Below are 72,089 nucleotides of genomic sequence, written 5' to 3'. Positions count from 1 at the left end.
TTAGGCACAATATAAAAATAGTTTTATGTTGCGATGTTAATGGTGTTGTCTGTGTGCAGAGGTTAGTGCAGCGTGATCAGAGCGTCTCAATGCAGTTCTCAATGTTACTGAGATCTTGCAGGGTGGTGACCTCCAAGGTTTTGCGGGATTTGAAACGTCAGTAGGGCGAATAGCCAACATTTATGTGTCAAGACAATATTGAGTGCACGTTTTACAATATAATAAAACGTGCGCACATCATAAAACATGCACACAATATAATAAAATGAGTGCACATTTTCTCCACATGCAAAACATTTTGTGATGGCACTTCCAGGGCTCTGTAAAAATGCCTGTTTTTACAAAAAAAAAAAAAAGGAATATTTTACAAAAGCACATTTATCTGTAAACACCATCACACGACACACGTCACATCAAAATGTTGGTTTATATAATGAATGACTCAACCAATCAGTGTTTAGCAGAGGCACATTTTACCCAGAATCCTTTGCAGTCTGTCTGTGTTTGTTACAAAACCTCAGAATTAGTGCATTATTCAACATTAAAAGATATATGTTATATCTTAACTTTGTACAAATGACAGAATTGACATTAATGGAGTTATTCTATTGGTATTATTGTTATTTATAAATCAAAACCATAAGTCAGCACTGGTTTATTTTCCAAGACCTCCACCTGACCGGAGCGTTGTGATTGGGTAGAGAGCTGGGCTTTGTGGCTGTGCTCAGTTTGCTGCTGTGCTGGAAGCCTTGTAGTAAAGAAGAGCTTCCAGCAGGGGGCAAGATGTTCAAAGACAGAAGTGTGGGCTCATTGTTTGGTTCTGTTGTCGCTTTTGATGCTACCAGAAGCGGTTGTGGTGTTAAAACTCAAATTCAGTGTGTTAGTAGTTGCAAATGTACCAGAGACAATACTGGAATTTATCGGTTATCTGTAACTTCTGATACATTTTTGGGTGGTTTATCGTCTTATCTTTATCAAAGATAACTTTCAGTTATCTGATTATCTGTTATCGAAGTTAATTTTTTGGTTACCTGTGCCCACCAGTGACTGGGAACAATCAGAAAGCAGAAAAAAATCCAATAAGTATAGCGAATATAAGTAATCTTTTTTTTTTTTTTGCCTTCCCTACCCCTAGTTGCTTGAGGTCACCACTTAAGCTCCAGCACATGGTGAAATGTGTGCAGCTGCTGGTGTTCCTGAGGGGTTTCCCAGCCAAATACTAATCAGGACCTACCGGTACTCAACTTTTGAGATCTGGATGGATCAGGTGTGCACACGGAGACATGGCCGCACTTACAAGGAATCAATAAGAAACACATTTAAATATCCACTTTAATTTAAATCAAAATCTCCTGTGTCCAAACCTTTGAGTGGGAGTGTATGCTGCAGTATAGGCCCATAAAAACAGCATCATAAATGAGTCCAGTGAGCTAGGAAATGTGTCCAGTTCACAGTTTGTGAAAGGCTCTCATATCCAAAGAACCCACAAGTTCTGTAGTACAATTATTCGAGAAGCACTCAGTGCATCCACAATAACTTGGTTCCCATGCAAAATTACAGTTCATATCTGTGGCGTCTGCACCAGCCTACAGTGCATCTGGAAAGTCTTAACAGTGCTTCACCTTTTCAACATTTTGTTATGTTACAGCCTTATTCTAAAATGGGTGAATTTATTTTCCCCTCAAATTTCTACACACAATACCCCATAATGACAATGTGAATTTTTTTTAGATTTTTGAAAAAAGAAAGAAAGAAAGAAAGAAAGAAAGAAATCACATGTACATAAGTATTCACAGCCATGAAGCTCATGAAGCCATGGAGCTCAAAATTAAGCTCAGGTGCATCCTGTCTCCACTGATCACCCTTGAGATGTTTCTACAGCTTAATAGGAGTCCACCTGGGGTAAATTCAGTTGATTGGATGTGATTTGGAAAGGCACACACCTGTCTACATATAAGGTCCCACAGTTGACAGTGCATGTCAGAGCACAAACCAAACATGAAGTCAGCAGGATTGTCTGTAGACCTCTGAGACAGGATTGTCTCAAAGCACAAATTAGGGATATTGAAGGTCCCAATGAGCATAGTGGCCTCCATCTTGCCAAATGTGCATCAACAAAGTATTGAGCAAACAGTGTGAATACTTATGTACATGTGACTTCTTAGTTTTTATTTTTAATAAATTTCCAGAAATTAAAAAATATATTTTTTTTTTCATGTTGTCATTATGGGGTGTTGTGAGTAAACTTTTGAGGGAAAAAATGAATTTACTCCATAACAAATGTGAGACAAATGCATAACAACATGTGAGAAAAGTGAAGTGCTTTCTTTCTAAATGCACTTTAGTTCAGGAATTACACACAAAATCCACAAGACTAAGAGAGAAACATTAGTTAATAAGTTGTACTGCTTGTGAATTTTTAGTTAGGTGAATCATGTTGTTTTGTGCATCTGTATCCAATTAGGAATTTACAGAGAGCTTAAAAGAGTGTGGAACGTAATGGATTTCATATGAATGAAGAGACCACTTACATCCTGTAATTGTGTTGTACCAATTCAAACCATCATGTAACGCAAGGATCCTGGACCTGAGAACAATTCCAGTGAAGACACTTAAATACAGTATTTACGCTGCACGAGAGGCATACGAAGGAGGTGGCAAACATTAAAATACACCAAGTTCAAAAGTGTGCAGTGCTATGCAGAACTGGGGCAGAATACACAAAGTACAGTTATACAAAGATGGGCTTTTGGACAGAGAGATAGACTGACCATAAACACCAGCCCATGCTCTCTGACTGCAGGGTCATCAATAGATTCCTGCTGCATCAATCTTTGCTGTTTAAACAGATGGCAGCAGCACCGCAGAGTTTCTGTGGTGCCTGATTGAACGCTTGATAGGAAAACTCAAAGGAGTCTCGAGCCACATGCCACAGGGGCGGGTCGTCACTAAGCACATTAACATTCCCGAATAAACAACTCCAGGGAATGTTATTGTGGAGACATTAAACAGGATTTTCCTTCCAGAGTGCAGGAGAACAGCCAGGCATCATTCTGGGATCTCCGTCACCCCAGGTTAGGATGAGCTGGAGGAATATTTGCCAGAAAAGAAGACTTTTTAAAGCCCCTTAGATCCTTTTCCTCTATTGGAAAAAAATACTAAGGCATAAAGAAAATAACTAACTAGGCAAAAGGGGCAGCAACTTCAACAACATGAAAACTTTCCAGCCATTATGTATTGGTTTGGCTTTGTATTGGTTTGCAGACAAATTCCCACTTCCTGCCAGGCACATATTTACTGTATGATCGGTCAGTACCTCTTTGTGTGAACATGTGATGACATTAAGCATCTCCTGTGCTTAATTTGCAAGGGTTTTGCATCAAAATGTCACAAGTTGGATGTGAGAATGTCTTGGTTTAGCTGCACTATTAGTGGGAGACACTAGTTTAAATAGTCATAGGGTCCTCACTGGGTGTTATTTATGGGCTTTATAATCAGCTCTCAGCTTGTGTAAACACCGGGTATAACTGGGGTTACTTGTGCACCCATGGGTGTGTTGTTCTCAAAATGAGGTACTGTTAGGTACAATGGTTGTGCATTGGTATTGTCTGGCAACAGAATGCATATTAATTTCTTCTGTCCTCATTTTGATTCTCATCTGTGGACATGTACTTTGATTTTCCTTGAGTCTTTGTTCACACACCTGAGTCACACTCTTAATCACACATCTGTCCCTTGTTACTCATCATTGCCCTGAATATCAGATTTTTGCCTTCTGTCTTTCAATTCTTGTTTGGTTCCCCACAGGGTCATGATGTCTTCCCCGAGTCCTGCATTCCCCTGTGTCTCTCCAGTGTCCTCATTCTGAGCACAGTTTACTGGTCTGTCTCCAGGCCTGTCTGTGTATTGGCTGTCCAGCTTCCTGCCACGCCTGTCTTCCCCTCTATACTACACTTAAATAAACTCCACTTACCTGCAAAGCATGTCTTCTGCCCTGTGTCTGGCTTCTATTTCCTGATAAACTGTGACAGGATACCGTAAATTGCATCATTCAGGATCCCAGCTGAAAGTGATGTTAGGCTTCTGAGCCATTGTAATAAATCATGGAGCTCCAAGAGAGGCTTATTATGTTGATGCATTTGCTACTTCTATTAAATTCTGTATACAGAGACATGTACACACATTCACATACTAATTCTGGGTGTTCTTCCTAAATGATCTGTCAAACAGCTGGCAGGTGTAGCCTACACAACAAAGTGCAAAGTGATATTTTCATAGATGCATCTGTACTCAGAAGGGCTGTTGTCTACACCTCCCTGATGTTCTCTCCCAACTCGTCCTGAACATGTTGTGGTGTCAGAGATGACAGGAGAAGAGGCAAAACCTCTGACAGCATCAGTCTGGAAGTATTTTACTGCCACTTGGAGCCTATCAGATAGGAGCAGAGACTACTCTCCCCTCCTTCAGTGATTCACACATTCCTAATGCTGGAGGTCAGCACTGAGGCAGTGCTATAACTGCCAATATGCTGATGATTAGTTGATATATAGCCGTACTTGACCAGGCAGTTCTTCTCTTTGCTTCCAGGGCAATTTTGTATGCGCTCTTTCTCCAGATGCGTGCTTTTATTGTCCCTAAAGTCACAGCTGGTTGCCCACCAAGTGACATGAGAAAGAATGTGAACGAGGTCAAGCACCTTTGGCTAGAGCCCAAAAGATATTAAAGTTTCAGGGAGAATGAATGTGGTACCTGAGATTTATGTTGATGTCCTCAGTGAAAGTTAGGCCCTGTCGCCCTCTGCACCCCCCACCCCCCGCCCTAAACACACAAAATAGTAAAGTTTAAGTGACACTTGAACTGCCTTCATCCACATATTGGCCTGATTTTCTGAGGGACAATATCAAATCCAGAAAAAACTCAGAGCACCATAGAGTTCAAACCTCCGCCAATACTCGTTTCAAATTCCACAAATTTTTACCTTGGAAAAAAATTTCAGTATCAAAGTTTTATTCGAAGTGGCTTTTCATAAGCTAAAAATAATACAAAATATAGATCAAAGGGCTTTTCAGTGTTAAACTCAAATATCCGGTAAATTTGCAAAACAGTTCAGATGCAGCTCAAACAAAGTCTATTCATTGAGAGTGCCAGTTTGCACCTTATTGTCACAAATCAGAGTGACTGAGGCACCTCTGATGAGATATAATGCAAAATGTACATCACATGGATTTTACAATATTAAATTCAAATGTCTGCAAAATGCACAGTCTGGATCAGATCTGGATCAAACTTTGTCAGGTGATAATGAGTGCCAGTCTGCACCTCACTTTCAAATATGAGAATGACTGGGACTTGTTTGATTAAGATATAATGTAAAATATACATGAAATGGGTTTTTAATATTAAGTTTAAATGGCAACAAAATCTGTAATCTAAATCAGCTCTGGATTAAACATTGTCAGTTGATAAAGGATACCAACCTACATAACACTATCAAATATGAAATAATTTGATTTTTTTTTTTTGACAGAGTTATGAATGTTTGAAAATTCATTCAGGGATTTTTCCAACTTTCCAAGATTTTTCCTGACTATGCCCTTTGACCTGGAAAATATGATATGAATCTTGAGTAAAAATGTCATGAAAAATTCTGGACTCCAGGCTGTTCACAGACAAACAAACAAACAGGGGCGCTAACATAACGCCCTCCAACTTTGTTGATGGAGGTAAAAATGTGAAAAGTATGGTTTATTCCACCTGTACATCTACCCATACTTGCTTCTGTGGAGCTTATATCAGCTTCACAGCTGCCAGTCATACGGTTTGAGTTTGGTTTGATTACTTTGGCTTCTGTTTCACTGCAAACAGTAAGAACCCAAGACTGTTCCTGCTTATAAGGCCTACAACACATTCTAAAAAACGTTGGGACCGGGGGTAATTTAGGGCTAGTAATGAGGTTAAAAAAAAAAGAAAAATAATGATGCTATTTCAAACAGATGATTTCATGAGGTGAGTGTAATCATGATTTGGTTCAAAACCAATATCTATGAAAGACAGTCTGTGGGCAGAGGATTTCCACTGTTTCAACAAATGTGTGAGGAAATGATTGATATGTTTAAAAACAATGCTTTTTGAAAAAAGATGGGAAGGGATTTGTATTTTTCTCCCTCCACAGTGCACAATACCATTAAAACACCCACGATCTCTTTCTCTCAGATGGCCCATTCATCAGTCTCTGATATAACTACATGGACAAGGGATTATTTTGGGAAACCTTTGTCAAGCACTACAGTATGGAGCTACATGCACTAATGCAATTCAAAATTTTACTGTGCAAAAAAAAGAGGCTTTACGTTAAGCTTTCCGAAAAGCATGGTGGACTTCTTGTTGTGAAAGTGTAGGAACACGGACCCACAACAGGGGCGCAAATGAACGGACAATGGAGGAAGTCAAATAATAACACTTTACTGTTGTGAAGAAGCACAACCAACACGGCGAATTACAATTATAGATAAATAGTCAATTCACAACAAATGTGTCATGTGGGCAGGCTCGAAGATACGAGACGTCCGTCTAAAGCAGAACCGGAACCACACGATTTCCTCCGCCACCGAACCCCGGGAATACTGGAGCCGCCAAGTCCCGAACACCCAGGTGGCCACTGCCTCCGCTTGTCGGATCTGGTACTGCTGGCGAGGAACAAAAACAGTTACATATGGGTGCGTGTGCACCCGGCAACACGTATGGTGAGAAAACCACCTCCACCTCTCGTCGAAAAAAGAAACAGAGTATCTGCTGTCCAAACACACACAAGCAACAGATATTTCTGCTATAAACACGGTCAGCTGAGAATATTACCTCCTTGGTAGAGCGATATCTCGGCAGAGAAGTGGAGATGACGTCTTGCAGATATACCCTGCGGATCAGATGATTGGTAACAGCTGTCGTAGGTGACAGCTGTCACCCCGGCTGCTCCTGTGAGATGGCAGCGCCCTCTGGTGCCTGGAGCCCGCACTCCAGGCAGGGTGCCCTCTGGTGGTGGTGGGCCAGCAGTACCTCCTCTTCAGCGGCCCACACAACAGGACCCCCCCCCCTCAACGGGCGCCTCCTGGCGCCCGACCAGGCTTGTCCGGGTGGCGGCGGTAGAAATCGGCCAGGAGGGCCGGGTCCAGGATGAAACTCCTCTTCACCCAGGAGCGTTCTTCGGGGCCGTACCCCTCCCAGTCCACCAAATACTGGAAGCCCCGGCCCATCCTTCGGACATCCAAAAGCCGGCACACAGTCCAAGCCGACTCGCCATCGATGATCCGGGCAGGAGGTGGTGCCGGACCCGGAGTACAGAGGGGTGAGGTGTGATGAGGCTTAATCCGGGACACATGGAAAACGGGATGGATCCGCAGTGAGGCCGGAAGCTGAAGCCTCACTGCGGCTGGACTGATGACCTTGAGGATCTTAAACGGACCGATATACCGTTCCTGCAATTTAGGGGAGACCACTTGGAGGGGAATGTCCTTAGTTGACAACCACACTTCCTGCCCTGGCCGATACGTAGGGGCCGGGGTCCGCCGACGGTCTGCATGGGCCTTCGTCCTCATCCGGGCCCTCAGCAAAGCAGAACGGGCGGCACGCCACATCCGACGGCACTTCCGCAGTTGGGCCTGGACCGAGGGCACACCGACCTCTCGCTCAACCACCGGAAACAAAGGAGGCTGGTACCCCAGACACACCTCGAAAGGGGAGAGGCCGGTGGCTGACGACACCTGGCTGTTATGGGCATACTCGATCCAGGCCAAATGGGTACTCCAGGCCGCCGGGTGCGCGGCCGTCACGCAACGCAGGGCCTGTTCCACCTCCTGATTGGCCCGTTCTGCTTGCCCGTTGGTCTGGGGATGATACCCGGATGAGAGACTCACCGTGGCCCCCAGTTCCCGGCAGAAGCTCCTCCAGACTTGCAAGGAGAACTGGGGACCGCGATTGGAGACAATGTCTGTGGGAATCCCATGCAGCCGGACGACGTGGTGGACCAGGAGGTCCGCTGTCTCCTGGGCCGTCGGGAGCTTCGGGAGGGCCACGAAGTGGGCCGCCTTGGAGAATCGGTCCACTATCGTGAGGATGGTGGTGTTGCCCTGGGACGGCGGGAGGCCCGTGACAAAATCCAGACCGATGTGGGACCAGGGGCGATGAGGCACGGGCAGCGGCTGGAGCAGTCCCGAAGCCCTGCGATGATCAGCCTTGCCCCTGGTGGAGGCCTGGATATAATCCCGGACGTCGGCCTCTAGGGACGCCCACCAGAAGCGCTGCCGGACAACTGCCACGGTTCTTCGCACCCCTGGATGACAGGAGAGCTTGGAGCCGTGACAGAAGTCCAGGACTGCAGCCCTAGCCTCTGGTGGGACGTAGAGTCTGTTCTTCGGCCCAGTTCCAGGGTCCGGGCTTCGTGCCAGGGCCTCCCGGACGGTTCTCTCTACGTCCCAGGTGAGGGTGGCCACGATAGTGGACTCCGGGATGATGGGTTCCGGTGGATCCGACAACTCCGCTTTGACTTCATCTTCATGTACCCGGGACAAGGCATCCGATCTCTGGTTTTTGGTCCCGGGACGGTAGGTGATCCGGAAGTCAAAACGGCCGAAGAACAGTGACCAGCGGGCTTGCCTGGGGTTCAGCCGCTTGGCGGTCCTGATATACTCCAGGTTCCGGTGGTCAGTGAAAACCATGAATGGCACGGACATTCCCTCCAACAGATGTCTCCACTCTTCAAGAGCCTCTTTCACCGCAAGGAGTTCTCGATTGCCGACGTCATAGTTCCGTTCGGCCGGGGTCAACCTGCGGGAAAAATAGGCACACGGGTGAAGGACCTTATCGGTCTTCCCGCTCTGGGAAAGCACAGCTCCTATCCCTGAGTCCGAGGCGTCCACTTCAACCACTAACTGGCGACTAGGATCGGGCTGCACCAGAAAGGGGGCAGACGAGAAGCGCCGTTTCAACTCCTTGAACGCGGCATCGCAACGATCCGACCAGGTGAAGGGGACTTTTGGTGAGGTCAGGGCTGTCAGGGGGCTAACTACCTGACTGTAGCCCTTAATGAACCTCCTGTAGAAATGAGCAAAGCCGAGGAACTGTTGCAGCTTCCTACGGCTGGTGGGTTGGGGCCAGTCTCTCACCGCCGCGACCTTGGCCAGATCAGGAGCGACGGAGTTAGGGGAGATGATAAACCCCAGGAAGGACAAAGAAGTGCGGTGGAACTCGCACTTCTCGCCCTTCACAAACAGCCGGTTCTCCAACAACCGCTGCAGGACCTGACGTACATGCCGGACATGGGTCTCAGGATCCGGAGAAACGATGAGTATGTCGTCCAGATATACGAAGACGAATCGGTGCAGGAAATCCCGCAAGAGATCATTAACCAATGCTTGGAACGTCGCGGGGGCGTTTGTAAGACCGAACGGCATGACCAGGTACTCAAAGTGACCTAAGGGGGTGTTAAATGCCGTCTTCCACTCGTCTCCCTTCCGGATCCGAACCAGGTGATACGCATTCCTAAGATCTAGCTTAGTGAACATTTGGGCTCCATGCAGGGGCGTGAACACTGAATCCAACAAGGGCAATGGGTATCGGTTACGAACCGTGATTTCGTTCAGCCCCCTGTAATCAATGCATGGACGTAGTCCGCCATCCTTTTTTCCCACAAAAAAGAAACCTGCACCCATCGGGGAAGTGGAATTCCGGATCAACCCGGCAGCTAAAGAGTCCCGGATGTAGGTCTCCATTGATTCGCGCTCAGGTCGTGAGAGGTTGTACAGCCTGCTGGACGGAAACTCAACGCCTGGAACCAAATCAATGGCACAATCGTACGGGCGGTGCGGGGGAAGGGTGAGCACCAGATCCTTGCTGAACACGTCCACAAGGTCATGGTACTCCACCGGCACCGTCCCGAGATTGGGCGGGACTCTGACCTCCTCCTTAGCCTGGGAACCGGGAGGAACCGAGGAACCTAAGCATACCCGATGGCAGGTCTCGCTCCACTGAACCACTACCCCGGACGGCCAATCGATCCGGGGATTGTGTTTTAACATCCAGGGGAACCCGAGAATCACGCGGGAGGTGGCAGGAGTCACAAAAAACTTGATCTCCTCCCGGTGGTTCCCTGACACCACCAGAGTTACTGGAGGTGTCTTATGTGTGATTAAAGGGAGTAGGGAGCCATCTAGTGCCCGTACTTGCACAGGTGAAGTAAGTGCCACCAGAGGGAGCCCTGCCTCCCTGGCCCATCTGCTGTCTAGCAAATTCCCTTCAGAGCCCGTGTCCACCAGTGCTGGGGCCTGAAGGGTTAAATCCTCATAAAGGATTGTAACTGGGAGTCATGTGGCAATATGGGTGTGTCCCACGTGAATGTCTTGGCCCACCCCTAGCCCAGTTTCTAGGGGCGGGAGTTGGTGTTTAACCGCTCGGGGCAGTCCTTCACTTGATGCTCTATCGAGCCACAAACAAAGCACGCTCCGCGGACCAGCCTCCTCTGTCTTTCCGGTGGTCTAAATGTGGCCCTGCTCGTGTCCATAGCTTCATCAGCAGGGGGAGCTGTAACCACACGGAGTGTAGAGGCCGTGGAGCGTGGGGAGGGCGGAGCTCGGTTGGAACCGGAAGGGAGAGGGACGGCGCGTGCCCGGCCACGCCCTTCGTCTCGTTCCCGATGGCATTCTTCTAACCGATTGTCTAATCGTATAACCAGATCAATAAGCCCGTCTAAATCCCGCGGTTCGTCTTTAGCCACCAGGTGCTCCTTTAGGACCAACGACAGTCCGTTTACGAAGGCGGCGCGGAGGGCAGTGCTATTCCAGCCGGACCTCGCAGCCGCGATGCGGAAGTCGACTGCATAAGCAGCTGCGCTCCGGCGCCCCTGTCTCATTGACAGCAGCACGGCTGAAGCGGTCTCTCCTCTATTGAGGTGATCGAACACTGTTCTGAACTCCCTCACAAACCCATCATATGTCTGAAGGAGCCGTGAATTCTGCTCCCAGAGCGCTGTAGCCCAAGCGCGTGCCTCACCGCCAAGCAGATTTATCACATAAGCTATCTTGCTGGCATCAGTCGCGTACATGACAGGACGTTGTGCGAAGACGAGCGAACACTGCATAAGGAAGTCCGCGCACATCTCCACACAACCTCCGTACGGCTCTGGACGGCTTATGTATGCTTCCGGGGAAGGTGGGAGGGGTCATTGAACGACCTGTGGAACGTCACTGTTACCTGTTACGCACAGGGTCGACAGGAGGGAGAGCCGTAGCAGCGCCCTGAGGGCGCGCTTCCACCTGCGCGGCGAGAGCCTCCACCCTGCGGTTAAGGAGGACGTTCTGCTCGGTCATAAGATCCAACCGAGCCGTGAAAGCGGTGAGGATTCGCTGCAACTCACCGATCATTCCTCCTGCGGACGCCTGTGCGCCCTGTTCTTCCATTGGCCGTTCAACAGCCGGTTGACGCCCCTCGGGATCCATGACGTTGGCCGAGATATCCTGTTGTGAAAGTGTAGGAACACGGACCCACAACAGGGGCGCAAATGAACGGACAATGGAGGAAGTCAAATAATAACACTTTACTGTTGTGAAGAAGCACAACCAACACGGCGAATTACAATTATAGATAAATAGTCAATTCACAACAAATGTGTCATGTGGGCAGGCTCGAAGATAAGAGACGTCCGTCTAAAGCAGAACCGGAACCACACGATTTCCTCCGCCACCGAACCCCGGGAATACTGGAGCCGCCAAGTCCCGAACACCCAGGTGGCCACTGCCTCCGCTTGTCGGATCTGGTACTGCTGGCGAGGAAAAAAACAGTTAGATATGGGTGCGTGTGCACCCGGCAACACGTATGGTGGGAAAACCACCTCCACCTCTCGTCGAAAAAAGAAACAGAGTATCTGCTGTCCAAACACACACAAGCAACAGATATTTCTGCTATAAACACGGTCAGCTGAGAATATTACCTCCTTGGTAGAGCGATATCTCGGCAGAGAAGTGGAGATGACGTCTTGCAGATATACCCTGCGGATCAGATGATTGGTAACAGCTGTCGTAGGTGACAGCTGTCACCCCGGCTGCTCCTGTGAGATGGCAGCGCCCTCTGGTGCCTGGAGCCCGCACTCCAGGCAGGGTGCCCTCTGGTGGTGGTGGGCCAGCAGTACCTCCTCTTCAGCGGCCCACACAACACTTCTCTCAACAATACAGGCATTCAGGTTTGACTATCACACTGTTGAAACACATATTTTGGTCAGATTAATCAGTATTTCAGTTAGTTTTTGAAAGAAATGGATGCTGTGTGCTCCTGACCAAAGATGTAAAGGACCGTCCAGCCAACAGTCCAAAAGCCAGGGTCTGTCATAGCATGGGGTTGCGTCATTGCCCTTGGCAAACATAATTTACACTTGTGTTATGGCAGCATTAACACCTGTAGGCCCAGAGATTTTTGTTTCTGCTGCCTCCCCCCTCCTCTTTGCAAAACATGTTAATTCCTCTCCATATGCGAACATTTGGAGAGGAATTAACATGCAGCTCAAGTGAAACTGTCTGGGCCTTTGAGTGTTCATTGGCAAATTCCAAAGAAACAATAGGCTGCTTTTATCTGCTGACACCTGTGTCCAGGCCACATTCCTCTGTTGTGTCTGACTGAGCCTGAGTGCTGGAGATCACCTCTCAGTTGGTCTGCCACCATTAGGTTCAACTGCCCCTGCAACATTATTCATTTTGCAGTCAATTTCATTGAGGTCATATCTTATTTCATGTACTAAGAGGAACCATTTTTCATTTTATATTTTATTTAGCGAACAAACAGTTTTACACTATTTTTATTATTTGCTCTGAGATACGTTTTCTACTTGTAAAATTAAAAAATCTTGTAATAATTGCCTGTCATTTTAAGAAGGGCAGAAGTATTTCTGATGAAAATCCTTCATGAATGTTAATTTGGTTGAAGGCTAAACACCAATTACAATGCCAATTTACTGTTCCCAGTTGTATGACAATGTCATAGAACTGGGATTAGCACCACCCCCAACAAAAAACCATTTCATCTTGAAATAACAACAAACAGAAGATATAATGTCAAGAAGAAAACAAAATTTTATTTCTCCCAAAGAAAAGGCTTGTTACATATGGAGGCTATACATGTCAGGATCTGTGGTGACGTGGCGCGGCAGGCAGGTGGACACCAATGCAGACTCATTACTCAGATAAAGGATTAGTAAAGGTTTAATCAGAAACAGGCTTGGTCGGTACACAGGAAGACAATCAGACAGGCGGCGGTTCAGATGGTCGTCAGGCGGAGGCGTGGTCAGTAAACAAGCAGAGTTTCAGCACGGGCAAACAGGTACATAAGAGGTGGCAAAAAACAGAGTCAAAAACAGGCTGGGTTCAGACACGGAGAAGCAGGTTAACTGGCTCAGGCAAAAGACAAGGTCAAGACAGGTGAAGGTCATACACGACAAGGAAACAGACTATGGCAGAACGAGAGGCTTGGAATGAGGCAATTTGCACTACGAACTAGCAGTGAGTGGTGGAAGACAAGGGGTTTAAAAGCAGAGGATAATCAGGGCGTGATGAGGTGCAGGAAAGAAGGCGTGGCTGAGTGAGACAGAAGTGGAGTGACAGGTGGGCGTGTCAGACAAAAGCAGCAAGGAGAGGAATGTGACAGTGACAGAACAAATGTTAAACAATTCCTAAAATCCAAAAGTGAGAAACAGAATAAATGAAAAGGCAGAAACAGAATAACAGAAAATTAAAGGCTGGATCAAAACTAGAGAAGAACTCAACATGTGACATGAGTGTACAGAAAAACCTAAGGGACTAATGTGCTCAAAACAGAGTGACTGAATAACCAGAAAATAAGACAGACTAAACTAGAACAGAACTCAATAAGTGGCTGACGTGTGATATAACACAGAATGACTAAATAACGAATAGAGACTAAACCAGAACCAAACTTAATGTGGGTGAAGTGTATCAAATCATAAAACCAAGACTAAAGTGTAAGAAACAGGTTAGCCACAGGGCAGACATTCCTCAAAGCAGTCGCCATGTTGAAAGGTACTTCAGAAATGATCGGAAATGACCGAAGTGTGCCGAAATAGGCTGTGGACGTGGTTCACATTTTTGAAAATGAAATGGTGTGGACTGTGGGTACGGTAATTGTTTCGCGTTTAGAAATTATAATTTTTGATGAGTGTAGCTTCCCAGAAGTTTTTAAATTAAAATAAAAATTTACATTTACATTTGTAACACTGTGCAAATAATGTCAGTTGCCTTCTGTCACTAATTCATTATTATTATTAAAATAGTAGATTATAGTCCCTTTAAATCCACCTGCAATCCCAAACTCATGTCAAAATTAAGAGATGGATAAAATATCTATATTTTCAGTTTGTTGAAGATGGTTCAAAATTCCTGAAACACTCGAAGAAATTAGAACAGATTACTTCGGTCATTTCCGACACACATCGGTCATTTCCGATCATTTCCGAAGTACTTTTCAACATGGTGACTGCTTTGAGGAATGTCTGCCCTGTGCAAAAATCGTAAGAAACAGAAAAACACTCAGGGTCGGACAGAAGGACAAAGAGAGGGAAACAGACGGAGACTGGGGGACAAAACCGGATTCTGGGCGGGTCCGGGGCTAAAACATGACAATACAAAGCACACAAATGTAGCATACAGTTGTCATAACTAGCAGTTACATCACCACCCCAAAACCCCGGGATGGGAAACCCTGCCCACAGGCGATTACGGGTGGGAAGGAGGGGGAATAGAGGAGGGAAATAAGACCCCAGAGACCCGGCAGGGACCCACAGAAACCATCCACAGCCAAGGGGAGAGGGGGCAAGTGGCCGACATACCAAAAAGGGATTTACAGATGGGCGACCAAGTGGAATGCAGGGGCTCACCCGGGAATCAGATAATTGAGCACCCACAGGGTCCGGGGGACGACCGTGTGGGCAAAAATGACCAAACATGAAGCCAGGAGGCCTACCCAGAGGACAGCGAAGAATCACAACAGGGAGACCCAGAAAACCAGGAACCGATGCCAAAGCAGAGCTGTTAGAAACATAATGGCTAGTGGCCTCGCAAATGCAGTCTAAGCTGGGGGAGCGAGGAAGGCTAACAGGGCTGTGAGCATGGTGAACCTGCCTCCTCCGCGAGCACCAAAAATTGGGAAACCAATTAAAACAATTCATCAAAGGCAAAAGACAAATAAATCCATGAACCACCAAAAAGGAAGAAGAACCGATTAACGACCTTGAACACAAGACCCAAAGGAATCCTGAACACAAGAGCCACACAACTTCAAAATCTACTAAAAACGTAAGAAATAAGCCTGGCGATATGCTTACAATACTTTGTAGGATGGTAACCAACCACCTTCTCATTGGATGCAAAAACTGTGAAGGCCAACAACCAGCAATGCAACGAGAGCTGTGGACAAAAAAACTAGCACAGGAGGTAAGTAGAACCACCAACTGTTTAGTGCTAAACCACAAAAACCCAAAGAACATACAAAATAGATGGGGGGGGGAACATGAAAGCAAAACAAACAAAAGGAAAAGGCCAAATTACTTAATAGAAGAAATGGCAGAAAAACACTTCCCAATGCAAAGCTAAGTGAACCGTGAGCTGGTCGAACAAAAAAGGAACAACACAAAGCATAAAGTTGCAGGAAGGAAGACTGTAAAACATGACAAATCCACAAAAATAAACTCTGGAACCTTTCAAACAAAGAAAAATTAACAAAAAGACTGTGAGAGCTGCAGAATGAAAACTTAAGTGAAAAAAGAAACTGCCAACTCCAAAAAGACAAGAAACAAGTAACCCACTGTAACCAATCCCAGAATTTAGCAAACAACATGACAAAACGTGTTTAGCAAAAGAACACAAAAAATGTAAAAACCAATAAAATAAAGCCAGGGCATAACCAAGAACAGAAAACTTAAGTCTGGACCTTGGGAAGGAATTAACCAAACCAAAACGTGGGAACTTGGACTGTTTCAGACGTAATCCCAACCAAAAGAAAAAAAACAAAACATTTTACTCAAAAAGAATTTCATGGTCATCATGAATCTGTCATGATGCTTTTGCAGGTAACTAAATGGATTTAGCCAGAGGAAGCTAAACAGTTTGTCCAACAGACACTTAAGGTGTGAAAAAAAAATGAAAAGCATGAACAAGATTATGAAAAATGATACACCAACTGTCCAGAAAACTGTGAATCCAATGATCGCTTGTGGAGATGACACTGATGGTTGGGCCAGGACAGGAGGTTCAGGAGATGCGGACCGAGCTGCAAGTTCGAGTTGTGTGCATGTTGTGAGTGCATTGGCTGATGTGCTTTCTGGTACAGGCGGTGATGGCTTCAGCACCCTGGATAGCTCTGCTGCTGCATGATACGGAACAGGAGCCTGAGCAGGTGATCCAGTAGACGCCACCGGAGGTCTGGGAGCAGGGCATGAAGGGCATGATCTGGATGATGGAACCGAGCAGTCTTTAACCAGATCTGCTGGCGACCTTGTGAGCATGGAAGGTGTGTGTGGAGCTGGATGCTCCAGCGGCGTGATTCTCTCAGCAGGCTCCTCTGCCTGTGGTTCCGGGTCCAACGGAGGTGTACGGGCCGCTGAAGGTGCTGGGAGTGTTGCAGAAGCGTCCCTTGGTTCGGATGATTCAGCCGGTGGAGACGTGGTGATCAGGATCGCTGACTTAGAGGGTGGAGCACTCACAGTTGGAGCTCGGGGTGGTGCGCACGCCACAGGTTCAGCGGGCAAACACACAGTGAGGAGCTGAGCTGACGAAGCTTTTCCTGATGGCTTTGATAACAGAGCTGGTGGCGAGAGTGGGTCAGATGACCGTGGAGGTGCTACAGCATCAAAGGTGTCAGGCAACAGATGAGCTTCAGCTCCCATGGGCGGGGTGTCGGTTGAGGCCAGGTACCATGGCTGTGGCGCATGGCTTCTCCGTGGAGTAGGCACCGGATGTGGTTGTTGAGCAGCCGAGGACGGTGCTGACAAAGGTCTCGGTGCTGGCATGGGTGGCTGGCATGGCATGGGCGGAGGAAGCACCGAGAGCTGACTGGGCGCCAGCGTGGAAAATTGGGGAAGTGAGATGGCTGCATCCAATAGAGTGATGGAAAGGGGCATCTCACAACAGAAATCATTCAGCTCTGATTCGAACAGGAAGTCCATGGGATCTTCGATGTAAGGAGGAACTCGACCTTGCTTGAACCACGTCTTAATATGAGCCAGATCCGGATAAGCATCCACTAAATCAGGCTCAGCCCGCAGGATCTGGTCAAGCGCTGAAAAAATCCGTTTCTTGTTCTCTGGTCTGGGTTGTCCTGATATTCGAAAAGCAAGTCTTGGATCCGAAAAAATATGTTGGCCATGTCCTGGAGATCCTGCCCATCAGTCTCTGATGATGCATCGTCATCCAGGTCACTCCACTCCGATTCTTCATCGAGCAGGGGACTGGCAGGCAGGTGCAGCTCTGGATGTTTAATCCAGGCTGGGAGCTTTCTCGCTAGGAATAAACTATCCAGATCTTCTAATTCAGGGAACGTATCGTATAACCAGGGATTCGCCTCCACTGCTTCCCACGCCTGATACAAATAATCAAATTTCTCCTTCGGGGAGATGCAGTCACGGAAGCAGATAAAAAAAACTGGAGGTCGGAAAAAATCTTCTTGATAGCAGTCATGTCCGAGTTAGTGACGGCTGAGGGACTGCTCACTGACATGACGGAACCAGAGTCCGCGGTGTCCAAGTTCTGGCTAGTTCGTACTGTCAGGATCTGTGGTGACGTGGCGCGGCAGGCAGGTGGACACCAATGCAGACTCATTACTCAGATAAAGGATTGGTAAAGGTTTAATCAGAAACAGGCTTGGTCGGTACACAGGAAGACAATCAGACAAGCGGCGGTTCAGACGGTTGTCAGGCGGAGGCGTGGTCAGTAAACAAGTAGAGTTTCAGCACGGGCAAACAGGTACATAAGAGGTGGCAAAAAACAGAGTCAAAAACAGGCTGGGTTCAGACACGGAGAAGCAGGTTAACTGGCTCAGGCAAACGACAAGGTCAAGACAGGTGAAGGTCATACACGACAAGGAAACAGACTATGGCAGAACGAGAGGCTTGGAACGAGGCAATTTGCACTACAAACTAGCAGTGAGTGGTGGAAGACAAGGGGTTTAAAAGCAGAGGATAATCAGGGCGTGATGAGGTGCAGGAAAGAAGGCGTGGCTGAGTGAGACAGAAGTGGAATGACAGGTGGGCGTGTCAGACAAAAGCAGCAAGGAGAGGAATGTGACAGTGACAGAACAAATGTTAAACAATTCCTAAAATCCAAAAGTGAGAAACAGAATAAATGAAAAGGCAGAAACAGAATAACAGAAAATTAAAGGCTGGATCAAAACTGTGACATGAGTGTACAGAAAAACCTAAGGGACTAATGTGCTCAAAACAGAGTGACTGAATAACCAGAAAATAAGACAGACTAAACTAGAACAGAACTCAATAAGTGGCTGACGTGTGACATAACACAGAATGACTAAATAACGAACAGAGACTAAACTAGAACCAAACTTAATGTGGGTGAAGTGTATCAAATCATAAAACCAAGACTAAAGTGTAAGAAACAGAAAAACACTCAGGGTCGGACAGAAGGACAAAGAGAGGGAAACAGACGGAGACTGGGGGACAAAACTGGATTCTGGGCAGGTCCGGGGCTAAAACATAACAATACAAAGCACACAAATGTAACATACAGTTGTCATAACTAGCAGTTTCCACATTCCAAAGGTGCGTCTTTCCTAAATTTGCCACAGGTGTATTATCGTTCAGTGTTTCTGTTATTATTGCAGAGTATGCGCACCTGGCATTGTGTCTTTTTCTTCTGAGAAACTCTCATCTCACATGTACATTTGTGGCAGCCATGTCCAACAGGTTGTAAAACACAGCCATGGGCCATCTCCGTGTTCCTGTATGCACGGAGTAGTTGCGTAATGTCTGGTCCATGATATCAACACCGCTTTTGAAATGGTAGTAATCAACAACAGTGTTTGGTTTTTGTTTTCGGGTGTCCACAATTTCCACTTTCTGATGCATGGTGCTCAGAAGTCAGACAGATTTCTTTCTTTTTTTTTTGCGTACACCGTCAGCAAGGCACTTCCAGATGTGAACACCTGTGTTGAGTATAACTGGCGGTCCGACGTTTCCTTGGCAGTTACTGGCAGCTCCTGATGATTTTTGTTGATGGTGCCAAGCAGAGTTGTTTTTCATTGAAGAAGCCTGTTAGCCAAAGACAGAGAGGTGAAGAAATTGTCCACAGTTACTGTCCTTCCCTGGTCCATAAATGGTTCCATCAACTTCAAAATAACATTCTCTGACAGTCTCTCTCCAGCCGGACGAGTGGGATCTTTTCCCAATGGCATTACATATGTATTTCGTGTACAGATCTGCTGCAATCCAAAAACTGATTCCAAACTTGTCAGGCTTGGATGCAATGTACTGCAGAAAGGGACAACGAACCTTTGACAGAAATAATTGCTCATCCACCGTAGAGCATGACACGGGAGTGGATTTTCACTCCCGTCCCATCCCGCTTCCAGAAAAAAAATCCCATCTTGTCCCAATCCTGGACTGGAATAAAAAAAAAAAATCCCATCCCGTCCCACTCCTGTAAAGATGACTCCCAATCCCATCCCGCTCCCACTCAAAATCAGTCCCACTCCCATCCCACCCCCGTATGTCTTCATGGCTAGGATGCAGTTTGACATCTCCCAATTGTGGATGTAGTGCACGGTGACCGTTATGTAATTCGTGTTGGTTCTCTCTTCTAACCACAGATCTGTGGTAAATGCATGGTCTCTGCTCTAAGCGATTTTGAGCGATTGGCGCGTTTGTGGCGCGATATTGCGTCGCATCACGTTGCGGTGCCCTCCTCCCCAAGTTGAAAAATCAACTTTTTTGTCTCGTTGTGCCGTGATGATCAATCAGGGACTGAATATGTAGTGACGTGGCGATGTCTAGAATTTGACTGAAGATGTGAACACGTCCTGTCTCTGGTAGCAGCCTGTGAGCAGGACTTATGTCTCTTTTGTCCTTTATTTCACAATTATGACAGAGTTTTAGGAGCGAGCAGCAGCACCACAGCAGGGGGATTGGAGTTTCTTTTTCTCTCTATGATACGTGCGCGCGCGAGCGAATCGTCCATGGAGATTATTTTACTTATTAACTACACAGATGTATAATAAAACAAATGGTTTCTAAACACAATTATGACAGAGTTTTTTGGGAAAGAGCAAGGAGCAGCCCTGGAGCAAGCAGCAGAGTTTCTTTTTCTTTTTATTTTATGTGCACGCGCGAGCGAATCGTCCATGGAGATTATTTTACTTATTAACTACACAGATGTATGAGGTCTATTAGAAAAGTATCGTACCTTTTTATTTTTTCAAAAACTATATGGATTTGATTCATATGTTTTTACATCAGCCAAGCTTGAACCTTCATGCGCATGCGTGAGTTTTTCCACGCCTGTCGGTTGCGTCATTCGCCTGTGGGCAGGCTTTGAGTGAGCACTGGTCCACCCCTCTCGTCGTTGCTTCATTGCGAGGAAATGGCGGAATGATTTGGGCTTTTTTTCCATCATAATTTTTTCAGAAACTGTTAGAGACAGGCAGCTGGAAACCATTCTAAACATTTATCTGGCTTTTGGTGAAAATTTTACGGGCTTCACAGAGAATAAGGAGTGTTACTACAGCTTTAAGGATGGCCCACAATGGCGCACGGTGTGCCGCGCTCCGAGCCGCCATTGAGAGGCAGAAACCACCACATCATTTCTAAATGGATCGCTGTGTGGAGCCGGGACCGCCGTGTGCAATTTCTCTGGTTATCACAAGAGCTGGACATCAGCCATTTTCCGTCAGATTTCACTTTTAACAAGCGTTTTTGTCATGGAAAGCCGCGCGGAGGCTTCGCGTGTCACGACTGATTCACTGATGAAGCGAGACAAAGGAACACCTCCGTTTCAGAGTGTTAAAAGACAAGTTGGGACATGCCTATCTCGGCTTTCAGTGCTTACCAGTCGAGTGAGTATAAGAGAAATTGTGGAGTGCTGGGCATGTCCCAACGTGTCTTTTAACACTCCAAAACGGAGGTGTTCCTTTGTCTCGCTTCATCAGCAAATCGGTCGTGACGCGCGAAGCCTCCGCACGGCTTTCCATGACAAAATCTCTTGGGCGAAGGAGGTGCGTCCGTCGCCACACGACCCCCGCAAATTTGTAGCGTCTGATCGCGCCCGGTGTGAACGCGTTTTGGTTGTTTTAAATAGATGAAAATCATCATCTATTTTTGGCATTCCCGCTCCTGCCCGCTGCTGTTCATTTTTATTCCCGTCCCATGCCAATCACGGGATTGATAAAATTTTGACTCCCATCCCGTGGGAATCCCGCAGGAATCACGTGACCCACGGGAATTCCCGAAAAATGTCATCCTCTAATCCACCGTAACATGCTGCCCTGGACTGTAGGACGATACACACTTCTGAACAAACCACTACCAGATGTCAGAAATTGCTGCAAAGTTGTCCATTTGCAAGCGTTCTTTGCGAATGTCCTTGTTTGTTGAAGCGAAGGTACCGCTTTATTTCAAGAAAGTGGTTACGGGGTATTATGGCTTTGATATCTGGGTTGCCGAATCTATTGGCCTACATGAATCGCATGGCACCAACGTAGCCCTTGGCAGCCCTTCAGAAAAGGATTACAAGGAACGCCATCAGCTCATAGATGCTCATCTACCAGCTGGGGTTTGTTCTATGGCCCTCTTGGACTGTGTAGTCTCTGATGGTCAACAACATGCCGATATCCACCAAACACAGGAAGCTTTGAAGGCAAGTCGTGATTTTGCGTTTTGCAAACTCTGTAGACCATCCAGATTCACTGAATGCTGTCAGTGGAGTTTCATGAACAGAACAGTCTCCAACGTTGTGGTGGAACCACACAATGCCATCTTTCACCTTCTCTGTGGATCCAGGTGTTATGCTCAAATCAGCAACTTTTTGTTTTTTGCTATGAGTCATGCATTGTGTCTTCCTCATCATCCGATGTAGCCTCTGTGTTTGAACTGTCCTGCTCAATCACATACTTGATCACCTGAGGAGGTTGGTGCCGAAGTGAAACTGCCTTCAAGTGTTAATTGGTACATTCCAAAGAAACAATAGGCTGCTTTTCTCTGCTGGAACCTGTGTCAGCCTCCATATGTTATTACATATGCAGGCTATACAAAGCACACAGGGACTCAACTCATTTATATAACAAAGGGAGTAGGTTGGTCTGTGCTCAGCTTTGGGGAGGATTTTCACTGCAGAGTAAAGTCTGTTCTCTGGGCCTACTAGTGTTAATGTGGAAAAGTACCTAGAGACTCTAGACCAACATATACTGCCTTTAAAATATCTTTTGAGTGATGTCCATGCATTTTTCAACAAGACATTACAGAACCACATTCTGCACACATTACTAGGACGTGGCTGGGGAAGAGGTAGAAATGGATACTGGACTGGCCTGCTTACAGTCCTGACCTGACCCTAACAGATAATGCGTGGAGAATTTTGAAACAAAAAATGGAATGGCATAGGGGAAGGAATGGCAGCATTAAAAGTTTTGGAATGTGTTGCAGGCATTAAATGCAGGAATGGATTTTTACACAAAGCTGACCACACAAAACATGAAATATCTGGGATTCATAGTGTCTGCAATGAAATAAACATCAAAGTAAATGTAAAGACTACTTTTTTGCATTTCTTCTGATTTTGGGGTTGTGCAATACCCTGTGCTCCTGTGATCGTGCACAGAGAATAAAGAATCACAACTGAAAACCTTTCAGTGTGTGATGACATAATGCAGAATGTTGACAATATTTGTGGATGTGGATGTACCGTGTTATGCACCACATGAAAAATTTGCTTTGTTGCATTACATCTTTGTTCATCTCTCACCTTAAGCCAGAGAAATCCCAACACAAATGGCTTTGGTGAGATAGTGCTGTGCCGTAGGCAGCCGTCTGCCAGTGCCAGGTGAGCATATGGAGAGCATCAGATCAGGTTGCCTGTGATGTCTGATGAAGTCAGTGTTTGCGTTCTGTCAGCAATATATTCTTCTTGGCCTCATTCCCATGGGACTTTTTCAGATCCATATGGAGGTAATTTGGCCAAATTCTTCAGCAGGGAAAGACATAAGGGGGGAAACAGAGCCCTGGGATTTGAGGGTTTGAAATCAGTTTGAGCAGCTGGGGCTATGTGGGGTTGTATGTCTTTTGGTGTACAGGAGAAGGATGTTGATGTGAGAAACAACTTTTATAGACTTTTGCGTGAAATGCATGGAGAATTTGTGGACATTGTTATATGGCTGTGACATCACCGCTCAGCAAGTAGGGAGTCGAGCCTGACTGAAGCTCTCAGTTTACCCTTCGAGTTACGTTCCACTCACCTGCATTCATGAGCTCAGGGAGGCTGAGCTCTCCCTAGAGACATGATCAGGAGCAAACCCAGAACACATGGACAGGATTACATATGTCATCACCCAGGGGTGGTGGATTAGCATTACCTTATTTTGACTTCTTCCACAGCAGCTGTGGCTGGCTAGCCTGTAGAACAGTGTTTCTCAAACAGACCAAGGACCACTTAACCAACCAACCAACCAAAAAAAAAAAAAAACCTCACAGATCATTTAAAGCCCCTTTCACACCGGGCCAAGGCAGAGTTGTGTAATGCGGCATACCGACTACGCCGAGTTTATGCAGCCCTACGTGGCAATATGCTGAGGGACTCAAAGGGAAGCAACAAATTGATACAAAAAATTAAATGTTTAATTTTTCTCGCAGACTTTCAGCATAGAGTTCCAGACGCAGTGCATTATGAAAATATTGATGTATTTTGTTTTATTTTTGGTGCCATATGCCCTGAAATTAAGTCATAAACATGGGGAAATCAGCATGATTTCACCTATTGCTGATAACTGCTCCGAAGCATTAAGCTGTGAGGAATGTGAATTTTGGTGACATCATTTCAGGCCACGCCTATTGAGACGCTTTATTGAAATGAATGAGAAAGAAAAACAAATTTTTTTACCTCGTGAAATCAGTGTTTTTGTGGACTTCGACAGTGAATACATCAAAATGGATAAAATGTGTATTTTGACTAATACTGCTTATTAGGTGGACAGATGTTCCAAAGAAAATATCTTAAGGGTTAAAGTGAGAGATTTTTTTACAGTGCATCTTGTGCAAACAGCAAAAGCAAAGCCCAGCACAGCGTGAGAATGATCTTCAAAACATGAATCTAATCCTTTTCTTCTGTGATGCCAGGAGAAAATTCTTAAGGCATGTTTTGTCTCCTGAAAGCGTGGAACCGGCCATGTTTGTGGTTTGTGCCACAGCATCGTGTCACGCTTTGGTAAACTAAGATGCTACATGTGGAGTGGGATACCAGCCAGTCTCATTGAGGAATCCGCTTTTGTGATCACAGAGTCGGGCAGAAAGGCAACGACGAGTGCCCGCTTTTAACAGGACAGCCAGAATGTGGACCAGCTTGCAGCCCTTTGATTTAAGGTGAGACAAACCAATAGCTAAGCTAAAGATTAGTGGGAACCCCACAGCAAGTCTGGAGGAGGCTGACGCAGGGATGCTGTTATCCTGTGGACCAATGACAGCGCCATATAGTGGAACAATAATTCTACATGGCTCTGTGTGTGACCACAACAGGCGTGAAATCCTAGACACCACTTTCGCTGTATGTATTCATTATTGTTCAGTCTTCTTGAGACATATGCAGTGTTGTTTTGTTTGTTTGTTTTGGTCTGAATACACCGTGGGTTACGATGACGTGGAGGTGGACGTTTGTTGATTGCAAAATACAAGAATTAGATTTGAAAGCCAAATTTAAGACATATTACATTTGGAGACAAAAAAAAGTCCAGTTTGACTGTGTGTGCTGGATATGTCATGAAGTGAACACAGGTGGACTGACCTTCTGGCAGCACCTGAGGTTACGTCACTTTGATGGCTAAAAATAGCTCTGAATATGTGTACATTTTTCAGACGCTGTATGGCTAATTTTATTTTTATCAGCTACATCAGGACTCACACAAGTTAAAGAGTTGGACGCAATGATTCATAATCTGGAATATAATTTTTTAAAATATAGTGTTGATTGGAGTGTGATATGCCTTTTAAATTTGAAATTGACATTTTGGTGGCAGCACTGAACAGAACAATGTTTGGAAATATGGGTGTTGTAAAGGTTTTATAAAGCCTCATTTTCTTTAACACCATACCGATATGCTGGCAATATCACCTAAGTCATCCAGAGGCATACATTTTTAACTTATGGTTCAAATTTTAACCAAACTAATTTTGGACAAGTTGTTTAAAATTACTGTCATGTCTGAAGTTTTATAAAGTGAAAATATCAGATATATGTTTTAGTTTTAAAGTAATGTGCTAATTTTTAAGGTTTTGTGAGCACATGCTGTGCCCAGTGCATTATGGGTAGGATGATGTAATCTCAGTACATTCACAAGAGGACAAATGCAAAAAAAAAGAATTGACTCCATTTTTGAATAAAGCTGCAACACAACAAAATGTGGAAAAAGTGATGTGCTGTGAATACTTTCCAGATGAGCTGTATATCCACCATAGCATTCATTATATTAAAATCCACCTTTAAATGCCTTTGAAAGTAATGAAATAAAGAAACCATACAGTCAAAAAAAAAAAAAAAAAAAAAAAAAGAACTTTGTATCTAGAGTCAGTCCTGACCTCATTAGTGCCTGAAGCAAATACTGCTAAGGGGTCCTCCTATTGGATATCGAACTTGGATAAAACACAAATTTAAGTGATTGATGTCCCTGCAAATCATTATTGTGGTCTCTCTCTTTCTCTCTCTCTCTCTCTCTCTGTGGCATAATTCTGTTTTGATATGAGGGAGATGTGAAGGCAGGGCCTTTATGGAATTTGAGGGCTTGTGTAGTAATAATACAATAACATGCTTTTGGAGGGCGGTATGCATTTTCAGAGGCCCAACGTTCACGCCCAGTCGCCCGCAATGACAGATATTCACCCTCGTCTAACTCGGGCGAATATCTGTCATTGCGGGCGACTGGGCGTGAACGGAGGGACTCAGAAAATGCACACCACACGACAACAGCATGTTATTTGCATTATTATCACTTTTTACTGAGATACACAACACGTAACACGTACATAAAAAGTTGGCTCACTTAACATTTGTCGTGTCGGCTTGCAGGCGTTGCTCTCCAAATTTGGCAGTGCGTCCTCATCAAGCTGGCTGCTTTGGCTGCTGTTCATTGTCGTACTATCCATGAGAAAATCATCCGGAATATCCATATTAGGACCAAAACACACTTCTCGCCTTTTCATCTTTTCCTCTGTGGACTGTTTTTTTTTTTCCCCTCAGCGGACAGTTCTTGAGCTGCGCGCTATGACGTCATTTGTTTACGCACAACGGGCGGGTATAGCCAGGTAGTGTCGACGTAAATCTACAATACCGGCCCAGCAACGCCCCGGTAAAGTGATAATAATGACTGACATATTAATGATGATTACATTTAACTACCCATGTCTATTTAGGATGGCAATACTTGTCATAGCATTAATTTTAAATCTTTTTCCTTTCATTTCCTACCATAGTATAATCGCATCATGCTACTAGGTGTACTTTAATGACACAAAAAGAAAAACAGAGTTCTTAACACATTGAAGCAATAATTTTCTGAGCTCCTGTTCTTGTGTTACTCAGTATATTAAATTAACTTCACAAGAGCAGACTTAAGTATTGGAAACTAAAACTGTCAATGGTGAGTAAAAAAATACATGAACGGATATTTAAGTCTCTTTGGTTTGAAGATATTTTGGTGCTCTTTGACGTCCCCCTCTTCCCCTCCTGGTCAGATGAAAAATTATTAATCTGTTGTCCACTGCATGGACTCAGAAATGTGCATCTGTGTGTTCACAGATCAGACTTGTTGTCAGTGTCGTCCTGTCTTCATATCAGGGAGGCTGTGATGGCAGAGATCTGGCTTCATGTTTATATTCTACAAAAGAAACGCAACGAAACACACACACATGCACACACACACACACACACACACACACACACACACACACACACACACACACACACACACACACACACACACACACACACACACACACACACACCACACACACACACATGCACAAAATGAAGCCAGTTTCACTGTTGCAATGAAAGTCATGCATCCTATTGCACTGCTGCCCATATTCCATTTTTACTAAACAAGTGCTAACTCAGTTACGCTGTCAATTTCATTCCTAAATTTTCTGTAGCTTGTCCAGGACACAGTGGCAGTAGTCTAAACAGCTCTCTGTCTAACTGTTTCTGGGGGATCCTGAGACATTCTCAAGCCAAATGGGAATTATAATCCCTCCAGCATGCCCTGGGTCTGCCCCGGAGCCTCCTCCCAGTTGGATGTGCCTGGAAAACTGCATGTGAAATCAATGCTGTGACACAATCTGTGAAAAAATAAATTCTCTGATTGGGGTTTGAGTGTGGAATCAGTGTGCCTGTCCTGAATCAAGACTAAAAATCCTGGTTTTGAGTGGCTTCCTGCTCTTGGCCATCAGAAGTGTTTCTGTATGTGGTGAAAGTGTTGACATTGTAGAGAATTTACTTCCTAGCAGTAACATTCATGGCGTTGGTTTCTCAACCTGTGAGATCAAGAGATTGCGTGGGAAGAGCTTATGAAGTCACAAGGTCAAAGGACAGAAATGATTAGTGATGCTGACATTAAGTCTTTGGGGTACCTGTCTTACTGTGTAGTTGTGACACTTTGATGCTACCCAGTGACCTAAGACAACAACTGGAGGTCTTTGGTGGTTTGTCTCCTCAGAGGAAAAAGCACTGGCCCATAAGCTTTGGGAGACTCAGATGAGAATTATCAGCTGCATCATGAGAAAACATTAGCTAATTTGGCCATGTGATGTGCTTCTCTGAGCATGTTTTCACAACCATGTGTTTCAGCACTGAGGATCCCAGTGGCTAGAGAAGTCCAAGATGATGCCCACATTGTACATGGCTGTGACAGATAGATAGATAGGTACTTTTGAGATGTAAGGATGGACTGGTTTTCTCTTGTCTGTCTGGGTAGTCATCATCCAGGGTAAAGCAAGGTGGAGCACCATTGCATGCTCCCAGAAGTGACTTGTAGGGTTGCATAGCAAATTGATTACTGCCCCTGTTAACCCCCAAAATGTGAATCAGCTGCAAATCATGAATGATTAAAATTTTGAAATGTTCATAACTTCTGGCATTTTGTGAACTAGTCATGAACATTGGACAACCTGCGTATCATTGTGTGCAGCACAGCTGAACTTGAAATTGAGAAAATAATGAGATGATACATCTATAATAAACATAACTTTACACATACATTATCTAACTCATAAGAAAGAATGAAAATGCACCTGTTTTACCAATCCATTACTATATAAATAATTACCTTTTGGGAGAAGATTCCAAATGCGTTCTCCACCGCATGACATGCACAAGACAACCTGCAGCTGTAGATAATTTCTCTCTCCTTCTGGGAGCGATGAGAGAATGGTTTGAGAGCAAACGGAAGTGCAGGAATCAATTTGTGCAAGTGCCAAGGTGCCAACTCTCAAGTTCCCTATTAGTAGGTGACCAATCCAACACTTGGTGAATCCTGCTTCATGGTGATAGGAAGAGTTGACACTAAAGGATCAAAAAGTGACGTCACTATGAACGCTTGGCTGCCACAAGCCAGTTATCCTCTGGTAACTTTTCTGACACCTCCTGCTTAAAAACCCAAAAAGTCAGATGGATCGTGAGGCCCCACTTTCACAGTCTGTATTCATACTGAAATATCTGCATACCTGCGTTCAAATTTTTTGGGATATTTTACTCATGTTTTGCGGATATTCATGGTTTGTGTAAATTTTCATTAATGGTTTGAGAATAATTCCTGATTTGCAGCAGAGTCACGTTTTGGGGGTCAAATGCCCCCCTAGCCCCCTCAAAATAATTCAGCCTCCTCACTGATGGTGAGGTGGTCTGATTTGTGTGCTGACAATATGCATCAGTTTAGTCCTTTGAATGATCACAGCTGTGACCAATTACAGTTGTAGCAGGAGTAGGAATGAATGTGTTCCTCCGGGGGGGTGTGTGTGGGGGGTTGGGGGGTCATTTGAGGCAAACGTAAACAGGAACAAGCCCAAACTTCAGAGTGACCACAGTGCTACAGAGCTAATTTTGTGAGTATTTGTAAATCACATAGTGTAATTACTTCACAAATAACATGGGTCGAAATGCGGTTTTAGCCAAACCACATGAACAGGATTCTAAGGGTTTTATGTGACAAAGCCTCTTAACAATCTTTGGAAATCTCAGAAAAGCTCCAGTATCGTGCTGCTTGTTGTACTCAGGCTTCATCTCTTAGAGCTGCAACTGATTATATCTTAAGGGAAATCAAAGTCAACGGATGGTTTGACCGAGTGGACCTGGAGCGGTTCCTGGACATAAACAGTCAGTCAGACTTTTGGCACTGCATGTGAACATTTCTGACGCCAGTTCCCTATGGTTCACCGGTGTTGTGTCGCTTTAATTTAACGTGTTCTATTCATGGACAGAGTGAGACAAGAAAATGTAGGATGGCAAGAGGCTTAAACACTAAAATGTCATAACACAAGGCTACGACATAATGCACAGGGAGGTCCACACACAGTTGAACACTGACTATGTTATGTTATTGAACTGTCAATCACAGGATATTAGAGCTGAAAGCAAGTAATGAATATGAGCTTTGAGTGTAGACTTTGAGAGGAATTCCATCGAAGTCTGGAAAACGATATATGACTTACAGCTCTTTTCACATTTTTTGAAGGGTCCAAAACCAGTTGGGCAGTCAGTAGTTTACCTGTTTAGGTTAAGATGACGGGGTGAAATAACAGCCAAAAGTTGTTGGATGCAGTTTCCTCCAATCAGAGACGCTGAAGTTTGTAACACTTTCACAGTTGTGGGTGCTTTGGTGGCTTTCCCCGATAGTCACACTGTAATGCACAATCCACTTTTTGAGGGCAGATTACTCGAGATACTTTTCCACTCTTCGTACTTCTTAAGGATTGATCAACTCAAACTGATGCCTCAGTGTTGAGGGCCCCCAGCATCTCCAGAAGTCAAAGTGACATCCAAGTTTTACCTGACTGACTGGAGATAGATTATTTTTTAAAGAGGTTGGGAGGGGTTGCGATACCTGCCTGAGGGGTTCCATCTAGGTTCTGGGGTGACTTTGTAGTATGGTTGAATGATGCGATGTGTAGTAACAGTACATGCTCCCAGACCTAACTGAACTCCATGGATTATGGAACACTTGAAATCAACTGTAGACCTTTTATCTTTGAACTTCTCAGTGAAATAATGAGATAACATACCTCTGGGCAGGACAGCGACTTTGTGATTAGCACTGTTGCTCACAGCAAGAAGGTCTTGAGGTCCCTTCCCACCTGGTATTTCTGTATGGAGCTTGCATTTTATGTTCTGCTCATGTTTGAGTGAGTTCCCTCCAGGTGCTCTGGCTTCCTCCCACTTCAAAAGACATGCAGGTAGGGTGAACTGGAAACTATATATTGAATATTGCAAACAATCGTGTGTTTGTTGTCCATAGGTGGCCCTTCGATGAACTGGCTGCATGTCCAAGGTGGCCCACCTTTTGCATAATGATCACTGATATAGGCTCCAGCTCCCTTGACACCTAACTGGAATAAATGGGGAGATGCAAATTACTAGTTAACATGGTTTTAAAAAGGAATAGTTTGGACCATGTGTCATCCTTATTTATCATGTTATGAGGTAACATATGTCACATGTCATAGAATGCAATAAATGTAGACCTTGTTTGACCTTTACTTTGGAGACCAAGCATTCAACACTGTCAACACCATTTATTAATCCTATTAGCTCAACCAATAATTTGCATCACTTTTTAACAAAATTGGAGCAACTTTGACCTTTTACTAAATGACACTGACCTTTGTCACCTTTCTTGCTGTTTTTAATCCCGTAACTCCATAGAATTCAGTCACAGATAGTCCAAACTATACCTTTTGGAATCTTTATGATCAGACAAATAATGTGGAATATTTTTCAATATGATTGGAGCATCTTTTAATTTTGACCTCTTTGTAATTCTTCAATTGACCCCCGGTTGAAAAGTCAAGTGGCCAATCAGCTTTTTCAAAAGAGGAGTGTCCTAAGGAGTATTTCGGCCGAATTGATGCTTTTATCACCATTTGCATGATTGTTTCACTTATCTGCTGCACTGTATTTCAGTGTCCAAACATATACAGTAGTGTTCAGAATAATAGTAGTGCTATGTAGCTAAAAAGATTAATCCAGGTTTTGAGTATATTTCTTATTGTTACATGGGAAACAAGGTACCAGTAGATTCAGTAGATTCTCACAAATCCAACAAGACCAAGCATTCATGATATGCACACTCTTAAGGCTATGAAATTGGGCAATTAGTAAAAAAAGTAGAAAAGGGGGTGTTCACAATAATAGTAGCATCTGCTGTTGATGCTACAAACTCAAAATTATTATGTTCAAACTGCTTTTTTTTAGCAATCCTGTGAATCACTAAACTAGTATTTAGTTGTATAACCACAGTTTTTCATGATTTCTTCACATCTGTGAGGCATTAATTTTGTTGGTTTAGAACCAAGACTTTGCTTGTTTACTAGTGTGCTTGGGGTCATTGTCTTGCTGAAACACCCATTTCAAGGGCATGTCCTCTTCAGCATAAGGCAACATGACCTCTTCAAGTATTTTGACATATCCAAACTGATCCATGATACCTGGTATGCGATATATAGGCTCACCACCATAGTAGGAGAAACATGCCCATATCATGATGCTTGAACCACCATGCTTCAGTGCCTTCAGTGTGAACTGTGGCTTGAATTCAGAGTTTGGGGGTTGTCTCACAAACTGTCTGCAGCCCTTGGACCCAAAAAGAACAATTGTACTCTCATCAGTCCACAAAATATTCCTCCATTTCTCTTTCGGCCAGTTGGTGTGTTCTTTGGCAAATTGTAACCTCTTCTGCATGTCTTTTATTTAACAGAGGGACTTTGCGGGGGATTCTTGCAAATAAATGAGCTTCACACAGGCGTCTTCTAACTGTCGCAGCACTTACAGGTAACTCCAGACTGTCTTTGATCATCCTGGAGCTGATCAATGGGTGAGCCTTTGCCATTCTGGTTATTCTTCTATCCATTTTGATGGTTGTTTTCCGTTTTCTTCCACACGTCTCTGCTTTTTTGTCCATTTTAAAGCATTCGCCTGGGCTGGGCGAATTGGAGGCTCGGCTCCGCACCGTGGCAAATTCTACAGCTAGCCAGGCCCCTGTAGTCGGTGTGGACCAAGGTAGCTTAGCCGCCGTTAGTTTCCCTCTGGCAGATCCCGAGCAGCCGGGAAAGCAGGCCGACTGGGTGACTGTGAGGAGGAAGCGTAGCCCTAAACAGAAGCCCCGTGTACACCGCCAACCCGTTCACATTTCTAACCGTTTTTCCCCACTCGGCGACAAACCCGCCGAGGATCAAACTCTGGTTATTGGCGACTCTGTTTTGAGAAATGTGAAGTTAGTGACACCAGCAACCATAGTCAATTGTCTTCCGAGGGCCAGAGCAGGCGACATTGAAGGAAATTTGAAACTGCTGGCTAAGGCTAAGTGTAAATTTGGTAAGATTGTAATTCACGTCGGCAGTAATGACACCCGGTTACGCCAATCGGATCAATTGATTTATTCTGCCTTACAGAAACCTGGTTACAGCAGGATGAATATGTTAGTTTAAATGAGTCAACACCCCCGAGTCACACTAACTGCCAGAACGTTCATAGCACGGGCCGAGGCGGAGGATTAGCAGCAATCTTCCATTCCAGCTTATTAATTAATCAAAAACCCAGACAGAGCTTTAATTCATTGAAAGCTTGACTCTTAGTCTTGTCCATCCAAATTGGAAGTCCCAAAAAACAGTTTTATTTGTTGTTATCTATCATCCTCCTGGTCGTTACTGTGAGTTTCTCTGTGAATTTTCAGAACTTTTGTCTGACTTAGTGCTTAGCTCAGATAAGATAATTATAGTGGGTGATTTTAACATCCACACAGATGCTGAGAATGACAGCCTCAACACTGCATTTAATCTATTAGACTCAATTGGCTTTGCTCAAAATGTAAATGAGTCCACCCACCACTTTAATCATATCTTAGATCTTGTTCTGACTTATGGTATGGAAATTGAAGACTTAACAGTATTCCCTGAAAACTCCCTTCTGTCTGATCATTTCTTAATAACATTACTACCCAGCAGTGGGGAATAAGTTTCATTACACTAGAAGTCTTTCAGAAAGCGCTGTAACTAGGTTTAAGGATATGATTCCTTCTTTATGTTCTCTAATGCCATGTACCAACACAGTGCAGAGTAGCTACCTAAACTCTGTAAGTGAGATAGAGTATCTCGTCAATAGTTTTACATCCTCATTGAGACAACTTTGGATGCTGTAGCTCCTCTGAAAAAGAGAGCTTTAAATCAGAAGTGCCTGACTCTGTGGTATAACTCACAAACTCGCAGCTTAAAGCAGATAACCCGTAAGTTGGAGAGGAAAAAGCGTCTCACTAATTTAGAAGATCTTCACTTAGCCTGGAAAAAGAGTCTGTTGCTCTATAAAAAAAGCCCTCCATAAAGCTAGGACATCTTACTACTCATCACTAATTGAAGAAAATAAGAACAACCCCAGGTTTCTTTTCAGCACTGTAGCCAAGCTGACAAAGAGTCAGAGCTCTATTCAATCAATCAATCAACTTGTTTCTTATATAGCGCCAAATCACAACAAACAGTTGCCCCAAGGCGCTCCACATTGCAAGGCAAGGCCATACAACAATCATGAAAAACCCCAACGGTCAAAACGACCCCCTATGAGCAAGCACTTGGCCACAGTGGGAAGGAAAAACTCCCTTTTAACAGGAAGAAACCTCCAGCAGAACCAGGCTCAGGGAGGGGCAGTCTTCTGCTGAGACTGGTTGGGGCTGAGGGAAAGAACCAGGAAAAAGAGATCGATCACTAATGATTAAATGCAGAGTGATGCATACGGAGCAAAAAGAGAAAGAAACAGTGCATCATGGGAACCCCCCACAGTCTACGTCTAAAGCACATAACCAAGGGATGGTCCAGGGTCACCCGATCCAGCCCTAACTATAAGCCTTAGCGAAAAGGAAGTTTTAAAGCCTAATCTTAAAAGTAGAGAGGGTATCTGTCTCCCTGATCTGAATTGGGAGCTGGTTCCACAGGAGAGGAGCCTGAAAGCTGAAGGCTCTGCCTCCCATTCTACTCTTACAAACCTAGGAACTACAAGTAAGCCCGCAGTCTGAGAGCGAAGCGCTCTAATGGGGTAATATGGTACTACGAGGTCCCTAAGATAAGATGGGACCTGATTATTCAAAACCTTATAAGTAAGAAGAAGAATTTTAAATTCTATTCTAGCATTAACAGGAAGCCAATGAAGGGAGGCCAACACGGGTGAGATATGCTCTCTCCTGCTAGTCCCCGTCAGTACTCTAGCTGCAGCATTCTGAACCAACTGAAGGCTTTTTAGGGAACTTTTAGGACAACCTGATAATAATGAATTACAATAGTCCAGCCTAGAGGAAATAAATGCATGAATTAGTTTTTCAGCATCACTCTGAGACAAGACCTTTCTGATTTTAGAGATATTGCGTAAATGCAAAAAGGCAGTCCTACATATTTGTTTAATATGCGCTTTGAATGACATATCCTGATCAAAAATAACTCCAAGATTTCTCACAGTATTACCAGAGATCAGGGAAATGCCATCCAGAGTAACGATCTGGTTAGACACCATGCTTCTAAGATTTGTGGGGCCAAGTACAATAACTTCAGTTTTATCTGAGTTTAAAAGCAGGAAATTAGAGGTCATCCATGTCTTTATGTCTGTAAGACAATCCTGCAGTTTAGCTAATTGGTGTGTATCCTCTGGCTTCATGGATAGATAAAGCTGGGTATCATCTGCGTAACAATGAAAATTTAAGCAATACCGTCTAATAATACTGCCCAAGGGAAGCATGTATAAAGTGAATAAAATTGGTCCTAGCACAGAACCTTGTGGAACTCCATAATTAACTTAGTCTGTGAAGAAGATTCCCCATTTACATGAACAAACTGTAATCTATTAGACAAATATGATTCAAACCACCGCAGCGCAATGCCTTTAATACCTATGACATGCTCTAATCTCTGTAATAAAATTTTATGGTCAACAGTATCAAAAGCAGCACTGAGGTCCAACAGAACAAGCACAGAGATAAGTCCACTGTCCGAAGCCATAAGAAGATCATTGTAACCTCCTAATGCTGTTTCTGTACTATGATGAATTCTAAAACCTGACTGAAACTCTTCAAATAGACCATTCCTCTGCAGGTGATCAGTTAGCTGTTTTACAACTACCCTCTCAAGAATCTTTGAGAGAAAAGGAAGGTTGGAGATTGGCCTATAATTAGCTAAGATAGCTGGGTCAAGTGATGGCTTTTTAAGTAATGGTTTAATTACTGCCACCTTAAAGGCCTGTGGTACATAACCAACTAACAAAGATAGATTGATCATATTTAAGATTGAAGCATTAAATAATGGTAGGACTTCCTTGAGCAGCCTGGCAGGAATGGGGTCTAATAAGCATGTTGATGGTTTGGATGAAGTAACTAATGAAAATAACTCAGACAGAACAATCGGAGAGAAAGAGTCTAACCAATACCGGCATCACTGAAAGCAGCCAAAGATAACAATACATCTTGGGATGGTTATGAGTAATTTTTTCTCTAATAGTCAAAATTTTGTTAGCAAAGAAAGTCATGAAGTCATTACTAGTTAAAGTTAATGGAATACTCAGCTCAATAGAGCTCTGACTCTTTGTCAGCCTGGCTACAGTGCTGAAAAGAAACCTGGGGTTGTTCTTATTTTCTTCAATTAGTGATGAGTAGAAAGATGTCCTAGCTTCACGAAGGGCTTTCTTATAGAGCAACAAACTCTTTTTCCAGGCTAAGTGAAGATCTTCTAAATTAGTGAGACGCCATTTCCTCTCCAACTTACGGGTTATCTGCTTTAAGCTACGAGTTTGTGAGTTATACCACGGAGTCAGACACTTCTGATTTAAAGCTCTCTTTTTCAGAGGAGCTACAGCATCCAAAGTTGTCTTCAATAAGGATGTAAAACTATTGACAAGATACTCTAACTCCCTTACAGAGTTTAGGTAGCTACTCTGCTCTGTGTTGGTATATGACATTAGAGAACATAAAGAAGGAATCATATCCTTAAACCTAGTTACAGCGCTTTCTGAAAGACTTCTAGTGTAATGAAACTTATTCCCCACTGCAGGGTAGTCCATCAGGGTAAATGTAAATGTTATTAAAAAATGATCAGACAAAAGGGAGTTTCAGGGAATACTGTTAAGTCTTCTATTTCCATACCATAAGTCAGACAAGATCTAAAATATGATTAAAGTGGTGGGTGGACTCATTTACTTTTTGAGCAAAGCCGATAGAGTCTAATAATAGATTAAATGCAGTGTTGAGGCTGTCATTCTCAGCATCTGTGTGGATGTTAAAATCGCCCACTATAATTATCTTATCTGAGCTAAGCACTAAGTCAGACAAAAGGTCTGAAAATTCACAGAGAAACTCACAGTAACGACCAGGTGGACGATAGATAATAACAAATAAAACTGGTTTTTGGGACTTCCAATTTGGATGGACAAGACTAAGAGACAAGCTTTCAAATGAATTAAAGCTCTGTCTAGGTTTTTGATTAATTAATAAGCTGGAATGGAAGATTGCTGCTAATCCTCCGCCCCGGCCCGTGCTACGAGCATTCTGACAGTTAGTGTGACTCGGGGGTGTTGACTCATTTAAACTAACATATTCATCCTGCTGTAACCAAGTTTCTGTTAGGCAGAATAAATCAATACGTTGATCAATTATTATATCATTTACCAACAGGGACTTAGAAGAAAGAGACCTAATGTTTAATAGACCACATTTAACTGTTTTAGTCTGTGGTGCAATTGAAGGTGCTATATTATTTTTTCTTTTGAATTTTTATGCTTAAATAGATTTTTGCTAGTTATTGGTGGTCTGGGAGCAGGCACCGTCTCTACGGGGATGGGGTAATAAGGGGATGGCAGGGGGAGAGAAGCTGCAGAGAGGTGTATAAGACCACAGCTCTGCCTCCTGGTCCCAACGCTAGACAGTCACAGTTTGGAGGATCCCAAAAAATTGGCCAGATTTCTAGAAATGAGAGCTGCTCCCTCTAAAGTGGAATGGATGCCGTCTCTCCTAACAAGACCAGGTTTTCCCCAGAAGCTTTGCCAATTATCAATGAAGCCCACCTCATTTTTTGGACACCACTCAGACAGCCAGCAATTCAAGGAGAACATGTCACTCCCGGTCTGATTGGGGAGGGGCCCAGAGAAAACAACAGAGTCCGACATTGTTTTTGCAAAGTTACACACCGATTCAATGTTAATTTTAGTGACCTCCGATTGGCATAACCGAGTGTCATTACTGCCGACGTGAATTACAATCTACCAAATTTACGCTTAGCCTTAGCCAGCAATTCAAATGTCCTTCGATGTCGCCTGCTCTGGCCCCCGGAAGACAATTGACAATGGTTGCTGGTGTCGCTAACTTCACATTTCTCAAAACAGAGTCGCCAATAACCAGAGTTTGATCCTCGGCGAGTGTATCGTCGAGTGGGGAAAAACGGTTAGAGATGTGAACGGGTTGACGGGTGTACACGGGGCTTCTGTTTAGGGCTACGCTTCCTCCTCACAGTCACCCAGTCAGCCTGCCTTCCCGACTGCACGGGTCTGCCAGGGGGGAACTAACGGCGGCTAAGCTACCTTGGTCCGCACCGACTACAGGGGCCTGGCTAGCTGTAGAATTTTCCACGGTGCGGAGCCGAGCCTCCAATTCGCCCAGCCTGGCCTCCAAAGCTACGATAAGCTGCACTTACTACAAGTACCGTTACTGCTAAAAGAGGCCGAGGAATAAACTAAACATTTCACACCCAGAGCAGAAAAGTACGGGAGAGACAGGAGAAGCCGCCATGCTAAACGGCTAAGAGCTAGTAGCTACGCTAAGCTAGCGGATTCCCAAACAGGGAATCCGACACTAGACAGGCTGTGGAGCAGCACAGGTAACGCACGACAACAGTGCTAAAATAAAATAAAAATCCACTAGACAGGCTGTGGAGCAGCACAGGTAACGCACGACAACAGTGCTAAAAAATAAAATAAAATAAAAATAAAAATCCACTGGACAGGCTGTGGAGCAGCACAGGCAACGCACGACAACAGTGCTAAAACAAAATAAAAATCCACTAGACAGGCTGTGGAGCAGCACAGGTAACGCACGACAACAGTGCTAAATAAAAATCCACTAGACAGGCGTGGAGCAGCACAGGTAACGCACGACAACAGTGCTAAAAAAAAATAATAAAATAAAATAAAATAAAAAATCAAAATCCACTGGGACAGGCTGTGGAGCAGCACAGGTAACGCACGACAACAGTGGTAAAAAATAAAATAAAAATCCACTGGACAGGCTGTGGAGCAGCACAGGTAACGCACGACAACAGTGGTAAAAAATAAAATAAAAATCCACTGGACAGGCTGTGGAACAGCACAGGTAACACACGACAACAGTGGTAAAAAATAAAATAAAAACCACTAGACAGGCTGTGGAGCAGCACAGGTAACACACGACAACAGTGCTAAAAAAATAAAATAAAAATCAAAATCCACTGGACAGGGCTGTGGAGCAGCACAGGTAAAAATCCACTGAACAGGCTGTGGAGCAGCACAGGTTACACACGACAACAGTGCTAAAAAATAAAATAAAAATCCACTGGACAGGCTGTGGAGCAGCACAGGTAACGCACGACAACAGTGCTAAAAAATAAAATAAAAATCCACTGGACAGGCTGTGGAGCAGCACAGGTAACGCACGACAACAGTGCTAAAAAATAAAATAAAAATCCACTGGACAGGCTGTGGAGCAGCACAGGTAACGCACGACAACAGTGCTAAAAAATAAAATAAAAATCCACTGACAGGCTGTGGAGGCAGCACAGGTAACACACGACAACAGCGCTAAAAATAAAATAAAAATCCACTGAACAGGCTGTGGAGCAGCACAGGTAACACACGACAACAGCGCTAAAAATAAAATAAAAATCCACTGAACAGGCTGTGGAGCAGCACAGGTAACACACGACAACAGCGCTAAAAAATAAAATAAAAATCCACTGAACAGGCTGTGAGACAGCACAGGTAACACACGACAACAGTGCTAAAAATAAAATAAAATCCACTGAACAGGCTGTGGAGCAGCACAGGTAACGCACGACATTAGTGCTAAAAAATAAAATAAAAATCCACTGGACAGGCTGTGGAGCAGCACAGGCAACGCACGACAACAGTGCTAAAACAAAATAAAAATCCACTAGACAGGCTGTGGAGCAGCACAGGTAACGCACGACATTAGTGCTAAAAAATAAAATAAAAATCCACTGGACAGGCTGTGGAGCAGCACAGGTAACGCACGACATTAGTGCTAAAAAATAAAATAAAAATCCACTGGACAGGCTGTGGAGCAGCACAGGTAACGCACGACATTAGTGCTAAAAAATAAAATAAAAATCCACTGGACAGGCTGTGCAGCAGCACAGGTAACGCACGACAACAGTGCTAAAAAATAAAATAAAATAAAAATAAAAATCCACTGGACAGGCTGTGGAGCAGCACAGGCAACGCACGACAACAGTGCTAAACAAAATAAAAATCCACTAGACAGGCTGTGGAGCAGCACAGGTAACGCACGACAACAGTGCTAAATAAAAATCCACTAGACAGGCTGTGGAGCAGCACAGGTAACGCACGACAACAGTGCTAAAAAAAAATAAATAAAAAAAATAAAATAAAAAATCAAAATCCACTGGACAGGCTGTGGAGCAGCACAGGTAACGCACGACAACAGTGGTAAAAAATAAAATAAAAATCCACTAGACAGGCTGTGGAACAGCACAGGTAACACACGACAACAGTGGTAAAAAATAAAATAAAAATCCACTAGACAGGCTGTGGAGCAGCACAGGTAACACACGACAACAGTGCTAAAAAAAATAAAATAAAAATCAAAATCCACTGGACAGGCTGTGGAGCAGCACAGGTAAAAATCCACTGAACAGGCTGTGGAGCAGCACAGGTTACACACGACAACAGTGCTAAAAAATAAAATAAAAATCACTGGACAGGCTGTGGAGCAGACAGGTAACGCACGACAACAGTGCTAAAAAATAAAATAAAAATCCACTGGACAGGCTGTGGAGCAGCACAGGTAACGCACGACAACAGTGCTAAAAAAATAAAATAAAAATCCACTGAACAGGCTGTGGAGCAGCACAGGTAACACACGACAACAGTGCTAAAAAATAAATAAAAATCCACTGAACAGGGCTGTGGAGCATCACAGGTAACGCACGACATTAGTGCTAAAAATAAAATAAAAATCCACTGGACAGGCTGTGGAGCAGCACAGGTAACACACAACAGTGCTAAAATAAAATAAAAATCCACTAGGCAGGCTGTGGAGCAGCACAGGTAACACACAACAGCGCTAAAATAAAATAAAAATCCACTAGGCAGGCTGTGGAGCAGCACGACAACAGTGCTAAAAAATAAAATAAAAATAAAAACGAAAGCGTTAGCAAGCTAGTTAGCTTGCAACGTTGATGAAGGTTAGCTGATAAAGTGCTCCGTCGCGATGCTTCGACCGTTAGAGGTCTTCTTTAGGCGTTGGAGCACGGTGAAAAAGTAAAAAAAGTAAAAAAGTAAAAAAGTCTTGAAAAGACTGTTAATTCAAAGAACTCAACAGCTCAGTTCAAACAGCTAACAGATACAGCAGAACACAGAAATTGCAACTGTTGCAAATTGCAAAAAGCCGAGTATTCCCTTTAACTTTAACTAGTATGACTTCATGACTTTCTTTGCTAATAAAAGTTTAACTATTAGAGAAAAAATTACTCATAACCATCCCAAAGACGTATCGTTATCTTGGCTGCTTTCAGTGATGCCGGTATTTGGTTAGACTCTTCTCTCAGATTGTTCTGTCTGAGTTATTTTCATTAGTTACTTCATCCAAACCATCAACATGTCTATTAGACCCCATTCCTACCAGGCTGCTCAAGGAAGCCCTACCATTATTTAATGCTTCGATCTTAAATATATCAATCTATCTTTATTAGTTGGCTATGTACCACAGGCTTTTAAGGTGGCAGTAATTAAACCATTACTTAAAAAGCCATCACTTGACCCAGCTATCTTAGCTAATTATAGGCAATCTCCAACTTCCTTTTCTCTCAAAAATTCTTGAAAAGGTAGTTGTAAAACAGCTAACTGATCATCTGCAGAGGAATGGTCTATTTGAAGAGTTTCAGTCAGGTTTTAGAATTCATCATAGTACAGAAAACAGCATTAGTGAAGGTTACAAATGATCTTCTTATGGCCTCAGACAGTGGACTCATCTCTGTGCTTGTTCTGTTAGACCTCAGTGCTGCTTTTGATACTGTTGACCATAAAATTTTATTACAGAGATTAGAGCATGCCATAGGTATTAAAGGCACTGCGCTGCGGTGGTTTGAATCATATTTATCTCATAGATTACAATTTGTTCATGTAAATGGGGAATCTTCTTCACAGACTAAGGTTAATTATGGAGTTCCACAAGGTTCTGTGCTAGGACCAATTTTTTCACTTTATACATGCTTCCCTTAGGCAGTATTATTAGAACGCATTGCTTAAATTTTCATTGTTACGCAGATGATACCCAGCTTTATCTATCCATGAAGCCAGAGGACACACACCAATTAGTTTAAACTGCAGGAATGTCTTACAGACATAAAGACATGGATGACCTCTAATTTCCTGCTTTTAAATTCAGATAAACTGAAGTTATTGTACTTGGCCCCACAAATCTTAGAAACATGGTGTCTAACCAGATCCTTACTCTGGATGGCATTACCCTGACCTCCAGTAATACTGTGAGAAATCTTGGAGTCATTTTTGATCAGGATATGTCCTTCAATGCGCATATTAAGCAAATATGTAGGACTGCTTTTTTTCATTTGCGCAGTATCTCTAAAATTAGAAAGGTCTTGTCTCAGAGTGATGCTGAAAAACTAATTCATAGCATTATTTCCTCTAGGCCTGGACTATTGTAATTCATTATTATCAGGTTGTCCTAAAAGTTCCCTGAAAAGCCTTCAGTTAATTCAAAATGCTGCAGCTAGAGTGCTGACGGGGACTAGAAGGAGAGAGCATATTTCACCCATATTGGCCTCTCTTCATTGGCTTCCTGTTAATTCTAGAATAGAATTAAAATTCTTCTTCTTACTTATAGGGTTTGAATAATCAGGTCCCATCTTATCTTAGGGACCTCATAGTACCATATCACCCCAATAGAGCGCTTCGCTCTCAGACTGCAGGCTTACTTGTAGTTCCTAGGGTTTGTAAGAGCAGAATGGGAGGCAGAGCCTTCAGCTTTCAGGCTCCTCTCCTGTGGAACCAGCTCCCAATTCGGATCAGGGAGACAGACACCCTCTCTACTTTTAAGATTAGGCTTAAAACTTTCCTTTTGCTAAAGCTTATAGTTAGGGCTGGATCAGGTGACCCTGAACCATCCCTTAGTTATACTGCTATAGACTTAGACTGCTGGGGGGTTCCCATGATGCACTGTTTCTTTCTCTTTTTGCTCTGTATGCACCACTCTGCATTTAATCATTAGTGATTGATCTCTGCTCTCCTCCACAGCATTTCTTTTTCCTGGTTCTCTCCCTCAGCCCCAACCAGTCCCAGCAGAAGACTGCCCCTCCCTGAGCCTGGTTCTGCTGGAGGTTTCTTCCTGTTAAAAGGGAGTTTTTCCTTCCCACTGTCGCCAAGTGCTTGCACACAGGGGGTCGTTTGACCATTGGGGTTTTACGTAATTATTGTATGGCCTTGCCTTACAATATAACGCGCCTTGGGCAACTGTTTGTTGTGATTTGGCGCTATATAAATAAAATTGATTGATTTTTTGCACCTGCAGTATAATTTTCCCCTCTCCAATCAACTTTTTAATCAAACTACGCTGTTCATCTGAACAATGTACTGAATGTCTCATTTTTCCTAAGGCATTCAAAGAGGAGAAAGCATGTTCAACAGGTGCTGGCTTCATCCTTAAATAGGGGACACCTGATTTCACACCTGTTTGTTCCACAAAATTGACGAACTCACTGACTGAATGCACACTACTATTTTGTGAACACCCCCTTTTCTACTTTTTTTTTTACTAATAGCCAATTTCATAGCCTTAAGAGTGTGCATATCATTAATGCTTGGTCTATGTTGGATTTGTGAGAATCTACTGAAACTACTGGTAACTTGTTTCCCATGTAACAATAAGAAATATACTCAAAACCTGGATTAATCTTTTTAGTCACATAGCACTACTATTATTCTGAACACTACTGTACGACCCCTTTTTCCCGATTTTATGTTTTTTCTTAATGTTTTAATCTCCTTCTTGGTGTTGGGTGTGTGTGTGTGTGTGAACCACAGGGAACCAGCCGTTGTCTTACAACACACAGGTAAAGAACGCTGACATAAAAGCACAGTCTTACACTGAATCGCTAAATTTGTACAAAGAACATACAGTATTAACTGTATTTGGGTACAAGAAAATAAGGTTTCATTACATTCCCACATGTGGTATTTTGCCACTGTGGCGTGGTGTGGTGCGTGGAGCAGACATTATACCAACAGGTCATTGGGGAGAAGGGTTAAAACCTGGAATTGTTGACCATTTCCCCACAGGAAGTTGAGTATGGAAGTCTACACTTGCCCCACGCCCAGATCGCTCCGTCTCACAAACGCTAAGTAAAAACTCTGACATCTCCTCAAATTTACAGACGCTATTACAAACAAGAACAGGGTTAAGAAAAACCAACACATTGCACTTTTTGTTTTACAGGCATTTTAATACATTGTATGATTTTGCTATACAAAAACTTTAGGACATTACAAAAATATTTAAATGTAGTAAAGCTGTCAAGAGCTTTGCTTCTCAAAATTCACGAGATGTCACCACTGCACAACATTTGCCAAGCAGCATGTGTGACATTTACACAGGACTCACCACTTCAGAATCATAGTGGACAGTTTTTGTTTTTCTAAAATAAAGTAACACATTTGTACATGATAGCGTACATTTGATCAAAGGTTGTACATTTTCAAGACACAACTCGGTTACAGGAACAGAGCTCGTTTACCTGTTATCAAAGTCAAAATAATGTCAAAATTAAAAATCATACAAGTTAGTCCTCATCGACTTAAAAACAGGTGAGACAATTTACTTCAGACAGCATGATATTCATAATTACATCATCTGAAAATATTACCATTATTACACTTTTCATTTCAAAGAAATATTTAGAGGTATCTATGGTACTGCAAATTAACCCTTTTATAATACTGCAGCAGACTCTTACAATGTGCCAAAATACACTATTTTTATGCTTTCGAATCTGCACCGTTTAACCAAAACGTTTTCACTACACCATGCCGTCTGTAAGTATACAAGCAAACCCCCAACATAGCAGTAAAAATATGCCTATATATTGGATTAGTCATACTGATTTTGGATATTAGCTCCTTCAATATGTGTTGGGAAGTTTTATTATACAGTAGTGTTCAGAATAATAGTAGTTCTATGTAACTAAAAAGATTAATCCAGGTTTTGAGTATATTTCTTATTGTTACATGGGAAACAATGTACCCAGTCGATTCAGCAGATTCCTCACAAATCCAACAAGACCAAGCATTCATGATATGCACACTCTTAAGGCTATGAAACTGGGCTATTAGTAAAAAAAGTAGAAAAGGGGGTGTCACAGTAATAGTAGCAATCTGCTGGTGATGCTACGAACTCAAAACTATTATGTTCAAACTGCTTTTTAGCAATCCTGTGAATCACTAAACTAGTATTTAGTTGTATAACCACAGTTTTTCGTGATTTCTTCACATCTGCAAGGCATTAATTTTGTTAGATTGGAACAAAGATTTTGCTCGTTTACTAGTGTGCTTGGGGTCATGGTCTTGTTGAAACACCCATTTCAAGGGCATGTCCTCTTCAGCATAAGGCAACATGACCTCTTCAAGTATTTTGGCATATCCAAACTGATCCATGATACCTGGTATGCGATATATAGGCCCAACACCATAGTAGGAGAAGAGAAACATGCCCATATCATGATGCTTGCACCACCATGCTTCACTGTCTTCACTGTGAACTGTGGCTTGAATTCAGAGTTTGGGGGTTGTCTCACAAACTGTCTGCGGCCCTTGGACCCAAAAAGAACAATTTTACTCTCATCAGTCCACAAAATATTCCTCCATTTCTCTTTAAGCCAGTTGATGTGTTCTTTGGCAAATTGTAACCTCTTTTGCACGTCTTTTATTTAACAGAGGGACTTTGCGGGGGATTCTTGCAAATAAATTAGCTTCACCAAGCGTCTTCTAACTGTCACAGCACTTACAGGTACTCCAGACTGTCTTTGAACATCCTGGAGCTGATCAATGGGTGAGCCTTTGCCATTCTGGTTATTATTCTATCCATTTGATGGTTGTTTTCCGTTTTCTTGCACGCCTGTTTTTTTTTTTTTGTCCATTTTAAAGCATTGTAGATCATTGTAGATGAAGCAGCCTATAATTTTTTGCACCTGCGTATAGGTTTTCCCCTCTCCAATCAACTTTTTAATCAAACTACGTTGTTCTTCTGAACAATGTCTTGAACGTCCCATTTTTCTCAGGCTTTCAAAGAGAAAAGCATGTTCAAACAGGTGCTCGCTTCATCCTTAAATAGGGGACACCTGATTCACCACCTGTTTGTTCCACAAAACTGAAACTCACTGACTGAATGCCACACTACTAGTATTGTGAAACACCCCTTTTTCTACTTTTTTTTTTTACTAATAGCCCAATTTCATAGCCTTAAGAGTGTGCATATCATTAATGCTTGGTCTGGTTGGATTTGTGAGAATCTACTGAATCTACTGGTACCTTGTTTCCCATGTAAAAATAAGAAATATACTCAAAACCTGGATTAATCTTTTTAGTCACATAGCACTACTATTATTCTGAACACTACTGTACATGTTGACCATGAGGTGTCCTTAAAACAGTTTCTTGTTTGCAGCTATAAACATCCCACATACACTGAGATGATTAATCTTAAATTAACCCCATGTTCAGGACCCCAAGAAACAACCTGTTTTGAAGCAGTTGCTTAAAATCAAAAGGAGCTGCTTATTCGCAACAGGAGGGCACATCTTTCTGTCTCCCTCTAACAGACTGTATGGGTGTGTCCACATATAGTGGACACCATCTGAGAGCAAACAGGCGTTCAGATATGGGACATCTGTGACATATGTCACATGAGTCTAAAATGAGCCCTTTCAGGCCAGGATTTACTTATGGGGTCAGTTTTGTTTTTTTTAAATACATGCACATACAGAAGAAATTAAATGTTTACAAATGTTTCATAAATTGAAAATGTATAAGGACAAAATAATGAGAGCACAGAACATTGTAAGAACAATGAATGTACTATTTAAATGTAGACAATCACGTTACTGGTATTGATGTTTTAATTGATGCTTTATGACTTGATGCTGGGACGGCGTCGTGTTGGAATTGAGGAAACAAATGGATTTCTTTTTGTGTGTTAAAATGTTTAAATTCTGTTATAAAGAGTAGAGAATACAAGAATTATCATCCTTCTGTTCCTTTTTGTTCAGGAACCATGCTCATGAAGTAAACAAGGAATTAATGAACTGACATGAATGAAATTACGCGCTCACAGCAATGAACACATCACTCAGCACATGACGGGTATGTGCGTCCAGCTGTCTCTAGGCCAATCGGTGCACAGCGTCATGTGGACTATAATTCACGTAGTGGATGTGAAATTTGCCTCGCTAGCTGGCTGTTCACATGATCAGGCTATATATTGACATGGGACAGCCTGGCTGATGGTGTCTGCGGTGCGCACTGCAGTGCAGCTGAACGTATTCCAAAGGTTATGTGTTCTCATTTTCCTCCATATCATGAGAGCCTAACGACACCTGTGCATCACAGTGTCTTGCGGAGGGATGTATGTTCTACATGGGACTCCAGCTGTGAGTTGCAGTGACAAAGAGGGTAGGTGTGACATGATGATCGCCTCGCGGGCTCCTGCCTGCGCTGACGTGATCTGAGTGACATGCCGCCGTGTCTACTGCTCACACTGGTACATGCGTGGCTGTCAAACTATTAATCACACGACAGACGGACCATGTGGATGTCACAATCGCATGTCACATGAGGAGCAGTGGGCCAGTGAGCTGTTTTTACTTTTTACCATGTCATGAGAGTCTGCTGGACACCCTGTGCATCGCGGTGAGAGGTGATGTTCTTCATGGCACAATATGTGTTCTCCAGCTTTGAGCAGTGATGACACAGTGGTCAGGTGCGACATGACTATCACCTTGGTGAACGCACGTGATCATCTGACAGCTTCGGTTTTCCCGTGTGCACTGGCAATTGTGTCTCACGTGATGCGGTTGTCCGGTTGGATGGCACGCTGGCCACGGGATGATGCATCATATGGGGTTTATATGGGATCTATATGGGACAATGTTTTTGTGAGCTGGCAGTGGGATGCACAGCACAGGCTGCTGTGTGGTTGGTGTCCGTGCCACCCAGCGCTGTGGGACATGCTGGATATACCATGATGGGTGTTCCACAGCTGCCAGCTGTTCCATCATAGACATGACAGCCGTCCAGATGTGTACCCTGCACTGGACAGCAATCGCACTGCACTCTGGCCGCCATTTGTGTTGCTGGGTGGGGGCACGACATACTTGTTGCTCGGGGGGCGAACACTACACATTTCGCCACCTCAACCTTACCTCGACAGTGGTGTCCTGGGTACTACATTTGTATTGGCCACGTGAATGACCCTCATTTTCTACGAGCCCTGCGACTGCTGTTGGAAGATCGTGGGTGGCACCTCGATTCTGGCCGAGCGTGGGTCGAATGGCCAGCTCATTCACAACATTTGGTCAGGGTTCGATGTGGGTGATCATTTAATGCAGCCCCTCAACCGCGGCCCAAGTGGTCCGACCTTTGTACGACATGCCGTATAAATGTTGCGACTATGGTCAGATGGCAGTATGACCTGATCTTGACACGGTTTGATTGGGTTTCCAGCACGAGCGTGACGCAAATGTGGAGTGCATGTGCTGTGGCCGAATGGTTGTGCCAACTGATGCACGAGGCGTTCGAGTGCAGCCCTGATTTTTTCACGAGTGCCAGTCGGCCTCATTCGTGCTATGTGTGAAGGGGCTTTAAGCAATGTAAGAGAAGGAATGAAATGCATTACTGAATTGTAACAATAACAAAATGAAAATAGCAGAACATTTTGAAGAGAAACTTGGAAATAAAATAAAACTTCACAGCAAGTCTCACACAGTGTATGGTGACAAATGTATTTTGAATGGAAAGTCATGGAAGAAAATTTAATATAAGTGCAAATAACTAGAAAATGTGCTGCTTGTAATGTTTTACATAGGAATTTATGGACACGTTTTTGTAAACAATGATATCATATTGTCATGAATATTTTTTTTAATCTGGAGTCTAAAGGAACAATATTGCAAGAATTTGTCTTTTTTGCTATGTTATTCTGAATGGCTTTATTGGCTAAAAAACAGGATGGGCTAAGTTTTCTGGTGCAGTGGTGATGCATTGCTATTGTGAGGCAGCAGAGAAAAAAAATGCACCACAGATCACTGCAGCCTGTCCAGGGTGTACTGGGCTCTTGTTCTTTTGTGACCCTTAATTGCAATAAGCAACTTCAGAAAATGAATATTCAATTACGTCTCACATAGGCTAGCTGACCAGATGTGCACAGTCTGTACACACAAGTAAATGCTACAACACAAAGTGAGTAACAACATCAAATTAAAACCTATTGTAAAAATACACAACTTTAATAACTCTGGTTTGTACCAGATTTTTACACCATTTTCTTCTTCTTCCCTAGGTTTACAGACAGGTAGCACTAAGCTAGCCTGGCCAGCATGTCCATAATGGGTGGGGTCTGACTGCACCTGGTGGGATATATAGTAGATCCAAGTTTTGGAGGATGAGGAGGTGTAGTGGGAGCAGGGGTGGTGGCCAAGTGGTTAATGCGCTTGGTTTCAGTTCAGAAGGTTCCGGGTTCAAATCCCACCCCTGCCACATTTCTCCATGTAATGTGGAGTTGCGTCAGGAAGGGCATCCGGCGTAAAACTTGTGCCAATTCAACATGCAGATCCACCTTGGATTTGCTGTGGCGACCCCAAGTGCAAACAAGGGAGCAGCCGAAGGGACTTACTAGGAGGTGTAGTGGGAATGAGACAGACAAATGCGTCACTTCAGGGAGCTGTGGTGGACTACCACTGCTCCTGCTCGTGCTTCGACGAGTGCTGGGACAACTGTGTCTTAAAGATCTGCAATCTGATTGGTTTAATTCATGTTATGCCCAAAACATGCCCATGGCTAATTAACTAAATACAACCATTTTGTACCCTTTGCCCTACTTTGTACATAGATTACACATTGTGTAAATAGCAAAGAGGAGTTGGAATGCTCGACATTCATTTGTGCCAAGCACTTCCGACCGTTTCCTACAGATGATCCAAGAGAGGGCCTGAAAAGTGATCTCAACTTAAAAAAAGGTTGATGACCACTGATACAGAGAATAACACACGATTTCTCAGTGATGTGAATCACTGCTACAGTAAAGCACATCTGATGTCCATGATCATTATTTTCCACAGTGTTCCAGTTTTGAGTTGCATGTGTCTGCAGGTGCAGGTTCTGTGGCCAAAGAAAGGAACACGAGTACATTAGAAACACTGAAACATATGCATTTAGACACAAACACAGTTTTCATTAAATGGCTCAGTGGGAGCTCGTCCTAGCCAGCAGAAAGAGGCCCACACCCAACGCGCACGCCCTCCGTGCATTTCCCAACCACCATGACTTCTGCACACCTTCCGAGAAAGGCTACGTAATAAAAAGTTTACAAAGCTTTCCAAAAGCTTCACTTCAGGTCATTCAAGTGGTGATAAACAGTACTCAGGTTAGCTAAAATAGTGCTATAAATCACAAATACAATGCTTATGTTCATTACACAACTAAAACAAAATCAAACATCCTTAACTAAAAACTAAAAAAAAAAAAAAGAAAAAAAAAATCAAGGAATTTGTTTTGGCGTGTGCATTAGCACTCCCACAGTGAGTGAGTGCTGCGGGAGGACGTGCACGGCTTTGACAGCTGACAGTTTTCTTGGTTTCATGTGACTTTTGTCCAAGCAGTGACCTCTCCAGAGGAAAACATCAAAGTCCAGTCTATAATTACAATAGAAGACGAAGGACAAATACAGCCAGCGTAAAAAAATATTAATAAAATTGATGTTTGGTGGTGTCTTTTTTTTGCCCACATTAAGGTGTCTGGCAAGAGTAACGAAAGAATAAACTTTCCTCTAAGCAGGCCAAAGCTGCTTGGCTGCTTTCCGGAGCCTCGTCTCCTTTTGTGCCATGTTCAAGATTCCATGTTTGTCTGCATGATACAGATTATTGGAGTTTGTTGTATTCAGTCCTGGCCAGCGGGTGTCAGAGTGTGCACACACACACACACACACACACACACACACACACACACACACACACACACACACACACACACACACACACAGTCTGTCTGGGCACTCATCTATGCCATGATCATGGGGTTACTTCGCTCTCGGATGTCCACTGAAGGAACAAGCTCTTTCTTCACTGGAGCTGGTGACAAAGTGGAACATAAACCTTTGGGCTTGAACAAGTCCGACACATAGAATACCTATGGAAAAATACACACACACACAAACATAAAATATCTGAATCATTCACTGGAACCTCAAAATCACTGCAGAAAAATGAGTAGAGTCATAAGTGTATTGTAGGATGGAGGAGTGTTTTAAATAAGACCAAAGTGTGCACTAATCCACAGCACCCTCAGCAAATATTGATAAGATTACCATTAACAAGTGACAATTTACTAAGTACACTTCAGTTATTTTGAAAGTTTGACTGCAAATTGAACAAGATTTTTACTATTCTTAAGAATCTGTAGATAAATTAACATTAATCACCTTCTTGCAGGAGGTGACTTATACATTTACTAAATAAAATAATGTAGTATGATGCCGACTTCTGATCTTTTCCAGTCTAGTTAAATTTCAGATGACTGAAGCCACTCACAATGCAGGAGGCCACCAGGGCTCCCTGTGCAAACCCTGCCAGGACGTCGGTGGGGTGGTGCTTGTGATCGGAGACGCGGGACAAACCGGTGTAGAAAGACATCATGATGAGGGTGAACTGGGTGAGGGGTCGCAGCAGACGTGCTCCATGCCACGTGAAACGAGACTGCAGATAAAACTGAAGAACAAACCAGATTATTCAGTTAATGTTGTGCACTTGTTCACATTTCATATGAACAGAATGTATATGACAAGAAATGTTAACAATGGAGCAACTCACCACCAGATAAAGCATGGTGTACATGGAGAACGATGCATGTCCAGAGAAGAAAGACTTCCTGCAGGAAGCGGGGGCAAAAATTAAAGTTTCATCAAATAACCATGACAAATGTAAAATATTTGATCCATTGTTCCTAGGGAGACCAGATGTCCCACTTTGTGCCCCAAATTGAGATGGTTTTTGGACTGATTTCAGTCACCTGGCCTCTTGGACTTTGCTCTCTGGTCCCTGACACTGGTACTCCGTGATATAGCCCAACGAGCAGTTAATAGTGCTGAAATCAGGTTTGCACACGTCGAGGAAGTGCGGACGCATGCGACCTACTGACACTTTGGCAATGTCAGTGAAGGACTGGCTGATGGCACAACCGAAGATGAACACGCCCACCTGCTTATAGAGGGCAGAAATGTAAGGGTTCCCCACAAATGACTTGGATCCCTCATTCAGAAAGTAGATCCTGTAGCTCTCCCCGATGACAATCTGCAGCAACAGAAGGGAGGACGATGTCAGTGACATGACGGGTCTGACACACACACACACACACACACAAAGTCCAAATATATCAGAGTGAACACAAAGGCTTTAAGCTGCAACGGCCGAGTGTAATGCTACAACGACAACAAAATAGATCTGTGCCATTTTGTGTCTGCGCAAAATAAAATAAAATTTAAGAAAATGTTATAGCTACTTGACCTCACACAGATTTCATGGAGTGCTGTGGTTAAAATTCAAGTTAATAAGTCAATGGACAATCTTTTGTTTGGGCCAGTTTATCAAGGAGCGATGCCAAACATTTGTTTTTCACTTTTATGTAATTTAAAATTTTAACATATTTAGATATTACACTGTTGATTACACAAATAAATCTTGTATATGTCGCAGCCTTATGGTTTAGTTCTTCCTCAGGTTGAATCATATGGATAAAGTGAAGAATCTTGGGGTAATTTTTGATCCTATTTTGTTATTTGACCTCCACATTAGAGACATTATGAGGACTGCTTTCTTCCATTTGCGAAATATAGCGAAGATTCGTCCCATCCTGTCTATGGCTGATGCTGAGACTTTGATTCATGCATTTGTCTCTTCTAGATTGGACTATTGTAATGCTCTGTTTTCTGGTTTACCGCAGTCCAGGATTAGGGGTCTTCAACTGGTTCAAAATGCTGCTGCCAGACTTTTGACACAAAGCAGAATATTCAACCACATTACGCCCGTTTTGGTGTCCTTGCACTGGCCCCCAGTCACTGCAAGATCGGATTTTAAGGTACTGTTAATAGTTTATAAAACTGTTCATGGACTTGCACCTCCCTATCAGACTGACCTGGTAAGGCCCTATGTGCCAGCTCGGGCCCTGCGTTCTCAAGTTGCAGGACTTTTATGTGTTCTCAGGGTGAATAAAAAGTCTGCTGTCACAGAGCATTCTCCTACCATGCCCCAGCTCTGTGGAACAATCTCCCGACACACATTCGGCAGTCGGATACTGTGGAGACTTTTAAATCACATTTAAAGACTCATTTGTTTTCCTTGTTTTATCATTAGTGTTATGATGCGTTTTTATTTTGTATTCTTTATGGATTTGTCTTTTTGTGTTTTAATTTTTTAATTCAGTTTTTTCCGTTTTATTATGTTGTGTGAAGCGCCTTGACATGATTGCATCATGAATTGGCGCTATATAAATTAATATATTTGAATGAAAGCATTGGGTCTAGTGTTCCCACTACCTCTTAAAACGATGAACCGCTGCCTGATTTAATTGGAACTCCCCTCTATTCAAACTTTGTTTTACCTGGGTATTTTAGTTGTGAATAAATGTTTCATCTTGTATTTGTTTATGTCTCCAAGCCAGAACGATGTCATTTTAGACTTTAAGAAACTTTCACTGCCATTTTATGCACAGTTTTTTCCGTGTTTTCCGTGACACACTAAAGCAGCGGTGGCCTTGGTGGTAATCCAGAATGAACTGAACACTAGAAAGAAGGTTGGAAGACCTAGACTTTGGAAGTTTAAAAACTGATTAGCTCATTTCAAGCTACATTTAACTTCAACCACACTGATCCTAATTCCCTACATCCACATGATGAAGATAGCTCACTAGATAAGGAGCTTCCAATATGTAATTCTCTGTTCAAACCCCTCTCATACTACCTCTCTACGTTCTTGGACAAGACATTTAATCTGCATTGTCTCAGTCCACCCAGCTGTAAATTGGAACCAGCCTAGGCTGGGGAAGTAACCAGAGTTGGACTGGCACCCCTTTCAGGGGGAGTCATAGATGCTTATCCGCTTCATGCTACGGACTCAAGATATTGGTCAGCATTATGAGTAAGCACTCTGAAAAATCACATGGCTCAGGTCAGGTTAGGTTTGGGAAGTGTGTTGGAACCTTCTTGGGTTCAGAGTGATGACAACCCAGGCAGACCTGTGGCCCAATCTCATCTCCTGAAACCAACCACCTACAGTATCTGCCACAGCCATGTGTTACTGCAGCAGATGGCAGATAAATGGTAAGCTATGGAGATCATCACACATGCATAAGGGCCCCTTCACATATAGTGCGAATTTGGTCAAATTGCGCATTAAGTGCACATGAAGCAGGAATCGTATGCAAAATGTGTAAAATCATAAATGCCTTGTACACCTGTTGCTACAACTATCTGTGCACACCAGCAGCTGAAAGAGAGTGTGCACTATGCCAACCCATCGAACACTCTTGCGGCAGGTGTCGGCCAAATTCCAGGTGACATGCACACACATCTAACACCGCTCGCATGGCACTTAGAAAATGTTTGGCCAGTCGCACTACTAACACGACAACAGTCTGCAGACAATCACTGTTGGGCTGGATGTGAAAATTGTCTAAGTGCTCCACGAGTTTGGCTTTGCAAACAGACACAGTCTGTTGGTGTGTGCACTAAATTGACAAGAAGTGTGGCCGACAGGAGCAGCTGTGGGGAGCTGCATATTTGGACGTCACGGCTGGATAACACGTACTGCGTTTGGATGGACATGGACTAACAACTGTCCACTGTGACGTGCGTGTGTCTGCTTGCTGTCCTCATGGTGGACATAAATAAAAACATACATTGTTGTGGAGACGGGCTACAGCGAGCAAGTGCGTGTACTTTGACAGGCTGCCAGGTTGAAACAGACCGTCAGATCATAACACGCCACAGGCGATCTGACTGTCACATCACCCACATGAGCTCTGTTCCACATGATGCAGTGTCAGTCCTGCGGTGCGCCGTCCACAAGACACGCGTGTCGGGCAGGACATGTGCGCGGGGCCGGCCAAACACGGCCCCAACAGCTGTGGACATGATGAGAGTGCCCTGCTTCTCATTCATGTCATTTCATGACTGTACATCTGTGACCATGGGTCATCTACAGAGGAAAAGACGGATCATAGTTGATAAGAGGGATTCAATAAATGCTGTGTTTTAGGGTATGTGGTTTTATTTTTTAAATACATCCATCTCTTTTGATTTCAGGCACTGTCCCGCACCGTTTATAGGCCAGTGATAGCAGCTCAGTGGTAACGTTTTGGGCTGGCAGTCAGTAAAGTGCAGGTACGAATCCTGTGGGTGGCATGTATTTTTCTTTTCTTCCCACAGCAGTGGCGCGATGTGGTTCCACATGTACCAGCTGGTTTTTATTTTTGATTTATTCCACAGCAGCGGCGTGATGTGGTGCACCTCGTCCAGTGGAACACGGTGCGAGCAGCTGCAGCTCGAAAGACACCGTTGCCTGCACGAACCGTCACACTGGGATCGTGCATGCCTGCCCATCGGCACGATGTTTTGTGGTTAGCTTATACAAGCTGTCTCGCCGTGAGTCGCCCTGAGTTGTACATATTCGGACTATGTGTGAAGGGGCCCTAAGAAATACTTAAGTAAAATTGTGTGATGAAAAGACCAAAATTAACATGACAGTGTCATCATGGTGCGGGACCCTACTTCAGGCTATTTTTCATCATTTTGGACCTTCAGATATCTTAGTTTTAAAATAGTTTAACACTGAGTTTCTCTACACTTTGCTTGAGGGAAATTTTCTCACGAAAATATGCAAAAACAAAAATGTTAAGGAGCCTTCAAGATCTTGCCAGTTTCACAGTGGGGCAGCTTAAAGTCCTCGCAGGCTAACTGGGAAAGAGCATCAAAGACTGTGAATCTGTGAGGGTGAACATTTGGGAAAACTGACGGCCAGAGTGGAGAGTGAATATATGACTAAAATAACAGGAACTCTTGAACAGACTGAGGTTAGGGGAGCTATAACACAGCCAATACACAGTGTAGTGATTTATCGTTGAATGCTTTGAAAGTGGCAGGGTTCTGGTGGCTGACCCGCTAGGCATCTGTCAACCTAGGTGAAGAAACAGCTGGGGGCGGAGAAAGCTTTAGGGATCTGTGGTATTCGAGCAAGATTCCTCCATGTGGGTGGAGATGCTGATCTCTTGGCATTGCAAAGAATGTTTGCGTTCGTCTGGAAGGCATGTATCATCCCTTTTGATGTAAAGGGACTTGTCAGCCCACTCTGAAAAAGAAAGTGTGATTGCAAGGACCACATTAACTACAGGGGTATTGCACTGCTACTTTTGTACCTGTAAAGATTTTAAAAATTTTCTATGAACAGGATTCAGCTTCACTTACTTGCTGCTACCAATCAGAGCAGTCTGGTTTCATAGTCAAACATGAGCTGCATCCTAGAGCTGCAAGTACTCACTGAGCACAAATGGGAATATTGGTTGTGTTTCTTTGGAGCACATGTTTATTATTATAAAGTGTTTGCTTTGGTTGGCCAGGCTACTCTCTGGAACATCCTGAGATACCTGAGGGACTGTGAGTGTTATGTGGTGTGTGGGCAGAGTCTCTGGCTTCTTCACAGTGAATTATAGTGTTTTTCAGGGATGTGATCTGGTTCATACTTTGTCCGAAGCTTGCATGGACTGTGTGTTTGGTGGGGTTGTGGAAACCAGTGACTTTGGTGTCAGCAGACAGGATTTCAGATGTAGGGATGGACCGGTTGTGTGCCTAGGTGGGTTCCACCACCTTCTCAGGGAAGTTGTGCAGTGTGGTGGAAGTGGTGACGTGCAGCACCGGCACATGCTCCAAACCTGACCAGAGTTGCTTTTTTTCACTGCGATTGTATTTGTTGTTAGAAAACAAAAACTGTGGTGCAACATGAGGGAATTTCAAGCGTTTTCCACATAAACACTTAAGTAGTCAAATAAACCATCATTTGAGGCCAACAATTGACGTGAAGCATTCGGGGGCGGGGGGGACTCATAACAGCTGTTCAAGCTTAAAATGCATCCCAACCCCCTTCATCTGCGCTGTCTCACTGCCAATCACAAATAAAAGTGTAAAAAAAATAAATAAATAAATAAATTATAAATAAAATAACAGTGAAACTGAGTGCAAGGGGATCCAAGGTGGAATGTGAGGGACAGATGATTTGAAAGCATGATGGGTTTGCAATAAAGGACAAAGTGGGGGAGAAAAAGAAGGTGGGGGAAAAGGAGGAGTAGATTGGGAGGCACTGCTGGTTCTAATCAGCAGAAACGCTGAGCTCGGCGATGTGTCTGATTTTGGTGGCGAGCCTCCGCTGGGCGCACATTGGGGGCATGTTTGTTTTTCACCACGCTGGCTTGTCTGTGTGAAAAGGCTCCGATTTCTTGAGCGATGTCTGGGTGTTTTCATCATAGTATCTCTGCTTCATCAGACATTCTTGGAAAGAAACAAGTTTTGCTCTGACAAACACTGTGCAGAGCGAAAGAAGGAATAAGCTAGCAAGCTGACACAGTGTGTTTCCACCATCCAGGCCTGCAGAGCCAACCTGATTCAGCCCAGCTGTTTCAATCACAGATAGAACGTGGAGAAAACATCTGGTTCTTCTTGTGTGAAAACTTGATGTTAATGAACACAGGACGTAGAATAGTAGGATATTAATGTGTTACATGGAAACCTTAGTGACAGTCATAGGGGTGAGAGGCTGATTTATGGCTTCTCCAGTACTGCACTTTTAGCCACCCCTCTAAAACAAGTCAAGTCTGGGAGTATGCCCTAGTGCTGTGCTGCAGCCATAACACCATGGAACCACCTTGGGTCAACCAGCAACCCAGCATTCCATTCCCACATTTCTAAAATAACCATCTATTAGCACCGGTTGAATTGGTACATGGTATAATTTTGGCCAAAGATAGAGATTTAGACTCCACCGATGAATCGCGATAACACCCTCGGAGTTTTTCGATCCAGGAAAACTCCTCTGTGAAGCGGCTGTATGTGTGCGGCAGAGGGGGGTGTTCTGAGTAGCCGGGCCGATTGTCGGGCTACATTCTGAGCTGAGGTGACTCTCACTACTGTTCATGTAAGTTCGTTCTGTCGCTGATATTTGCAAAGCCGTTATTTATTTATTTTAGCGGACACACTGGCGGAAGGCGGACTCTCCATCACGTCCTGAATCAAACATTTGAGAAAGTGCCACATTTAATAATGCAAGGATTTTTTAAACCAGAGCAAAAAGACAAAATCAGCCAGGATGAGACAATTTACCTAGACTGACTTCAAATACGAGTAAATTAAGTATGTTTATTTTTTTTTTTTTTTGGTGGTGGTGGTTTCGTGTTTTGCAAACGAAGAAAAGCGCCACTGACCATCCTGAAAGTGCTTCATGTATTCAGAGCAGGTGTGCCATCTAGTGTTCAAGAGATGAAATGTCAGCCGCTGACCCAACAGTAAATACGTTTCTTTCACCAAACCATCAAATCTAGGCTTACATCTTAGATGTACCTTACGGCAAATTGGACCTATAGTTTTGAGATCTGCACAATAAATGTTTTCAAAATTACATGTTTTTGTTTTTTGTTGTTTTATTTTTTTATTTTGATCAATTTACCTTTGCTAAGGGACCCATTCAATACACATGATTTTTACACTTAAATTTATATCGTGATATGTACCGTTACCGTGAAGGGATTCGATTTATACCGTGATATGAATTTTAGGTCATATTGTACAGCCCTACCATCTATCTGCCACAACCAAGTGAAATGTGCGTGTCCCTTTGGCCTTCTTCAGCTACTGAGGTCCTCAATACTCTCACTCTGACACCTGCGTGCTGGATCATGCACAGAGAAACAGGCCACATAGCCAAAATATAGCTGACCCCCTCACAATGCAAGTGATACCCTCATCCTAGTCTCTTAGTAACCACTCATTTGTTACAGTCATTCCAGCAGTACCCAAGGATCTTTCGAAGACACCTAGTACCAAAGACATCAAGTCGTCACCTTCGGCCACTGGTTCACCAAAATAATTAGGTCAAAAGAAAATGCAATTTTAAATGCCCAAACAGTTATTCTGAAACAAAATTATCCAAAAAGTGGTCACACATTTTCTTATGAATCACTATTGCTACAGCCAAATATTCACACTAGTAGGCAAAAAAGCAGTACACCTTAATCCATAGGGAAGCTGAATACTCAGTAGACATTTTGTAGAAGTACCCAGATGATCTACTACCTCCATAGTGTGCAGGCGGGATACATTACTCTATCCCATGATGCAGCTGAAGCTTGGTAACCAAAGAAGAACTTACCAGGAAAATTCAATGGAGCTAGTAGGCATATATAAAAAATGTAGCGCCATCTGAGGGATGATGGGATTGTACAAATATTTATGAGGGGTGTTAAAAAAAAGTCTGCTTTGATATATATATATTAAAAAAAAAAAAAAAAAAATCACACATGTGGGTATGCATATATGTCACCCATAAACATCATGTCAAAGGACATGTAAGATGGCGGGAACGCAGTATGTCCAAATTGTGTGCCTACTATTCGCTCACTTGCAAACTACAGCAACGGTTGTGTAGTATGCACATCAGTTAAGCATTTGGATAGAGAGAATGACATATTTATATATTTTTCATTAATGCATTCAAAGATGTAGGCATATATAATATTCCTAAAATGTTAATAGAACCCTAAATCAAAGGTCTCAGATTTCTAATGATACTATGGTCATTAACTTTCTTAGTCATCTGGAACCATGTGCATTAATTATACATAAGAGGCCGTCACGCCTGTATCGCTACATAAACCCTTACTGGGTTTTTCCTTGTGAAACAATAACAAACTTGGCCAGAAAGTACAAGCAGAGAGATTGATTATAAAGTTATGTTTTGACTGGGCTAAATGAGACCTCTGGTGATGTCTAAAATGTTTTGGGCCTTCACCACAATCATACCACACCAGTTATACCATTTGACCAAACAACCATAATTACACAGGGACAGACGTTCTTCTCACTATTAAAACCCCAGTGGGTTGAAGCCTTACAGGAGTCTCTCCACGAGAGCTAAGGGAGACTATACAAAGGCTGCTTTGCAACTACCGCATCTTGACAGATGCGTGCAGGTCACTGTTTTGAGCAGTCTGCCCTCGTCCCTAGTTCCACATAGTCACTGTGGGAACCACCAGGAAATGCAACATGCAGGAAGCCCAGACTATGAACAGTATTCAGTCAGTTAGCTTCAAGAGCAAAATTTAACTTAACTTGTGTTCCTGAGCCTAACATCAAACTTGTACAAGGTATAATCTACGACTAAGTCTGCTTATGTTCCATGAAGATCTTGTGTGTTCCTGCATGAACGAGGTTTCAGAGACCCGGTTGCTTGGTGGGAAAAATTAGAACTGAAATGTGCCGAATTTTCAATTTGTTTGGGGTCTTAGTAGGGTGTCCCTATGTCTAGTTTCACCTCTGTCAAGATACCGTATACACCTTGTTAGATATATTTGTGTGTTTATATATATTTAGTTTTCTTTGCTATTACTTAATTATTTACTTAAATGGTTATATTCTTAGTTTAGCATACTTTTAGTCTGTTATTTGTCTTAATGTGCTTGTTGAACTGGGCTGAACCGGTTTTACCACTTAGAACAAAGAGATTCAAGTTACAATATAAATTATAATATGTCCCGTTATGGGCAGGGGCTGGACCCCCTCTAACGCCCACGAGGACCAGATGAGAAGGATTTTGCAGAATAAGGTCCGCATTTGTCACGCCCATGTTGTGTTTTATAAGAACTGTTTTAGTCCTTTGTTCAAGGTTCTGAACAGATGGATCTCTTGCGAGAGAGACTTCGGAATCCAGGCCTGTTTTTCCACTGGGACTTTGAATAAATTTAAACTGAGAAATAGTTTGACTTTGTACGGGACAGTATTACAAAAAGAACCAGGTGAAATTAACAACTTTGTCGACACAGAAACTCACACAGACAGAGCAGGTCTAGGAAATGCTCGACTCCGTGTGTGTCTACCTTTGGTGACACGGACAAGAAAACCGTATGTACCTGCGTACTGAAATTCATGTTTTTTTATGTAAAGTGTAGAACTCAAGAGCCTCCATTTTTCCATCATTTTGTCTGTGGTAAATTCAACTAGTCACTTTCTTTCCTCTTACAGCGCTCCCAAAGCAGTGTTGAGAGTGGGAGGGCTGCATCATAAATTTCTGAGCGGTTTGATTTTCTGTAAAGCTTTTTGCTGCGTTGGCCAAAAGCACCATGGTCATGAAAACCAGCCTCTGGATGAGGTACATCACTGTCCCACTGTGCTTGGTCGGCATTTTAGTCTAATTACACGGTTAATTTGTCAATCACATCCAGTCGACACAAACACAAACAAAGACAAGCTTCGATTTTCCACTTTGCCTGATAAATGGTGATATGCTAATTAAGTGAAAATATAGAATGCGTGGGATTCAACAAAGCCTGCATCTCTTTGTAGAGGAAAAACACAAGTCACTATGTGGCCGCTTCAACGGCTAAAATTGATGTTTCTGTTCTGTTGACTTCAGAACATTGCGGGACCAGACGGGATGGTGAGCTACGTGTTTAATCAGCGTGTTCTCGAGCAGAGCTGAGACAATCCAGTGACATACCTTACCAAATATTTTCATTCATTAATGGTCATTTTTTAAAAATGTGGAAATTTTGTCCTTTTCCCTGTTTCTGAAATGTATGACTGTCAGTGTACGCTGTTTCACTGAGAAAGATTCCCTTTGGCTCATTTTAAACCACTTTTAACACTCTCTAAATGGGTTTCAAATGAGTTTAACACAGACATCCTGCTGTGGACGGGTTTTAAATGACTCCAGATCAGAGGTGAAATAGTTCAGTCCGGTTTTAAACAGTAAAAACCAAATCTGAGAATTTGCTTTTGCACAAGAACACTGCTTTAAAGTGCTTGATTGAATCTAGATATAGACCCTTTGAGATGATCTTAAATGGGCAAATCTGACAAACTACATGTTATCTGAACATAAAAGGGTGATTCTTTAACTACGGGCACTATCGGCCTTGTAAATGTAATTTCCACCACACCATTGCTTTACAATATAAAGCGCCTTGGGGCAACTGTTTGTTGTGATTTGGGCTATATACATGTGCTCTGATGTCACTGTTTATCTCCATAGAAACTACCCAAACAATCTTTCATACAAACTGTTTAAAGGGACATTACAGTGTTGTGGTGGAAATTATGGCAATAGTGTGGGACAACTACATTTTGTTTAAAAAAAAAAAAAAAAAATCACAACAATTGTATGACATTGAATACCCCAATTATGTTTTGATTATTTTACTGATATTTTATTCAGAGATATTTTAAAACATTAGAAAAAACGTTTCTTTACCATTCATTTTTATCATTGAAGATCAAAAGTCTGCAGCACAAAACGGCAATATTTGCATATAATGATGCTGAAAAAAGGTGAAAAAGTCATCATGGACTACTAGAACAAATTTCTTAACACACTTTCATTGTAAAGATAACTACAAAAGTGTGAAATTTCCCCTTTTTTTCTGTTTTTCATACAATATGATCAAAAGACATAAGTGCCCATAGTCTAAGAATCACCCAAAAATAAATAAAAAGATTATCTGATTATTTTAAAATTACAGAATGTTTGATCAAACAAAAATGCAAATAATGTCACCGTTTCGTTGCAGACTATGATGATTCTTTTAGATTTTGATCAAAGTTCTGTGGGCCAATGAGATTAAAAATTAAAATTAAAAATTTTTTTTGGACATCAAGCTTATGACTCCCCAGTCACCATTGTGGAGTCCTCATCCATGACATCTGAATGTCAGCTTTCTCATCAAGAGAGCACAACAGAGGATGTACTTTCTGCGGCAGCTGAGCAAGTTCAACCTGCCAAAATCAATGATGATGAACTTCTACACCGCCATCATTGAGTCCAGCATCTCTTCCTCCATCTCGTACTCTGCTGCCACTGCTAAGAACAGGATTAAACTGCAGCATATCATCCACACAGCAGAAAAGGTGAATGACTGCAATCTGCCATCCCTACAGGACCTGTACACCTCAAGAGCCCTCAGGCGAGCAAGGAAGATAGTGGCTGATCCCTCTCACCCAGGACACAAACTTTTTGTCACCCTCCCCTCAGGACTAAAACAGCTTCTTTCCATCCGCAGCTAGACTAAGAAATAATGCCTGAGACAACCACCCCTCCCACACAAAGTACAGATTGGTCATCCCTGCACTGAAAGGTACTGTACATCTGCACACCAAATCACATGCTTTTGCACAGTCCCATTCCACTACATCATATTTATTTAACTGTGAACATAGTTTTGCCTATTTGACTCTTTTACTTCTTACCGAAGTATTTTTTCCCCTTTCTTTTTTAATTGTTGTTTATGCACCAACAATACCAGATGAAATTCCTTGTATGTGTGAAGTTATCTGTCAATAAATTAGATTCTCATGCTTGGTATAAGCAAACTATCACACGCACCATCTTGACTGTGAAGCATTATGTTCTTGGGATTCGTCTACTGGTGAGGTGCTGTTCTTTCACTGATATGCATTCTGGGAGGGTGTCCATGATGAACCAGGGTATTCTGTTATTGTACCATGGCCTTATTTAGATCATGGTGTGATTTCCAAGGTGCTCAAAAATGCCTTTTTTTCTATTGGCAACTTTGACCTACTTTAGTAATCCCGTCCATCGTCACGGAGCCCGTAACATTGTTTTATACACTGTGTCATCACCGGGAGGTTTTACAAAAGTGCCAAAGTTGCTCTGAAGATATACATGCAATGGTTGTTCTTGCACAGGTCACATGGTGCAAATCCAGCACATTAGGTCATCAAACCAATGCTGAGCTCCATACTCCAAATTTTCAAGGTTACAGACCACAACCTTCCCGGATGAATCTGTGAAAGTAAGAAGGGGGCTTTAAATATGACAGTCAGAAAACAAGTCAGTATCTGGTGTGACCGCCATTTGCCTCATGCAGTGCAACAGCAGCCAGATGCCATTGAATGTGAGATATATTTGAACAAAGTAGGTCTTTTGTTCATATAGAAAATGTTTTAGATCTTGAGTTCAGCTCATGAAAAACAAGACAAAAACAAAAGTGTTGGATTTATATTTTTGTTCATGAACAAAAGACAGGAGGAAAAACTAATTTAACATACCAAAATCCTTTAAGAGATTAGTCTTTTAACAAAACAATGACACCCCCCCAAGGATAATCTACCCAGAAATGTCTGAATAATAGTGGAGTGACAAGTCCAGATTTCCATCCTACCAAAAATTTGCAGCTGTTCTTGAATGTGATCCACATGCAGTTAGAGTAGTCAAACGGAGTCCTAACTACAAACAATAAAAGCATTTATTGTTTCTAAAAGCTACACAAACAAAATTCTGGCTTGGAGAAAGCAAACACCAACATAACTGATTGAAGAACATGTCTTGTTTTCACTCTTAAAGAAATTAGGTCTTTAAATATTTATTGAGAGAAAGCAGATTATTTTATTTTGATGTTACGCCATGCAGTAATAAAACCATAAAAATGGGTTTAATAGTTTTTGTAGGCATTGCAGTTCTTTGAACATCACCATAATGGGAATGTGTGTACAATCATCGAGGAAAACATCATAAGAAATTCATGCAACAGATTAAAATCATTAACAAAATGCCCACCTACGCTACATTATATACCTGATCTAAAAAACAAAAAACAAAGGCTGACGCAGGGATGCTGCTGTTATCCTGTGGACCAATGACAGCGCCATATAGTGGAACAATAATTCTACATGGCTCTGGTGTGACCACAACAGGCGTGAAATCCTAGACACCACTTTCGCTGTATGTATTCATTATTGTTCAGTCTTCTTGAGACATATGCAGTGTTGTTTTGTTGTTTGTTTTGGTCTGAATACACCGTGGGTTACGATGACGTGGAGGTGGACGTTTGTTGATTGCAAAATACAAGAATTAGATTTGAAAGCCAAATTTAAGACATATTACATTTGGAGACAAAAAAAAGTCCAGTTTGACTGTGTGTGCTGGATATGTCATGAAGTGAACACAGGTGGACTGACCTTCTGGCAGCACCTGAGGTTACGTCACTTTGATGGCTAAAAATAGCTCTGAATATGTGTACATTTTTCAGACGCTGTATGGCTAATTTTATTTTTATCAGCTACATCAGGACTCACACAAGTTAAAGAGTTGGACGCAATGATTCATAATCTGGAATAATTTTTTAAAATATAGTGTGATTGGAGTGTGATATGCCTTTTAAATTTGAAATTGACATTTTGGTGCAGCACTGAACAGAACAATGTTTGGAAATATGGGTGTTGTAAAGGTTTATAAAGCCTCATTTTCTAACACCATACCGATATGCTGGCAATATCACCTAAGTCATCCAGAGGCATCATTTTTAACTTATGGTTCAAATTTTAACCAAACTAATTTTGGACAAGTTGTTTAAAATTACTGTCATGTCTGAAGTTTTATAAAGTGAAAATATCAGATATATGTTTTAGTTTTAAAGTAATGTGCTAATTTTTAAGGTTTGTGAGCACATGCTGTGCCCAGTGCATTATGGGTAGGATGATGTAATCTCAGTACATTCACAAGAGGACAAATGCAAAAAAAAGAATTGACTCCATTTTTGAATAAAGCTGCAACACAACAAAATGTGGAAAAAGTGATGTGCTGTGAATACTTTCCAGATGAGCTGTATATCCACCATAGCATTCATTATATTAAAATCCACCTTTAAATGCCTTTGAAAGTAATGAAATAAAGAAACCATACAGTCAAAAAAAAAAAAAAAAAAAAAAAAGAACTTTGTATCTAGAGTCAGTCCTGACCTCATTAGTGCCTGAAGCAAATACTGCTAAGGGGTCCTCCTATTGGATATCGAACTTGGATAAAACACAAATTTAAGTGATTGATGTCCCTGCAAATCATTATTGTGGTCTCTCTCTTTCTCTCTCTCTCTCTCTCTGTGGCATAATTCTGTTTTGATATGAGGGAGATGTGAAGGCAGGCCTTTATGGAATTTGAGGGCTTGTGTAGTAATAATACAATAACATGCTTTTGGAGGGCGGTATGCATTTTCAGAGGCCCAACGTTCACGCCCAGTCGCCGCAATGACAGATATTCACCCTCGTCTAACTCGGGCGAATATCTGTCATTGCGGGCGACTGGGCGTGAACGGAGGGACTCAGAAAATGCACACCACACGACAACAGCATGTTATTTGCATTATTATCACTTTTTACTGAGATACACAACACGTAACACGTACATAAAAAGTTGGCTCACTTAACATTTGTCGTGTCGGCTTGCAGGCGTTGCTCTCCAAATTTGGCAGTGCGTCCTCATCAAGCTGGCTGCTTTGGCTGCTGTTCATTGTCGTACTATCCATGAGAAAATCATCCGGAATATCCATATTAGGACCAAAACACACTTCTCGCCTTTTCATCTTTTCCTCTGTGGACTGTTTTTTTTTTTCCCCTCAGCGGACAGTTCTTGAGCTGCGCGCTATGACGTCATTGTTTACGCACAACGGGCGGGTATAGCCAGGTAGTGTCGACGTAAATCTACATACCGGCCCAGCAACGCCCCGGTAAAGTGATAATAATGACTGACATATTAATGATGATTACATTTAACTACCCATGTCTATTTAGGATGGCAATACTTGTCATAGCATTAATTTTAAATCTTTTTCCTTTCATTTCCTACCATAGTATAATCGCATCATGCTACTAGGTGTACTTTAATGACACAAAAAGAAAAACAGAGTTCTTAACACATTGAAGCAATAATTTTCTGAGCTCCTGTTCTTGTGTTACTCAGTATATTAAATTAACTTCACAAGAGCAGACTTAAGTATTGGAAACTAAAACTGTCAATGGTGAGTAAAAAAATACATGAACGGATATTTAAGTCTCTTTGGTTTGAAGATATTTTGGTGCTCTTTGACGTCCCCCTCTTCCCCTCCTGGTCAGATGAAAAATTATTAATCTGTTGTCCACTGCATGGACTCAGAAATGTGCATCTGTGTGTTCACAGATCAGACTTGTTGTCAGTGTCGTCCTGTCTTCATATCAGGGAGGCTGTGATGGCAGAGATCTGGCTTCATGTTTACATTCTACAAAAGAAACGCAACGAACACACACACACACACACACACACACACACACACACACACACACACACACACACACACACACACACACACACACACACACACACACACACACACACACACACACACATGCACAAAATGAAGCCAGTTTCACTGTTGCAATGAAAGTCATGCATCCTATTGCACTGCTGCCCATATTCCATTTTTACTAAACAAGTGCTAACTCAGTTACGCTGTCAATTTCATTCCTAAATTTTCTGTAGCTTGTCCAGGACACAGTGGCAGTAGTCTAAACAGCTCTCTGTCTAACTGTTTCTGGGGGATCCTGAGACATTCTCAAGCCAAATGGGAATTATAATCCCTCCAGCATGCCCTGGGTCTGCCCCGGAGCCTCCTCCCAGTTGGATGTGCCTGGAAAACTGCATGTGAAATCAATGCTGTGACACAATCTGTGAAAAAATAAATTCTCTGATTGGGGTTTGAGTGTGGAATCAGTGTGCCTGTCCTGAATCAAGACTAAAAATCCTGGTTTTGAGTGGCTTCCTGCTCTTGGCCATCAGAAGTGTTTCTGTATGTGGTGAAAGTGTTGACATTGTAGAGAATTTACTTCCTAGCAGTAACATTCATGGCGTTGGTTTCTCAACCTGTGAGATCAAGAGATTGCGTGGGAAGAGCTTATGAAGTCACAAGGTCAAAGGACAGAAATGATTAGTGATGCTGACATTAAGTCTTTGGGGTACCTGTCTTACTGTGTAGTTGTGACACTTTGATGCTACCCAGTGACCTAAGACAACAACTGGAGGTCTTTGGTGGTTTGTCTCCTCAGAGGAAAAAGCACTGGCCCATAAGCTTTGGGAGACTCAGATGAGAATTATCAGCTGCATCATGAGAAAACATTAGCTAAATTTGGCCATGTGATGTGCTTCTCTGAGCATGTTTTCACAACCATGTGTTTCAGCACTGAGGATCCCAGTGGCTAGAGAAGTCCAAGATGATGCCCACATTGTACATGGCTGTGACAGATAGATAGATAGGTACTTTTGAGATGTAAGGATGGACTGGTTTTCTCTTGTCTGTCTGGGTAGTCATCATCCAGGGTAAAGCAAGGTGGAGCACCATTGCATGCTCCCAGAAGTGACTTGTAGGGTTGCATAGCAAATTGATTACTGCCCCTGTTAACCCCCAAAATGTGAATCAGCTGCAAATCATGAATGATTAAAATTTTGAAATGTTCATAACTTCTGGCATTTTGTGAACTAGTCATGAACATTGGACAACCTGCGTATCATTGTGTGCAGCACAGCTGAACTTGAAATTGAGAAAATAATGAGATGATACATCTATAATAAACATAACTTTACACATACATTATCTAACTCATAAGAAAGAATGAAAATGCACCTGTTTTACCAATCCATTACTATATAAATAATTACCTTTTGGGAGAAGATTCCAAATGCGTTCTCCACCGCATGACATGCACAAGACAACCTGCAGCTGTAGATAATTTCTCTCTCCTTCTGGGAGCGATGAGAGAATGGTTTTGAGAGCAAACGGAAGTGCAGGAATCAAATTTGTGCAAGTGCCAAGGTGCCAACTCTCAAGTTCCCTATTAGTAGGTGACCAATCCAACACTTGGTGAATCCTGCTTCATGGTGATAGGAAGAGTTGACACTAAAGGATCAAAAAGTGACGTCACTATGAACGCTTGGCTGCCACAAGCCAGTTATCCCTCTGGTAACTTTTCTGACACCTCCTGCTTAAAACCCAAAAAGTCAGATGGATCGTGAGGCCCCACTTTCACAGTCTGTATTCATACTGAAATATCTGCATACCTGCGTTCAAATTTTTTGGGATATTTTACTCATGTTTTGCGGATATTCATGGTTTGTGTAAATTTTCATTAATGGTTTGAGAATAATTCCTGATTTGCAGCAGAGTCACGTTTTGGGGGTCAAATGCCCCCCTAGCCCCCTCAAAATAATTCAGCCTCCTCACTGATGGTGAGGTGGTCTGATTTGTGTGCTGACAATATGCATCAGTTTAGTCCTTTGAATGATCACAGCTGTGACCAATTACAGTTGTAGCAGGAGTAGGAATGAATGTGTTCCTCCGGGGGGGTGTGTGTGGGGGGTTGGGGGGTCATTTGAGGCAAACGTAAACAGGAACAAGCCCAAACTTCAGAGTGACCACAGTGCTACAGAGCTAATTTTGTGAGTATTTGTAAATCACATAGTGTAATTACTTCACAAATAACATGGGTCGAAATGCGGTTTTAGCCAAACCACATGAACAGGATTCTAAGGGTTTTATGTGACAAAGCCTCTTAACAATCTTTGGAAATCTCAGAAAAGCTCCAGTATCGTGCTGCTTGTTGTACTCAGGCTTCATCTCTTAGAGCTGCAACTGATTATATCTTAAGGGAAATCAAAGTCAACGGATGGTTTGACCGAGTGGACCTGGAGCGGTTCCTGGACATAAACAGTCAGTCAGACTTTTGGCACTGCATGTGAACATTTCTGACGCCAGTTCCCTATGGTTCACCGGTGTTGTGTCGCTTTAATTTAACGTGTTCTATTCATGGACAGAGTGAGACAAGAAAATGTAGGATGGCAAGAGGCTTAAAACACTAAAATGTCATAACACAAGGCTACGACATAATGCACAGGGAGGTCCACACACAGTTGAACACTGACTATGTTATGTTATTGAACTGTCAATCACAGGATATTAGAGCTGAAAGCAAGTAATGAATATGAGCTTTGAGTGTAGACTTTGAGAGGAATTCCATCGAAGTCTGGAAAACGATATATGACTTACAGCTCTTTTCACATTTTTTGAAGGGTCCAAAACCAGTTGGGCAGTCAGTAGTTTACCTGTTTAGGTTAAGATGACGGGGTGAAATAACAGCCAAAAGTTGTTGGATGCAGTTTCTCCAATCAGAGACGCTGAAGTTTGTAACACTTTCACAGTTGTGGGTGCTTTGGTGGCTTTCCCCGATAGTCACACTGTAATGCACAATCCACTTTTTGAGGGCAGATTACTCGAGATACTTTTCCACTCTTCGTACTTCTTAAGGATTGATCAACTCAAACTGATGCCTCAGTGTTGAGGGCCCCAGCATCTCCAGAAGTCAAAGTGGACATCCAAGTTTTACCTGACTGACTGGAGATAGATTATTTTTTAAGAGGTTGGGAGGGGTGCGATACCTGCCTGAGGGGTTCCATCTAGGTTCTGGGGTGACTTTGTAGTATGGTTGAATGATGCGATGTGTAGTAACAGTACATGCTCCCAGACCTAACTGAACTCCATGGATTATGGAACACTTGAAATCAACTGTAGACCTTTATCTTTGAACTTCTCAGTGAAATAATGAGATAACATACCTCTGGGCAGGACAGCGACTTTGTGATTAGCACTGTTGCTCACAGCAAGAAGGTCTTGAGGTCCCTTCCCACCTGGTATTTCTGTATGGAGCTTGCATTTTATGTTCTGCTCATGTTTGAGTGAGTTCCCTCCAGGTGCTCTGGCTTCCTCCCACTTCAAAAGACATGCAGGTAGGGTGAACTGGAAACTATATATTGAATATTGCAAACAATCGTGTGTTTGTTGTCCATAGGTGGCCCTTCGATGAACTGGCTGCATGTCCAAGGTGGCCCACCTTTTGCATAATGATCACTGATATAGGCTCCAGCTCCCTTGACACCTAACTGGAATAAATGGGGAGATGCAAATTACTAGTTAACATGGTTTTAAAAAGGAATAGTTTGGACCATGTGTCATCCTTATTTATCATGTTATGAGGTAACATATGTCACATGTCATAGAATGCAATAAATGTAGACCTTGTTTGACCTTTACTTTGGAGACCAAGCATTCAACACTGTCAACACCATTTATTAATCCTATTAGCTCAACCAATAATTTGCATCACTTTTTAACAAAATTGGAGCAACTTTGACCTTTTACTAAATGACACTGACCTTTGTCACCTTTCTTGCTGTTTTTAATCCCGTAACTCCATAGAATTCAGTCACAGATAGTCCAAACTATACCTTTTTGGAATCTTTATGATCAGACAAATAATGTGGAATATTTTTCAATATGATTGGAGCATCTTTTAATTTTGACCTCTTTGTAATTCTTCAATTGACCCCCGGTTGAAAAGTCAAGTGGCCAATCAGCTTTTTCAAAAGAGGAGTGTCTAAGGAGTATTTCTGCCGAATTTGATGCTTTTATCACCATTTGCATGATTGTTTCACTTATCTGCTGCACTGTATTTCAGTGTCCAAACATATACAGTAGTGTTCAGAATAATAGTAGTGCTATGTAGCTAAAAAGATTAATCCAGGTTTTGAGTATATTTCTTATTGTTACATGGGAAACAAGGTACCAGTAGATTCAGTAGATTCTCACAAATCCAACAAGACCAAGCATTCATGATATGCACACTCTTAAGGCTATGAAATTGGGCAATTAGTAAAAAAAGTAGAAAAGGGGGTGTTCACAATAATAGTAGCATCTGCTGTTGATGCTACAAACTCAAAATTATTATGTTCAAACTGCTTTTTTTTAGCAATCCTGTGAATCACTAAACTAGTATTTAGTTGTATAACCACAGTTTTTCATGATTTCTTCACATCTGTGAGGCATTAATTTTGTTGGTTTAGAACCAAGACTTTGCTTGTTTACTAGTGTGCTTGGGGTCATTGTCTTGCTGAAACACCCATTTCAAGGGCATGTCCTCTT

The 72,089-nt window shown here is 42.8% G+C and overlaps 1 protein-coding gene and 1 long non-coding RNA gene across 2 annotated transcripts; one reads left to right on the top strand and one right to left on the bottom strand.

Annotated features, from left to right (window-relative positions):
• Nucleotides 1-14,172: 14,172 nt before the first annotated feature.
• LOC117521050 lies at nucleotides 14,173-28,877 on the top strand. Its single transcript, XR_004563868.1, has 3 exons — nucleotides 14,173-14,183; nucleotides 23,344-23,349; nucleotides 28,797-28,877. It is a non-coding gene; the product is annotated as an uncharacterized LOC117521050 (long non-coding RNA).
• Nucleotides 28,878-50,774: 21,897 nt separating this feature from the next.
• On the bottom strand, nucleotides 50,775-52,390 carry LOC117521797 (phospholipid phosphatase 3-like). Its single transcript, XM_034183143.1, has 4 exons — nucleotides 52,059-52,390; nucleotides 51,860-51,917; nucleotides 51,581-51,757; nucleotides 50,775-51,179 (listed from the first exon to the last, which is right to left on the bottom strand). Exons 1-4 carry the CDS (start codon nucleotides 52,373-52,375, stop codon nucleotides 51,051-51,053), a joined length of 681 nt encoding a protein of 226 aa, XP_034039034.1. The 5' UTR covers nucleotides 52,376-52,390; the 3' UTR covers nucleotides 50,775-51,050.
• Nucleotides 52,391-72,089: the final 19,699 nt, after the last annotated feature.

This window comes from Thalassophryne amazonica, chromosome 12 (genome assembly GCF_902500255.1).
Source record: "Thalassophryne amazonica chromosome 12, fThaAma1.1, whole genome shotgun sequence".
Lineage (NCBI taxonomy): Eukaryota > Metazoa > Chordata > Actinopteri > Batrachoidiformes > Batrachoididae > Thalassophryne > Thalassophryne amazonica.
This window is presented reverse-complemented; position numbering and strand designations above follow the sequence as displayed.

Excerpts from the sequence above, each read along its gene's own strand:
- LOC117521797 (XM_034183143.1), bottom strand. The coding sequence starts at position 52,375 with ATGTCACTGACATCGTCCTCCCTTCTGTTGCTGCAGATTGTCATCGGG. Across the intron at positions 51,918-52,058 it reads AGCAAAGTCCAAGAGGCCAG|GAAGTCTTTCTTCTCTGGAC; the intron begins GTGACTGAAATC and ends CGCTTCCTGCAG. Across the intron at positions 51,758-51,859 it reads ACACCATGCTTTATCTGGTG|TTTTATCTGCAGTCTCGTTT; the intron begins GTGAGTTGCTCC and ends TTTGTTCTTCAG.